Below are 72089 nucleotides of genomic sequence, written 5' to 3'. Positions count from 1 at the left end.
ATTGATTTTGACTCAGTTTTATCAGTTCATGAAGCTGATGTTAAGAACGTTTTTCTGAAGATTGAATCTGCTGGTCTCAGGATGTTTTTGGGACAATCTTCCCAGGAGATTTATCCAAAGGAACTTCTTGATTTCTACTCCAATGGTTCTGTCAATCCCGATGGTATCATCACCTCTACTGTTAATGGTCAATTGTTGACCTTATCTGAAGACTCTTTCGGAGAAACATTTTTGTTGCCTTCTGATGGATTGGCACACCTTGCTGAAGTCAAAGCATCAGATGTTGAAGCTATGCAAACTCTTCTTTCTGCTGATGGACGGAAAATCAAAGTCTTTGATCCAAAGAAAGAACTTAAACATGAAGTTCAGTTACTGGCTGATATTGTAGCCAAATGGCTATTGGCAAAGGGAGGATCCTTTGCTGCTTTAACCTTGGAAAAATTTCAGGCCCTTGCTGTTATTATGGCCGAACGACGGCTCAACTGGAAGCACCTCATCTTCAACACTTTGAAGAACATGTTTCAATCCAACAAGCAGTCTAAGGGCTTCGCTGTTCAGTTAAGCTACCTGATGAAAGTTAATGGATTGGTGGCTGATGATTCGGAGAGATCATCCAAATCCAAAATTTTCAATGCCAAGAATGTGTTGCCACCCAAGGCCAAACTGGATCTCAATCCTGATCAGTTCATTAAGATCAAAAAAGAGATTGGAGCTCAACAGGCTGCTCCCAAGTCTGTAAAAAGGGCAAAAGCGCTGACTCAACTGAAGCCTACAAAGAGAAAGTTGATTATAAGTGAATCAGAATCGGAGAAAACTCTGTCTCCCCAGGTTGTCAAGAAGCCTAGAACTAAGAAGACAAAACCAATAGCTTCCCTGGAATCTATTCCTACTGAAAGGTTGAAATCATCGGACGCTCAACAACCTATTCAGGCTATTCCATTAAAAACCGTTTCAGCTAAAGCTTCAGCAAAAGATCAGTTGCCTCAAACAACTGACCCATCAAAGAAGGAGTCAGTTAGGATCATGTCCTCTCTGAAAACAGTTAATCGCCCTATTTTCTTTGCTCCTGCTCGACCAAAGGGAATCTCTATTCGGGAGTCAGTGGAAACTACTCGTTCAGGATTGAACATTCCACACATTCTCACCGACAAGAAAGGGAAGGGCAAGTTAATTGAAGAGCCCAGGCCAACAAATGCAGTTCAAACCCATATCGACCTCATTTGGGAACAGGTAAATGCATTTGCCACAACCAAACTGAAAACTTTTGACGCTTGGACTATGTACAGAACTCATACTTTTGCAAAACAATTGAAGAGAAAGTCCCAGCTGAAGAATTTTATCAGGTTGGAAGAAATTGTCTTGAGGATAGTCAAAGCTGCCACTATCTTGCAGGCTTTGCAAAGAAAAAATTATTTCTTTGATCTAATGAGAGCCAAAAAGTTGGCACAACTGGTTGAAGAGCTGAAGACCAACTACATTCCTACGAATCCAACTGCCTACAATGATCGAGCAGTGCTTACTCAATTGGATTCAGATCTTACCTCTTTGCACTTACAGATAAAATTTTGGGAAAGAGATCAGGAATTGGTCATTCATGGAGGGCCTTCCGAAGAAGAAGAAGAAGAATCCACATCACCGAATAAAGAACAAGCTCAGGATATGCCTCGATCCTCTGTTGCTGATCCTCAAATGTACTCAGAAGCTGACTTGACACTCGCCAATATTGATGAAATTATTCAGTCAGTAATTCAAGAATCTCAAACAGAGGAACTTGTTTCTGTATCAGTTGATCACTCAACTGATCGAGCAGTTCTAGAGGATCCCGTCTTACCTGAAGAGCTTGTTCAGCCTACTGATGTGCCAGCTCAGTCACCTGGTCAAGAAACTACTGAAAATGTGGAGGCTCAGTTGCTACATTCTGAAAATATTCCAACTGATGAGCCAGTCCTCGTTTCAACTGAATCTCCAGCAGAAGCACCAATTCTTGATGCTCCGACTGAAGATGCCACAAATTTGCCTATTCAGCTGGACAATTCAGTTGCTACTCAGGATCCATATTCTCCTCCCCCAGATCAATTGGAGTTGCTGAAATAATTGTTCCAGAACAGACCATTGCAGAGACAGTTATAACTGACAGGACCTTAGTAGCCTTTGATCCAGTCTCCGAAGGACAAGCATAGAGGTGTAGATGAAAGTCTCTCAGCGACTCAAGACACTATCAGCAAAAGAGTTGATGCGGTGGAGACACTCGTATCAAGAAAGATAGATTTCATGCAAACCACTGTGCTCAACGCAGTCGCAGACGTAGCCACTTCTGTCAAGATTCTTTCAACCGATGTTAAGAGATTATCTATCAGAATGGAGGCGTTTGACAAGAAGGGGGAATAGATCATCAGATCAGCAGTTCAATGGAGATCAGCTCAATGGATTTGATACAATGTAGCTACAGATTATTTCATTCAGATTATTTCATTATTTCATTGTCCGAATCTGTACACAACAGTTGATTATTTTATCTACAACGAACTTGAAGATCATATAAGCTTCATTGATCAGTTATTAGTTGCTTAGTTTTGTCAAACACCAAAAAGGGGGAAATTGTTGTAAACTTAATTTCGAATGTTTGACAAACCGATTATTTATTAGAACTAACTGATCAAATATTCGATCTATACAGCTTGCCTAACTGAAGAGTATCGCGCATATTATCTAAGGCAACCGAACCCAGCTGAACTGAACTTTCGAAGAAAACCAACTGATCAGTTGAACTTAATTGAATTCTCGAAGACAGCTGACTGATCAGGTGGAAACCGATCAGTTGATATATTCAGCCGTATGCTTCCTTCAACTAAACATGTCTCGGGAAAGAACATTCAACCGAAAAAGAGACATAGCAGATTGCAACTAAATACGAAACGCCGCACTTCAATCAATACAGCTTAGAACAACGCATTTCGGCTAAAGCAATTAAGACGCCGCATTACAATAAACGAAGCAAACAATGCCCAAGGAATGATGAAGTGGCAATCAACGGATACAAAGATTCAAATATATCTCAAGTTACCGTTGGAAGAGAAGATTATAAATATGACAGAAGATCAGCTGAAAAAGCAGCGCGCACAAACTCTCTATTCAAAGCTTGCTGTTACTCTGTCAAAATTTCAGCTCACACTCACTTGATTTATTCGTAGCAGTCAAGGCTACAATTTGAGCTCACTAGCACTTTGTAATAATCGTTAAATTCGATAGTGCTAAGATCAGTTACGCACTGAGAACATTCTGTAATACTAAGAGTTTCAGTTTTTGGCAGTGATAAGTCCAAACTGAAGTGGGTCAGTATAAATCTTGTATTCGATCAAAGTCTTTTAGTGGAAATCCTATCCTTGAGATAGAAGGGGTGACGTAGGAATAATTGAAATCTCCGAACATCAAGAAAAAATCCTTGTGTCTTTTATTTCAGTTTTGTATTCTATCTTTCAGTCAGTTAATTTCCGCAACTACTTTAGTTTAACTGATTGTCATTGACCAACAAGATTCCGAGAATCAGTTTCTCACCAAACTGAACTCAAAACTCGAAAAGATCAATTTTAATTGTGAGTGTTTATTCAACCCCTCTTCTAAACACTCTTGTTTCGTTAATCAATCCTATCAGGGTCCAATCCTTATCAGTCCTTTGGGAACCCACATTTGTACAATTCTTGGTGACCTTGTACTTCGGGTGTCCAAATATGTTCATGCAACAGAAGTCTGCTATTTCTAATAGTATGCATCTTAGAATGTTGTTCTTCCCTTCTGTTTGTGTTGTCTGGCCTGTATCTCTTCTGAACAGGTCTAGAATTATAGTACTGGTAGTTTTTAACCTTCATAGAAGATTGTCCTTCTGAGTTAAATCCTCTACTAGATCCAGAACTCTAGTGAACTCTCCCCTTAGGTTAAACATAACCCAGACCATAATGCTTCCTTCTGTTAGTCTGATCTACAGTCCTTTCAACTCTAACAGTTGATACTTCAGGTTCATATACCATACTGGATTTAACAAAGTGAATGAAATTCCCTTTGCCTTTATCTAGTTCTGGCTTAGTACCCATTTCAGAAGTGCTTTCATTATTGCTGAATCCGAGACCACTTCTGTCACCAGATTGCTTCCGCAATTCTTGCATCTTCTCTAAAGAAACAGAAGAATTGTTCCATGAATTTACCAGTAGTGATAGCTTCTGATTTTCAGATCTCATTGTCTGGTATTCTGCATTTACTCTTTCATTCTCAGTTTTCAACTTACTTATCTCAACTTTTAGATTACTACAGTTGTTTTCTTGCAAGAAATAAACTTACTGATTTGATCTTTTAAGTTTTGATTTTCAGTCTTAACTTCCTCGAATGTATGAGAAAGTCTTGAGTTCTCTTCCACCATGTCATGCAGTGCATTAACCAAATCAGTTCGTGTAAATTCATTAGAGTCAAAATCGAATACCTCTCCAGATGTTGAGGTTGATTCAATGTCTGTCATAAGGCATTTGACTTCTTCTGCATCGTTGTCGCTAGAATGATCATCTGAATCAGAAGACTCAGAGCTAGAATCTGCCCACTTGGATTTGCTTTCCTCAGCCATCATGGCTTTGCGATCGCTTCTAGACTTCTTGCCATTCCGCTTGTATTCCTTTTTCTTCTGGTCATCCTTCTTGGGCTTCGGGCAATCAGCAATAAAGTGACCAATCTTTCCACAGTTAAAACACGCCATGTCACCAGGTGTTGAATCCTTCTTGAAGTTCCGGTTAGGGTTTTGGTAAGCTCGATGATTCTTCTTCATGAATCTGGACAATTTTTTCACAAATAGAGATATAGCATCATTGCTGATCTTTTCAGCAGTCATTTCAGAAGTGCTCTCAATAATGGAAGCAGGTACTGCTTGTGGAACAACTACAGCAGCAGGAGTAGTAATAGTTGTGGCAGTAGTAGCAAGAGCCTTAGTAGGTAGATTAGATGAGGACTCTTCTCCGCTTCTCACTTCCAGTTCGAACTCATAGGCTTTTAAGTCAGCAAACAAGTTATGCAGTTCTAACTTGTTCAGATCTTTTGATACTCTCAAAGCCATGGTTTTTACATCCCATTCTCTGGGCAGAGCTCTCATTACTTTGAGTACTATTTCTCTGTTGCTGTGCTCTTTACCCAGAGCTGCTAGTTCATTAACCAAGCTGCTGAAACGTTCATCATCAAACTCATTTAGAGTTTCACCAGCTTTCATTTTAGATTTTCAAAGTTCTGCATTGCTACAGACAGTTTATTTTCCTTTGTCTGCTCATTTCCTTCACATATTTGGATGAGATTTTCCCAGATTTCTTTTGCGGTAGAGCACGTTTTGATCATGCTGAAGATGTTCTTATCAAGAGTTTTATACAGAATGTCCTTTGCGATGTTGTCAAGATTGGATTTTTTTTTAATCTTCGCCAGTCCATTCGTTTCTTGGTTTTTCAACCATTTACGGCGCACCATTAGTACCAGCAACAACTGTATTAGGCTTTAAAATCTTCAATGGACCATCTGTGATGACATACCACATGTCATCATCTTGAGCTACAAGGTGAGCTTGCATCCGGATCTTCCAGTCATCAAAGTCTTCTTTTGAGAACATGGGAATCTTGCTAAAATGTGCCATAACTGTTGTAAATTTCCAGAACAAGAGAAATCTGCTCTGATACAACTTGTTGGGGATCGATGTCGAGTTTAGAGGGGGGTGGATAAACTCTTTCCTTTGATAATAGTTTTTGCAAAGGGTTCTAGAATCCTGTTAGAGATTGTAGCTGTTCTTGTTCAAGCGTAAGTCCAGCAGATCACAATAATAAGTGCGGTAATGATCCGATGGAGTAAGGTGAAAATAATAATAACAGTAGGGAGTAGAACAGTATTTGTTTATGGAAGTTCGAAGATAAAATCTTCTACGTCTCCCCTTCTTCTGTTTCCAGAAAGTATCACTAAAAGACTTTGGATTTTACAGTACAATACTTGTACACACCCACTCCAGCAGGACTTATCTTTTGCCTACTGAAACTCTTAGTAACAAATCACAATATAGTTTAATACAACAAGGTTCAGGAAAAGATTCTTTTCCAGATTACAAACTCTTCTTCAAAAATTATCGAAAATTGTATATCTTCAAGAGGTGAAGAAACAGCAGTACAAAATGATCTCCAAGGATCAGATGTAAGATATGAGGCGTGTACTGCTTTTCTTGTAAGTTGAGCTTTGAAAGATAACAATTGGTTCGCGGTTGCTCAATGAAATGTTAGATAGATAAATTTCCTTTTAAAATAATCAACGTCTCTTCTAAAATGGTTTGATCCATAAATATATAGAGATAACTCGAGTCCAACGTCTATAATTGAAAACGGCTCCTTGACTTCTGATGAGAACAGCTTTATTTCCTAAAAAAGATCCTGCATAAAGCTTTCAACACAATCAGTCTTGTTTTATACCAAAACTGGTAAGACGAATTAAATGACTTCGTACAGCATTGATGGTGCAATTAATGCTTAGTACTAGGTAAAGTAACGGTAACATTTAAGATAGAAACAATTGAGTAAAGGCCGTTAAGTACTGATCTAGTGAAGTCAAGTTCTGCTTCTGATTTCTAAGCCTTTGAGTACTAAGTACTGCTTCTGGTTTCTAAGCCTTTGAGTACTAAGTACTGCTTCTGATTTGAGAAAATCGACAGCTTCTGCTTTTTATTGACTACTATTAATTTCTATTCCTACTGGTTTTGGTTCTCATCACCACAACTACATTAAGTCTAACAGAAGTAGAGTTCGAGATAAATTTGGTACTGGTGATGCCCAAATTTCCAATGCATTGTACCGAATTTCTCTAGATGAACTCAAGGAGCTAAAAAAACAACTCCAAGAGTTGTTAGACAAAAAGCAGATTAGGACAAGTGCGTCACATTGGGGAGCTCCATTCCTATTTGAAACGAAGAAATATGAAAGTATGAGATTGCGTATAGAAAACAAAGAACTCAATAAGATCACAATCAAGAATAAATATAGTCGATATGAGGCGTGTACTGCTTTTCTTGTAAGTTGAGCTTTTTGAAAGATAACAATTGGTTCGCGGTTGCTCAATGAAATGTTGGATAGATAAATTTCTTTTTAAAATAATCAAAGTCTCTTCTAAAATAGTTTGATCCATAAATATATAGAGATAACTCGAGTCCAACGTCTATAATTGAAAACGGCTCCTTGACTTCTGATGAGAACATCTTTATTTCCTAAAAAAGATCCTGCATAAAGCTTTCAACACAATCAGTCTTGTTTTATACCAAAACTGGTAAGACGAATTAAATGACTTCGTACAGCATTGATGGTGCAATTAATGTTTAGTACTAGGTAAAGTAACGGTAACATTTAAGATAGAAACAATTGAGTAAAGGTCGTTAAGTACTGATCTAGTGAAGTCAAGTTCTGCTTCTGATTTCTATGCCTTTGAGTACTAAGTATTGCTTCTGGTTTCTAAGCCTTTGAGTACTAAGTACTGCTTCTGATTTGAGAAAATCGACAGCTTCTGCTTTTTATTGACTACTATTAATTTCTATTCCTACTGGTTTTGGTTCTCATCACCACAACTACATTAAGTCTAACAGAAGTAGAGTTCGAGATAAATCTGGTACTGGTGATGCACCAATTTCCAATGCATTGTACCGAATTGCTCTAGATGAACTCAAGGAGCTAAAAAAATAACTCCAAGAGTTGTTAGACAAAAAGCAGATTATAAGTTCACGACAACACTATTCGGATTGACAATTACCCCAATAGTCGTTATGGACCTTATGAACAGAATGTTCAAAATGTTCCTTGAAAAATTTATAATGGTATTCATCGATGACATCCTTGTCTATTCTCCCAGCGAGGAAGAACACAAAGAGCACATCCGCCTAGCTCTACAAAAATTAAAGGAGAGAGAGATATACGCCAAATTCTAGAAATTTCAACTCTGACTAAGATGTGTGATATTCATGGATCACGTGATATCGGAATCAGGAGTATCAGTGGACCCAATAAAGTATAGGCAATTATAGATTAGTCGAGAAATAAGAATGCAACCGAAATTAGAAGTTTTTTTTGGATTACCAGGCTATTAGTGGAAATTCATCGAGGGCTTCCCTTCAATAGTCGTGTCACCAACAAGACTCACACAAAAAAAAATCCAAATTCAACTGAAGCAAGGGATGTAATAAGAGCTTTCAAACATTAAAGGAGAAGCTAACATCTACACCAGTGTTGGTATTTCCTACTAAGGACAAAGATTTTACCATCTACAGCGAAACATCAAAAGAAGGTCTCAGATACGTACTCATGCAAGACAGGTGAGTCAACTGAAGCCATATGAGCAAAACTACCCTACTCATGATTTTGAGTTGGCAACAATGGTCTATGCTTTGAAAATTGGGGGCACTACCTCTATGGTGCCAATGCGAAATATTCAAAGACCACAAAAGCCTCAAGTATTTGGTCACTCAAAAGAAATTGAAGATGAGGCAAAGACAGTGAATAGAGTTTTTCAAGGACTATGACTTGACAACAAGCTACCACCTTGGCAAAGCAAATAAGGTAGCTGATGCTTTGTGATAGGAACGGTTTGGGGGAAAATCGTTGAGCTACAATAGCTCGGTTCTTGAAATATTGAACACCGATGAATTAAATCGAGTTTGATATGAAATCAAGCGGAAAACACTCGAAATAATCCTTCGTAGAAACCGATTAAACATTTTGTAAACCATTTAAAATATATGCAAGTTGAATGAGTAAAAATATTTTGGTCGAAGCATTTTATCAAACACTTGATATACAATATTTTGGTATTTGAAGAACACATAAAATGCTTCAACAATGCATCTTTAAAACTATGAAAATAATATGCAATTAACAAATAGACAAAAATTTGTTTATGGATGTTCGGAGACTTCAAATGCTCCTACGTCACCCCTTCTTCCCCTTGGGAAAGATTCACTAGACTTTGATTTATACAACTCTTTGTACAAACTCACTCATCTAGGACTTTACCCACTGCCTAAACTGAACTCCTAGCACTCAATATTGTAGGCAACACCTCACAATCAGCATATTGTTTAATGTCTCATATGCAAAAACTACATACACAAGTTTATTGTCTTTGTGTAAGACTCACTCAACTAATCTTTGAAGTTCAACTCCCTTGTATATGTGTGAGTGATTGTGTGTGCGGAATTTATCGTTTACAGTGTACATCTCAAATGTATCCTCACACAAAGGCTTGTGCTCTCAACTAGCTGATATATTCATGCTAACTGCCCATGCTTTGAATCCCCTTGGAAAGCTCTTGTTTGATCTTCAAGATGATGTATTTATAAGCCCCAACAATGATATATACGTTAGACACAAGAATATGACAGTTTGGAAAGTTTCTGTACTGTTTCTGAAATTGCAATGGTCAAATTCGTCTTGCTGGACATTTTCACGACTGTTCAACTCTGGTCAACTCAACTGATTGTTCAGTTCAACTGGTCAGCAGCTGGTTCAGTTCAGTTGGTCTGGTCAACTAGTCTTCAGCTGGTCTGATTCAGTTCAGTTTCAGCCGGTGTGCTGAAATCAGCCTAGCTGATTTCAGTTTGTGCGGGACTAGTAGATTCATTGTCATTTATCTGTATTTTACGCTTCGATTCAGACTTTGACTTCTGCAGATGATTTGTAGATCATTGTCTTATCTTTCCAACGCATACTGAATTGCTTCATTTCAATAACTGAACTGAGAGATATGACAAAAATACCGCAACTACTCAAACCCAATTGATTGTTGTCTTCGTGCGATCAGTTACGATAAGTTACGATCAATTTAACCTAGATAACATCCGAATTTACCCAACTAATGTGAAATACAACTTGTTTCAAATTGAGTTTTCTATTAAGTCCAGTTGGCGGATTGTCATTTGAATCATCCAGCTAGTAGATATCATCAAAATACCGAAGCTCGCCAGAAATTCAGTTTGTGCAGAATTCAGTTTCGGTTTGCTTCTTGTGTTTGCAACTTCACACGTGAGTAAATATGTTAGAAATACAATAACAAGTTTTGTTAACATCAAAATTAATATTGCGAACATGAAATGTTCCAACACTTTGAATCGGAAAAACATGGATAAGATAATCTTAGCATCACTCTCCGTGCAATCATGTCTTCGGAAAGATGTCAAGTTAATTTGAGTCGAGATACAACACTAGAGAAGTTCAAAGAACAAGCCAAGGAAATAAAGTCGTAAGATTTTCAAGTGGACCCAGATGGAATCCTAAGGAGTAGATGACGATTGTGTGTGCCAGACATCAACAATCTTCGATAAGAAGTGATGTAACAGACGAATAAGTCAACATTCCCAATCTATCCCGTCAGTACAAGGATGTATAGGGACTTTCTGGTGAAGCTGAATGAAAAAAAGAGATGTTGCCAAGTTTATATCCAAGTGACAAGTATGCCAACAAGTAGAAGCCGATCACCAACGACCCTGAAGGACTATTGCAACCGTTAGAATCCTAGAGTGGAAATGAAAACATATTTCCATGGATTTCGTTGTAAAATTTCCAAAGTCAATACAAAGTCATGACGAGATATGGATAATCGTAGATACACTCACAAAATATACACATTTTCTACTCGTTCGAAAGAGTTATAATCTTGACAAGTTGGTTACTTTATACATGGATAATATTATGTGGCTACATGAAGTGCCAACAAGCATCTTGTCAGATAGATATCCGAGATTTGTGTCATGTTTGTGGTAGAGCTTTCAAGAAGCGATGAGAACGAAAGTTACTATTAGTACTGCTAATCACCTTCAAACTGATGGCCAAACAAAGAGAACGATTCAAACTCTAGAGGATATGATAAGGGGCATGTGCAATAGACTTCAGTAGTAATTGAAGGGAACATCTACGCCTGATAGAATTCTCCTACAATAACAGTTATTACAACAATATTGGAATGACTCTATATGAAGCCCTTTACAGACAGAAGTGTCGATCACCACTGTACTGGGATGAAATAGAGGAGACAAACATAACAAGGCCATAATTATTCCAAGCGACAATGAAAAAAATGGCCATTATCAAAGACAGACTCAAGGCTGTACAAGACTGGCAAAAGAGTTATTCTGATCTTAAAAGGAGACCAGTGGAATTCACAGTGGGTGAAAAAACTTATATAAATTTCTCACCAATGAAAGGAATCGTAAAACTGGAAAAATTAATCATTGGTACATATGACCATTTGAAATTCTAGAGAGATTGACACATTGGCTAAAATAATAGCATTGCCACCAGATATGTCAATAATTCACAATGTTTTCCACGACTCACACCTAAGGAAATATATCCCGAACCCAAGACATGTTATGGACATTGAACCACTCATGATCAAAGGTAATTTTGAGGAAGAGATGAAATATGAGGATATCCATATTCAGATTGTGGATACTAATGACCAAGTACTGAGACGACATACCATTCTCTACGTCAAGGTGCAATGTTCCAATCACATAGAACGTGAAGCTATTTGGAAGTTTGAAGAGAAAATACAAAAACAATATCCCTACCTGTTTGAAAACTCAGCCAAACCAAGTTTTGAGGATGAAACTTCCAATAAGGAGGGAGGGATGTAAGAACCCAAATTTTTGTCATGCAATTATTTATTTAAATATAGGCATGTATAAGAATTTATTTTTGAGTTATAATAAATTCGAAAATATTAAATAATACATGGTATTTGAAATTCCAATCCAATAAATACATGAAATTCAAAATCATGTGCAAGATACACAGTAAATTCGAAATAATGCTGGATATCAACCTAATTGGAAGGAAATATTGCATACAAGGCAATTTTCTCAATAAGGAAGCTAGCAAATTTTCAGTACAATCCAAATACATTATGAACATGTACAAGAAAACGGTCTACATTCAACAATCCAGCCCATCATCAAATTTCAGAATTTAGTAATGTTATATGTATGGAAGGAGCATCTCGATATTTATGGAAGAATTATCTCAAAATTATGGAAGGAATATCAATCGAATTATGGTAAGATTTTCACCTCACCTCTATAAGTACCACCATATACTATTCGAAATTTCACACCATTCATTCACTCAAATTTTAGAGTTTTTGCTCCAAATTTTTGAAATTCATCTCCAAAATTCTGTTGTAGTTATCAAAGTTCTGTCCAAGTTTAGAAATTTATTTCTCTCTGTCAGGTACTCAGAATCTGATCTCCAATGTTCCGAATATGCTTTCATATGTTTTTAATGACATACCCAAATTTCAGCCAAATCCAACTATAAATTTTTCGTTTATAGCATTCGCAAGAAAACTGCTCAAATTTTAGGCGGGAACAACATAGCTACGAGTTTTCGTCTGTAAACAGGTTAAAACGACTTCCAAACTCGATCTCCACCTTTCAAAATTTATTTGACGTACTTGTGAAAGTTAAAGCCGATCCAACGATTCAATAAGGCGCAAGGAATTTTACAAGGCTGCTGATTTTTCGTTAGATGTGCTGCTGTGTTTTGGAAGTGCCATTTGCATGATTCTTCTGCTATTTTTGAATTTTTCCAAGCAATCATAAGGTAAGTGGGCTTGTTTTAAAATATGTTGTGCATGAATTATTTCATTTTTGAAAGTTTCGGTCGAGCACTGTTATTCTGTTTATATCCCTTGATACGATTATCGTATGTTTTAAGTTTTTGTACTGTGAGGATTCATCTGGATATGGATGGGAATCTCAATATACATGATATGTTTGTGGCCCTTAAACGGTGGGATTGTAACTGTTATACGGCCTCGCCCCCTTAGAGGAGTAAAAATTAGATACTGATATCAGTAAATCATGAAAAGTAGAGGAATCTCAGTGCCTTGGCCAAAATTATGTTTATGGTTATGATGATGAAATGTTACGAGAATCATGCTAGGCATGATATGATGTGTGATTTTCGAAATTCATGTGCATTTGTTATGTATGTGCTCGAACGACCCCCGCTTACTGAGAGATGATCATATCACTCACCCCTTACTCTATCACTCACCTCTTACTCTATCCTCCCCAGATAAGTGAGAAGAGGAAATCGAATTCTTAAATTTTCCATCGACCATGTTTACGACGTAAACCCTTCATTTCAAACATTAGTATTATTTTTATCCAGACGCTTATAGTACTATAAAACACTCTCAAAAATCAAATTATTCCCCAATACTATCTAACAAACTTAAATACCAATAATAATATCCGAGAAGATATTGAATGAAATTCCAATCGACCGAGTTACTTAAACGCTATTTCTCAAATTTTTATTTCTCAAACTAAATCATACTTCCCCATAAAGACCATAAACTTTTTTTTAAAAAAAAATTCAAAACATGCCTATTCATACGAATAACAAATTTTCGGTGCAAAATCAATGAATATTTTGATAAGAAACGTCAGAATATTTTCATATGAATTGAAAATATAATTCACAGGTATCAATGAACAATTGGCAGAATTTTATTTGAGTTTCCTACGCAATGTTACAAGTCGAAAAAGAACTTTCCTATTAAAGAAAAGACTAAATGTGGGTTGGATAAAAATAACTAGGCTTTTATCAAAATTTGACTTCGTCAAATTCTATATGGAAATTTTCCACCCAGATTATGTACCTATCGGCTCCAATACCACTTGAATGCCACATCCCAAAACTAGAGTCAGGAGATGTAAGAACCGTGTATTGTATTATCGTAAATCTTATGTTGATTATCGATAATTCATGAAATTATCACGTGATTACGTATATGATATATTTCATGACAATGGAAGTGAGATACCTTGATATGATTGGATTTGATTCTGGGGTTTGTGAACACGATGCTATTTTTGGCATTATGTGGCCCTTAAAGCATAGTCATTAGTGGCCCCGATGATTGATTGATATTTTGGATTTGATGGTGCTTTGTCGACGCTATCATATGAGTATCCCTGATTGAGGCTGGTGTGCCATCTGGAGCATTGATTTGATAGCGATTTGATTGATTCTGACATGTGCTCAGTGGATGGGCATTTGACCTGATACCTACACGACATACATGCATTGAATATCATATATCATTGTTTAGATATCTGTGGTATATATTGTGGTTACTTTAGACTGAGCTTTGCTCACCCCATAGGGGGCTGTTGTTGTCTTTGTATGTTGACAATGACAGGTATTTCAGGTTAGCAGGAGACTGGAGATGGTGCTTCTGGAGGGAGTTATGGTTGATTTGAAGTTTCGTGGTCTTTCTCAGTATATATGTATATGTATGTATATATCGGGGTATGTCCCGAGGATATGAGTTTGGTTGTATGTAGTTGTTTTGGATTACGTGTGTGCTTGTTTTATATTGTGACGTGTTGAGACGAGACGATATTGTATACTATTATAAGTATTATAATTACAATTGACACGTTTTGGGCTCATTGTAAAGAAAAATATTTACTCGTTTTCCGCTGAAATTAATTAACCCCAATCAGATTGTGTTGTAATAACGATTAGGAGTTAAGGACCCCAAAGGAGACCTCTGACGTTGTTTCACAATCATATAATCATAAAACAACAAGCTTCGTAGTAAATCAAATAATCAAAATCAGTCTATTTCATAAAATAGATAATCGTCTTTACAAGAAATTGAACTCAACAAAAACGGATAAGCGTATAACAATAAACAAAAGACAAAATAAAGAAAGATTCTTTTTATTTTTCGAATGGGGCTTAATCAAAATCCCCAGAAAGGTTCTTGTTCTTCTTTTCGACTTGTTCCTCATTCTCATATGTGGAGGGAGATTAAGAGGTGTGTATTTTGTTAAATAATCAATAAGTGAGGGTCGATCGAACACATAACAACAAACTATACATATTTATAATCATTAAGACTCGAAAGTGCCATGTCACAGGAACATGTCTCAACAAGTGTCGGGACAAGTAATAAGAAGAATGCGAAACATATATCAAATAATATATAGAACATATATAGCTCGTATTCCATGGTATTAACAGTTATTATTATCCACTGCATCAGGACCGTATAATAGTTATTCTTATCCACCGTGTTAGGGTGGTATAACAGTTATTCTTAACTACTGTGTCAGAGTCGTATAACAGTTATTCTTACTTACTGTGTCAGAGTCGTATAACAATTATTGTTACCCACCGTGTAAGGGCCATATAACGGTTATTATTACCCACCGTGTCTAGACCTTATAATTATTCTTACCCAATATGCAAGGGGTATAAAAATTTAAAAATATATTTATTTTACCATTTCCTGTCAAATCACAATAGTGCTCGAAAGTTATTTCATACTTTCAATGGGTAATATATATATATATCCTTAATCAAACTTTTCAATAATACCATGATCAAAAAACGGTTTGATATTAAAACAATTCAACAGTTTAATATTATAATCAATAAATGGTTTGAAGTAATGGTCAAGAGAAGAACATATCATATAGTGATCGATCGATTTTAATCATACTTACAAAGTAAGTGCACTTACCTTACAAAATAAGTGGGCATAATTTTTGTGAAATATACATATATAAGCTTACTTACAAAGAACGAGTGTGCAAAAATTTAGATAGACAAAAGAAAAAACCCAGTTACCATATAAAATAAGTGTGCAAAACTTTATAAAAATATATAACATATAAAAGCCCACTTAAGAAAAAAAAAGTGTGCCAAATTTTTTATATACAAAAAAAAAAAACCAATTACTCGAACTTTCTTGAATCGACATATTGAACCACTGGATCAATCAGAAAATTGGTCAGTACGTTTGAAAAGAAGTGAAATAAATTTTGAATGGTGAAGATCGGTTTGGACCTCATCTCGCACAAAATCTATGCAGCTTGTTTATGGAGGTAAGTGATGGAATTCTAACCGTTGGATTGAGCTGAATTTTAGATATCATATTTATAATGTGGTTTGATATATATATTATGAATGTTAAAGTTCAGATTCAGAGTAATTTATTGACAATGAAATATTCTGGACAAATAGAGTGTTGTTGGTTACACAATACTTTAAATTTTCGGGTTATCACACAAAACATGACATGATATTTTAATTATTATTTTTCTATTTTCAAACAAATTTTAAAAGTATGAAGACTATTTGTAAAGGTTTTTTTTCTCCATTTTAAAATTCATCAAATTGCCATACGACATAGGTGAAATAAGTAAGAATAATATTTTTGCTCTCATAACTTACACATTTTTCATATTTTGTCATGAATTTTAGTCATTTTTTACCGGTGTACGAATGTGAAATCGGACACATCAGCAATATATGACGTCACGTCGACATTCTCGATGCCATGTCAACATTCATGTGAAAAATGACTAAAATTGAAAAAAAAATGCAAGTTAGTGTACTTAGATTATTAATGAACTTATAACCATAGAGGTAACTACTATTGCCCACCGGAAAATTTCCCTAGTACACTAACTTGCATAAAGAGTTAGGAGAAACACGATTGCACAAACCACCAATATATTTCCATTTTACAGGTGTGATTATTTTTATTCCTATTATCCTATAATTTTATTGAATATTGCCAATTTAGGTAGATTGTGCTTTTCTTTTCTTTTATGGTAGAGTTTGTACTTTTATTTGTATATGTTTATATATTGAAATTGAGTTTCATTGATCGAACAAAATATTATTATGCAATTATATATAAGGTGATTACTATAAAAATGTTTTTCTGATTTTGATTAAAGATTAAGCTCCTTTGTTAAATATGTGTTGTGATTTGAGTAATAATTTTATTAGAAAGGAGTTTATATATCTAGTTCACATAATAGGCAAAAACATGTGTGAGACGGTCTCACGAGTCGTATTTTGTGAGATGTATCTCTTATTTGGGTCATCAATGAAAAATTATTACTTTTTATTCTAATAGTATTACTTTTTATTGTGAATATAGGTAGGGTTGACCCGTCTCACAGATAAAGATTCGTGAGACTGTCTAACAAGAGACCTACTCCACATAATATACGCATTTTTACAAAAGTTTTCAGATGAATTATATTTCGATCAATGCATCTGAAAACTTTGTAGATACATTTTTTTTCCTTCTCATGTATGATTTTTATGTTAACGTTTTGTAATTATTTATTTAATTTGACAAAATTTTATTTTTCAATTGAAAATAAATATTATTATTAGTTTTTATTTAGAGGTAGATTATAATGGAAAATATTAATATTTTTTTTATTTTTTTAATAAGAAAGATGATGCATCAACAAATAATCCAAATGATCCACATCATTCATTTATTTTGGATTATTAGTCGGGTTATGCGGTACATAAAGTGAACTAAGAATTTTATGTTCACACATCGGAAATCTGACATTTGGAAATAGTTGGATATTTGGACTCCGAATAAAGTTGCGGAATTTTATCAACGGTAATGATCATTCGTCTAAGAAATCATTCAGGATCAATTGTGATAATAAAACCGCTAATTATATTTAAAGAACAACTGAAACTTGTCAAAGTCAAAAGATATTGACATGAAATTTATAGTTGGAAGGAAATAATTCAGAGTGAGTGTGTGTCAATGGAGCAAGTTATTACAAACTCTATAATTGCGGATGCGTTTGTCATGGGTTGGCCACCCAAGATTTTTGGGCATGTGACACACATTGGTGTTGTCCATATAGTTAATATGCCTGTACAATGGAAGTTTGTATTCGGTTTAAGCATTGACTCATTTGACATGAGTTAAGTTTATGTACAGACTAAGGTTTATTTGAATTACTCTGAAATAAAGTGATGACTTTTATTGCGGTTTAGCATTTGGTTTAAAGTCTGTTATTAGACTCTTTGATTCATTAGGAGGACCAGTTGGAAATGCAGGTTTTATTCTGGGATCACATTTATATATTTCCATGCTACACATCCATACTTGATCTATGTTATTGATTATGCTAATATTGTGATCAGTGATGGGTCTAGTGATTTTAAATATAGCGATGACTGCTTTGGCTCAATATTGGTGTAATTGATAGACCAGATTGTTAAGGAATATTTTGTTTTAGATAGCAAGAGCTCAATCCAGTTTTTTGCATGTACAATATCCAGATAATTTATGTGGCTCAAGTGGGAGATTGTTGGAATTATTTTGTGCTCTCACATAATTTAATTAATCGTACATGAACAAGCTATCTAATAAAGGACCCAATAAAGTAATCTAATTAATTATGGGTTTCCAAAGTATTAAATAAATTGGTATGGTCCACCTTATGTGTAGAAACACAGCCCAATCAGGCCTTCTATGATAGGTTGAAGACTGTTAAGGTTATATAAGGTTATGGTCCCTAAGGCACAGAGAACACAACACAGAATATATATGGCGCACATATTCTAGATCTCGCTCTTTCTCCCATCAAAGACAAGAATAAGGTGGTCGATTCTCTGTTGCCTTGGAAGATCCATAACTCCGACGATATATCAATCAATGGATTCTGGTACATGTTCACTGTTATTTATATTTTCTGATAATTTGACATGAATTCCTGGCGTGTTGTGGTCTATGGATTTAATCACATGATTTATAGATTTATTTTATTAAATCTCCAACAAGTGGTATCAGAGCCACCTTCATGTTGAATTATGAGAATTTTGTTTATTGATGGATCAAAACAAAAAAATATGTTTTATTCTCAGATCTGAGACAATATTCTTGACTATAATTTTTTTTGGTTTCATATCTGATTTTTTAAATTTTTTTAATTTGGATCTGAATAAATTCATGTTCTTTGGATCTAGTATTTTCGAATTTTACATCCAAAATTCAGATTTATTTTCGAAAAAAAATCGAAAATTCGAATTTTCGAATTATGAATAGAGCCGCCGGATTTTGGGCCAATTGGACGTTTTCCGGCCACTTTCTGGCGACGATTGCTTAGGGGTTTTTTTTCCATCTTTCGGCGCCCATATAACCACCATTTATTGACCGGAAACCACCATAAAAGGCCTGAAATCGTGAATACTAGCCGCGCGAATTCCGTCCGTTTTTTGCTGATTTCGATCGATCTATGTCTGATTCTTGGTCGGAGATGGTATGGAGGTGGTCGGCCGTGGTAAAGTGACGGCTGGTCATGGTCCCTGCCGACTGGTTTGGCCGGAGGTGGTGGTGGCGCAGTTTTGAAGGTTAGGGTTAGGGTTTCGAATTTGAGAATTTTAGGTTGCATTTAAGGCCTTGTTTGGTTGTCCCAATTTTGAAATCTAGAATTTTAATCATTTATTAAATTTTGACTTCCGCAATTCTGATTTGTGAAAATTAAATTCGACTTTTTCAAAATTTAATTGCATGAAATAAAATCAATATGAAGTTATTTATTATTTTATCATATTTGTTTATTTCGATAAAATATTTGTGGATGAATAAATATAAAGTACAAATATTTTATTTCTTGCATATTTGTTCTTATGCTTTATTTGGCCCAGTTAAGGTAGATTAAATTTTCTTGTGAAAATTTTAAGTTAAATTGATATCTTGTATCTCAAATTTAGTGTTAAATTTAAATTTCATGTTTATAAAGTGATTTTGAGATATGTAGATATTGTTAAAGTTCAAAATAAATTGTGTTTCAATTTATGAGAAAAATAGTTGGCCAAAAGAAAGACTATTTTTTGGTCAAATTCCAAACACAATAGATTTTAAAGTGCATCTAGATCTATGAGGAAAATAATCGGCCCAAAAGAAGATTATTTTCTGGCCAGATTTTAGATTCAATATATCTTCTTCAAGTGCATTTATATCTATGCGAAAAAATAGCCGGCCCAAAAGAAGACTATTTTTTGACCAGATTGCAGACTTAATAAAAAAAATGTGTTTATATCTATGCAGAAAATAATCGGCCCAAAAGGAAGGTTATTTTTTGGCCAGATTATAAGCACATAATTATATGGTCTTAAAGTGTGTCAAATCTATGCAGAAATTAATTTGCCCAAAGGAAGATTATTTTCTTGCTAGATTGTAGACACATTATATGATATTAAATAGTGTTAAATTTATGCGGATAATGATCGGCCCAAAGGAAGGTCATTTTCTGACCAAATTTTAGCACAATATGTGGTAATAAATATGTGATAATTTTTTATTTATCCATGCATGCAATTGTCGGTCCAAAGAAAGACATATTGTAGGCCGGATTTATTATCAATATTTAATAACCATGATATTTGAGGGTACCACTTACAAATTGTTATTTTTGTTCAAAGACTAAATATCAATGTTGTGCTAGGTATTTTTTTATGGGCCCACCACCAGCATGCTTATATTTTATGATTTATTTAATTTAAATATATGCATGGACTATAATTTATTGTGAGTTTTTTGTTCTATTTTGTTATAACATCTTCTATATCTGCCAATCTGAACAACATTCCAGTACTTAATGGCTCAAACTTCAAGAAATGGAAAGAGCATGTTATGATAGTGCTCGGCTGCATAGATTTGGACTATGCGCTAAGGGAAAATCGCCCCGCACTTTTGACCAGTTCAGGAACTACTGATCACACTACAAGAAATTTTACTTTCAACAACATTCAAAAGACAACGGTTTTATCAAAAACCGTTGTCTTTTTCCCTTTAACAACGGTTTTAACAAAAACCGTTGTCTTTGTTAATTTTTTCTTTGTCAAAGACAACCGTTGTCTTTTATGGGTGAACGACAACGGTTTTAGAAAACCGTTGTCAATGAACGTGCTAATTGGTTGCAAAGAAAACGGGTTTAAAAACCGTTGTCTTTGTGCTGTTTTTTTTAATTTTTATAAGACAACGGTTTTGTTTAAAACCGTTGTCCTTTATGGGTTACAACAACGGGTTTTATACCGTTGTCTATGAGCGGGTTTTTTAGTAGCTACAACAACGGTTCTTAATACCGTTGTCTATGAGCGCGTTTTTATGTAGCTAAGACAACGGTGTTAAAAACCGTTGTTTATTAACGTCAGTGAAAGACAACGATTTTTTAGTAGCTACCACAACGGTTTTATAAACCGTTGTCTAATGTACAAATTTAGGGCCTAAGACAACGGTTTAAATAAACTGTTGTCGTATTACAAAATAAAAAAACTTTTAAAGCAACACTCTAACTCCTTTAACAACAGTGTTTAAAAAAATGTTGTTAAAAAAACCAAAATCCTTACTAATTCCTCACACTTATATATCGCATAACAGACACTCACCTTATAATTAAAGTATCGACACACACACACCCCCCAAACCCACTCCCGTCGCCCTCCTTTCTCCCAGCCGAATCAAAGCCGCCGCCCGTCAGTTCTCTGTCACCGAGGACCGGCGAAGGTAGCCCATGTCCGGTCGACCTTGATTGCAACGGTAATCGGTAGTTTTTAGCAAGGCAAGGTCGTGAATCTTAGTCCTATTCTACGCGCGATTTGTCATCCGTTTGGGTAAGAATTTCACTCGATTATTTGGGTCATTTGAGGTTGTTTGAGATGTATTATAGTAGTTTTAAGTAGCTGATGGATCTGGCAGTGGATAAGAACAGGGCGAAGAGTGTGAAGGTGTCGTGCGCATCAGCTGGAGTTGCTTTTGTTGTGATTTCTTATGTTATGAGTATGCTCTTTATTCGTATTAAGAACTTTGCTTACCTTCGATGATTGCTCGATTATTCTTTACATTTTTATTATAAGAAAAATTAGCTTCTTTTATTTTTGGGGTTTTATAATGTAATGCGCTGAGAATTGGATGATTGTGGAACCCTTTTGTTTTCACTCTTATTCCTTAGCTGTATTACGATTTAGAAGTAAAAGAAAGGCCTAATGGAAATTCATTAGCTACATTGTCCATCTTCTAGGCTCTTCGCAATGCAGTGCTGATGCTTGATTTTATTATCAATTATGTTCCTCCTTGAAAGTTTTGAATGGTTGGGAACCTGTGTGTGATTTTCCTTTTATTTCTTAAAGTAAAGTTATTACAAATCTTGTTATCGGTGCACCTTATTTTATTTGTGGTTGTTGCTTGTCATTGAAAGAAAATGATTTGCATTTGAAGCAGAAATGATTAATGTGGTTCTTTTGTGTAATGTAGATTAGATGCAGAGCGTGTTTGTGTGAAATGTTAACTATTTCCAATGCCTTTAGGTGTTATGCTGATCTGGGAAGTTCACAAGAGTCTTACTAGCTTACTTTGGGTAAGGAGTAGCTACATGAATTCAACCATTAACAAACTTATATAATTTAAATATAAAGTTTAAAACAATTTTTGGTGTTTGTAACAAAATTCTCTTTATGTATACATGTGTGTGTGTATATATACTAAAAAGATAGTCTATAAATAAAAGATTTTTTAATATTATTTCAAATTGTTTTGAAGGGGTTGGGCTTATTGTTAGCTGAGAAGTTGTACCAAGTATGGACAAAGAATGGATGTCAAAAGAGAGGCTATCACATGAAAAACCTTTATATCCTGGATGTGCTAAATTCACAAAGTTATTTGCAGTTGTGAAATTATTTAACTTGAAGGAAAAATATAGTTGGAGTGATAAAAGTTTCACTGATCTACTTATTTTGTTTGGAGAAATGCTTCCAGATCACAATGAATTTCCTTCATCTCTGTATGATGCAAAGAAAAGTTTACGCGCATTAAGGATGGACTATGTGAAAATTCATGCTTGTCTTAATGATTGTATCTTATACCGGAAGGAGTACGAAGATTTTGCAAATTGCTCTACTTGCGGGACATCAAGGTGGAAGTTGGGCAACAAATCGAAGGTAAAGGAAGGAATTCCTGCAAAGGTCTTGTGGTATTTCCCACCTATTCCAAGATTTCAAAGAATGTTTCAGAATAAGGCGATATCCAAGGAGTTAACTTGGCATGCTGATAAAAGAATTCGTGATGGATACTTGCGTCATCCAGCTGATTCGCCCTCTTGGAAATTAGTTGATCGCATGTGGCCAGATTTTGCTTATGAGCCAAGAAATCTTAGATTGGCTATATCAGCACACGGGATAAATCCTCATAGTTTGATGAGTTCTGCATATAGTTGTTGGCCTGTTTTAATGATCACATACAATCTTTCACCATGGTTGTGTATGAAGAGAAAATTTGTGATGCTCACTTTGTTGATATCTGGTCCTAGACAACCGGGTAATGATATTGATGTTTACTTAGCACCTCTTATTGACGACTTAAAATGCTTATGGGATAAAGGTGTTGAAGCATATGATGCATATCGAGAAGAAAGTTTCTCTCTTAGAGCTGTTCTACTATGGACAATCAATGATTTCCTGTATATGGGAACATGTCTGGATGTGTTGTGAAAGGATATCATGCATGTCCTATTTGTGCAGAAGAAACATATTCGACAAGGTTGAAACATTGTAGAAAAATGTCATATACAGGCCATAGAAGGTTTCTACCTTTAAGTCATCCTTATCGAAGGCAAAAGAAGGCATTTAATGGGAATCAAGAATTTAATCTCGAACCAAAACCATTGAGTGGCAATGAAATTTTAGAAAGAGTTCAAAGAATTAATTATCATTGTGGAGAATTCAGGAGAATGCATCAGACAGAGAACGATGACGGTAGAACATGCTGGAAAAAGAAATCAATATTCTTTGAACTTGAGTATTGGAAAGATCTACATGTTCGACATGTTCTTGATGTGATGCACATTGAAAAAAATGTTTGTGAAAGTCTCATTGGTACATTACTTGATGTTCCATGAAAAACAAAGGATGGAGTAGCATCAAGATTAGATCTTCTGGAAATGAATTTAAGGACTGAATTGGCACCAAGGATTGGGGAGAAGAAAACTTTTTTGCCAGCAGCATGTTACACACTTAGTAAGGATGAGAAAAGAAGTATTTGCAATTCTTTGTCGGGAGTAAAGGTACATGTAGGTTACTCATCAAATGTTAGAAACCTTGTGTCGATGAAGGATTTGAAACTTGTTGGCCTGAAGTCACACGACTATCACACTTTAATGAAACAATTGCTTCCAGTGGCCATCCGCGGTGTCTTGCCAAAACATGTCAGAGATACTATAACCCGGCTGTGTTTCTTCTTCAATGTGTTGTATAGTAAAGTGGTAGACGTCTTAAAGTTGGATGACTTGCAAAGAGAGATTGTGTTGATATTGTGTTCACTTGAAAAGTACTTTCCCCCTTCATTTTTGATATAATGATTCATTTAACTGTTCATCTTGTCCGAGAGGTCAAATTGTGTCGACCGGTTTGGTATAGGCACATGTACCCATTTGAAAGATTCATGAAGATTTTGAAAGGTTATGTGCGCAATCGCAATCGACCTGAAGGGTGTATAGCCGAATGTTACATTGCTGAAGAGGCTGTCGAATTTTGCTCAGATTATCTATCTAATGTCCACACAATTGGGATACCATCAAGGCATCGAGAAGTAGAACTTACTAAGCCTTTATCGGGAGCAGTTGTGCACTTCACTAGTCATGACGAGCTGCAACAAGCACATCTTTATGTATTGACAAATGATGTTGAGATTGATCCTTATGTTGAGTAAGATCTCCAACCTATCAATTCTTTCATGCACTTTGCATACATTCTATTGGTTTATCTATTAGAAATTATTTCATTAGGGAACACATGGTGGATTTGAAATCAAGATTTCCTCACAAAGCCAAGTCCAAAAAGTTGTTACAAGATGAGCATAACCGAAGGTTTACTAACTGGTTGCGTGATACTGTAAGTTCCAAAATACTAGATATTAACATGCATACAACTCTTGGTATCTTACATAAATCTAAATTTATGGCATTGTGAAATATAGGTTGCACATTTAGTTGACCGTTCCACCCTTCAAATATCAGAAAGATTGAAGTGGTTGACGCATGGACCTAGCAACAAAGTGTTAAAGTATTCTAGTTATCTGATTGATGGGGTTACATATGCTACAAAAGAACGCGATGATATACGAGTTACTCAAAACTCTGGAGTAAGCTTAGTCGCAAAGACAATACAAGTTGCCAGTGCCAAGGATAAAAACCCAATTGTTTCAGACATGGTTTTTTATGGAGTTATTTAAGAAATATGGGAACTCGATTACCACAAATTTCAAATTCCAATGTTCAAATGTAATTGGGTGGAGAATAATAATGGTATTAAAGTAGATGATCTTGATTTCACATTGGTAAATTTGAGAAGAATTGGATTCAAATCCGACTCTTTTATCTTGGGAAGTCAAGCAAAACAAGTATTTTACATTGAAGATCCTGAATGGAGTATTGTACTTGCAACTCCTACTAGAGAGTCATTTGAACACGTTGATGATGATGAATTGGAAGACACTCTAATTGACTATCAATCTTTTACCAGAGGGTTACCATCAATGGATGTTAACGGAGCATATGACAATGAACCATCATGGCTTCGTGAAGATTGTGATTGAACTTGGGTCGACAATGTTTAACCAAAGATATTTTACTTTTGAAGATGTATTTGTAGACAATATTGATATGTATTTTGCTTTTGAGTAGGAGTTTGTAGATAATATTGAAGTTATAATTTTTTTTATCTTTGTATCTGTTGAATTTCTATTGAAGATGAATTTCTTATCCTATTTTTTGTTGTATATATTGTGTATTTATTTCTATATTGATATGTTTTTTTCAATTTTTTGTTGAACATGTTAAATTTGGACTCTATGACATCCTTTAGAAAGCTTAAAATTGGGTCTCATGATGCTGATACAATTCATGAATCGAGCAAGAGATTAGGACAGCCTCCATTGATTGGGAAGGGCAAAGAAAAATTTGAATCTATTTATACAAACAAGAGTTTTGATGGAAAGGAAATGTTGGGATCTACAGACACTGAAACAACAAGAACATCTAGAGGTCGAACACATCTGGATAAACTTTCTAGGCAGAGGGTTCAGGGAATTCGAAAGGAGGTAAGATTCAATCTACTTGGACAACCAGTAGGAGAAGCTGCTGCTCAAATGCAGAGTTATATTGGTGTGCTTGCTCGAGAAAAAAATAAGATAACTTACAAGACATGGAAGCAAGTTCCAAATGAAGTGAAAGAATTGATATGAGAATCTGTTAATGTAAGTTCTATTGTTTTTTCACAATTAATATTCGTATTGTTTATATATATCCTATGTTATGTCATTCTTTTTAATGTATTTCCAATTTTGATGTTTTACAGTTGACGTTTGATGTTCCCCCAAGCTTGAAAAAAGGATGTTTAAGTTCGGCAAATAATAAGTGGCGTCAATTTAAATCACATCTCACTCGAACGTTCATTTCGAACAAGGTTGATAAACCATAGGAGTTGGATCAACCACCTACTGGCTATGGTCTTGCACGAGATGACTGGATTTCTTTTGTCACGAATCGCATGTCTGATAAATTCATTGTAAGTATCTTTTTTTTGTTTTTTGAAAATAAGTCCACCATTAAGTATTTGACGAATTAAAAAAAATTTGATATGTGTAATTCTTCACTTTACTAAGAACTAAGTGATCAACAGAAGGAAAGAAGGAAGAAGAACATATACCCTCATCGCCTTTCTCGTAAGGGATATGCACGATTTGCTGAAGAAATAGTAAGTATATTCCAACAATTGTGCCGTTCAAGAAGTGAATGTTTCTTTCCTTCGCATGAATACTTGTAACATGGGTGGCTGTTTTTTCCTAGCATGTGATATATATCATTGCATTTGCTTTTTTTTTTTTTCAAAATTTAACCTATTTGACAAATATCATTTGATTGTTCTTGTATGTAGGCAAGTGAAGTGTGTGACGATGATGATATCAACAGAGCTATTATTTGGAAAAAAGGGCGATTGAATAAAGAAGGAGATTTTGATGGCCAGGAGTCGCAAATAACAGTAGAAAAGATTGTGAGCAAACTAATAAAAACCAATTATTTTATTTTAATGAAACATTTTGAAATAATTAATATTTTCAAGTGGATGACAGGATGATTACATACAACAAAAGTGTGAGGGGAAACTTCAAATAACAGGGACAAAAAAGGATATTCTCACGAAAGCACTCAATTCAGATGAACATGGTCGACGTGTGAGAGCTGTTGGAGGTCACATCACCCCAACATTATATTTTAATGTTGGTAGAAGTTGGAAGACTGAGGATGTTGACAGAAAGCTAATGATTGAGCAAAAGAAAGAGTTGATATAGGCTATAAAATTAATTCAAGAGCAAGATACACGCATTCAAAAACTTGAAGCAATTGTATACAAAAAAGGTGCATGGGACAGTGAGATTGATGACAAAGGAAGTTGCTCGGTAAAATTGCATCAAGTGAATGAAAATGAAATGAAAATCGACAAGTTTTTCCCCAGTTATGAAGATTTGAATGATGTTGAAATGAAAGTTGGGGAAAAATCTGTTGCTTTATAGGTATATAATTTGTTGTGGTTATATAGTACTTAATATTTTTTAACTAAAGAGTTAGTACAATTCATTGACATAACTATTTGTCTTTTAGGGGAAACCGGTTATTTTGACATTGGATTCTAGCGCAGACATTGTTGCATATGGAACAGTTGTCGAGGTCAATGGAGCTAATAACTTGCTTCATGGGGTTCGATTACCTCAAAATTGCATGCGTGTATCCATTGATGAAGCAATGCAAAAAACAGCCCTTTTGCCAGTTCCGATTCCCAATGAATGTGAAAATGTTGGTGATGCCGTAGGAACACATGTGGCTTGGCCAAATCATTTGATAATGCTACGACAAGAGGTACACGTATGCTTATATTTCAAAGTAAATGTCTGTCAAATTCTCCAGTATTGCACCTATCTAGCATGTTTACAATACAATTATCAGAAGCGTCAAAGGAACAAAACTGTCAGTGTCGAAAGAAACCAGACTTTGTCATCAAATGTGCCAAGAGCAGTGTGCATGGTGTATTGTTATTGTAAGAGAGCCCTTGAAAATGGAAGGAGATTAGCATTTCTTTTAGATCATGAAGTATTTGCAGATGATTATGAAGTTAACTTGCACTTTGAGGACATCAGTCCTTTGAATCACTTGGAACCAATTTCAGGAAATTGTGTAGTTGTCTACATTTGGTAAGTCTTCGATTAACTTAAAGTTTGTTTGTTCTTTTCTTATATTATTTTATTATATAAGATGCATATAATTTGTTAGTTTAGTATGTAGTGTAGTTTTGATTTTCTTTTACTTGAAATGACAGGCATCTTTATAAAAAGATGGTGAAAGAAAACAAGATTGACAAATTCAGATTCGTTAATCCACACAGCATCCCAAATTTGCAACATAATGCACACGACAAAACAGGTAAAACTGAAAGGTTGAACAAGAGGACGAGTTCTTTAGCGGATAGGCTAAGTGGTGCAGCAATGAATTAATTGGTTTTGCTTCCAAGTTGTTCTGGGTAAGTAAGATCCTAATATAATTTTCAATTGTTTTTTTTAGTGAATTGCATACTTTTATTATGTTCATGTGTAGTTTTCATTGGACTCTCACCGTCATCGAGCCTTATAAGGAGATTGTTTATTTGGTGGATTCCTTAAGTCATCGCATTCGTGATGAGGATTGGAAATATGTTGTGGAAATGTGAGTTCATATTCCATTTTAATGATGCATTTCATTTAATGGAAAAACACTCATATATCAACTATGGTCAATGTTAATGAAGGGCGTTGACATTGTTTAACTCAACTAAAGGAAAGAAAGGAAGAAAGAGTGTACAATGGGAAGTCATAAAGGTATGTGTATTTCTCATTCAAGCTAATTTTTTAATGTGTAAATTTGTCATTAACAATTTGACATTTTTTAACATAGGCTCCTAAGCAACCGGATGCAAAACAATGTGGTTATTACGTGATGAGATTCATGAGGCAGATTACTGAAGAAGTTGCAACTTTTGAGGGGGATTCACTACGATCGATAGTAATATTATCTTGCTTATATAAAATAATTACAAGTTATCTAACTACTTATCATTTTGAAAATTCATTAAGTTGTGTTTTTTTAATAATATACTTTTTGTGTGTGTTCATAGTTCACAAAAAACGGAGTATTCTATGGAAGAAATTGATGAGGTTCGTACCGAGCTAGCCGAATGCATACAGGATCATATTTATGAATAGGTAGGACGTGATTTTTTTTGTTGCACGTTTGTTGGTTCATGACATGTAGATCTCTTCATTGCTTTCGGGATATGTTGAAAAGATGTGATAATTTTAGGTGATAGGTGTGATGTATGGTCTGGCTGTGTAGGTGATAGGTGTGGTGTATGGTCGTATTTAAATTTATTTCGAATATATATTGTTGTTGTGTGTTTTTAAATTTTCTGGTATGTCCTACTTGTGGGGAGGTTATGCCAAAATTTTTCTAGGTCCTGATTAAAATTATGTGGTTTTTATTTTCACAGGCACTGTAATGATGTTTTGGAAGATGCACGGGCAGAGAAATTCATTCCAGCTACAGAAGATATTTTGGAGTTGATATGTGCAAGTCTTGGTTGTAGGGTATTTTTATTTTTGTGAACTTGACTAAAATTTTTTTGAATATGGTTACATACTTTTTTTAATTGTTGGTTTGGTAAATTACAAGTCTATGAATGACATATTTATGTTGAAATTCATGCATGTAGTTCTTGATCAAGTATATATGTTGATGTTTGAATTGATTTTATATAAGGGTTTAACTGATATATTATTTTACATCTAATTTTTTTAATTAATTAATTTATTTATTTATGGTTTAAATATAATATTATATATAAGACAACAGTTTTAAAATGATGTAAATCAAATCCAAAGACAACAGTTTTAAAATGATGTAAATCAAATCCAGAGACAACAGATTTAAAATGTTGTAAAACTGTTGTATATTGCAGCGAAAGAAATCGGTTTAAAAACATTGACTAACTGTAGTCGAATACGATAAAAGACAACGGTTAAAAACCGTTGTCGTTGTTATAAGACAACGGTTTTTAAGAGCTACGACAACGATTTATCAACGTTGTCTTTATACATCTACAACAACGATTTATTACCGTTGTCTTTGAGCGCAATTTTTAACCAATGGGCTTTTAACAACGGTTTTACAGACCTACAAAGTTAGACGACTACAACAACCGTTTTTCACCGTTGTGTTAGACGACTACAACAACGGTTTTTCACCGTTGTATTTCAGCACACTTTTTAACCACATGGATTTTAACAATGGTTGTAGAAGACCTACGACAACGGTGTTTAACCATTGTTATTGGCCTTTTACGACAACGGTTTTTCACCGTTGTCTTTGAGCGCAACCTATAACCACAGGGCCTTTAACAACGGTTTTAAATGACCTAAGACAACGAGTTTCCACCGTTGTCTTTGGCCTTTTTTCTTGTAGTGTCAAAAGGGTTCTTTGTAAAAGTGGGAGCGGTCAAATCGCATGAGTCTGATGATTATGAAACATTCCATTCCAGATACTATAAGGGGTGCAATTCCTGAAGAAAATTATGCCAAAAAGTTCCATACTCAAATAGCAGATCGTTTTGCTAATAGAAATGTCAAATCTTGTGACTCGAATAAAAGCATTCAAGTTGGAATTGTCAGAAGACATAGTCGTGCAGTTAGTCTTGATCTCTCTGTCTGCGCAATTTAACAATTCAAAATAAGTTATAATACCCAGAAGGAAAATTGGACTTTGAATGAGCTTATTGCGCAGTGCGTTCAGGAAGAGGAGATATTGAAACAAGATATGATTGAAAGTGTTCACTTGGCATCTAACTATCAAGGTAATTGTATCAATAAGAAAAGGAAATGGAGCAATAAAGAAAGAAACTCTGGGACTTCATAGCATATGGAGCAACAGAAACAAGATAAAGTGATCACTTGTTTCTTTTGCAAAAGGACTGATGGGCATGTGAAGAAGAATTGTCCCAAATACGTCAATTGGCGTGCAAAGAAAGGGTTGCCTAAGGAGCTGGTTGCCAACTGATGGTGAAAGATACATCTTATGAAAAATGACAATAAAATTGTTGGTGTTTATTTTTTTTAAAGCTTTATTTGAGAACTGAGTTTTTTATTTTCTGGTATAAACGAAATTTAGTTTCATGTTTGAACAAATCAAGTATTTGCTTTATCCATGTGATATTTTCAATTTTTCGAATTCAAATATGTTTGGTATGAGTTCCTTGATTGATAAGCTTGATAAATTCAATATCAATATTTTAAATGACATTGACATTATGCATACATGAAATTTTGAAATGAAATGCAAGTTAATTTCGTATGTTGACTTTAGTGGGAGTGAGTAAATTGGAAAGTCAACATTGAAAAGAATATATTGATGTTTATGTCCACATATGTGCTGGTATAAATTTTATCAGGTGGTAATCTCATTCGGATTTATAGAGAACAGTGTTTAGATATTGTGAACATTATTAGAATGTTGGGCAGATATTTAAGAAACTCGACATTGGATTATTAATCAAGTTATGCAGTACATAAAGTGAACTAAGGATTTTATGTTCACACATCGAAAATCTGACATTTTGAAATAGTTGGATATTTGGACTTTGGATGTTTGGACTCCGAATAAAGTGGCGGAATTTTATGAAATAATTCAGAGTGACTGTGTGTCAATTGAGCATGTTATTGCAAACTCTATAATTGCGGATGTGTTTGTCATGAGTTGGCCACCCAAGATTTTTGGGCATGTGACACACATTGGTGTTGTCCATATAGTTAATATGCCTGTACAGTGGGAGTTTGTATTCGGTTTAAGCATTGACTCATTTGACATGATTTGAGTTTCTGTACATACTAATATTTATTTGAATTACTCTGAAATAAAGTGATGACTTTCATTGCGGTTTAGCATTTGGTTGAAAGTCTGTTATTAGACTCTTTGATTCATTAGGAGGACCAGTTGGAAATGCATGTTTTATTATGGGATCATATTTATGTATTTCCATTGATGTCAAATGTAGCGATGATTGCTTTGGTTCAATATTGGCATAATTGATAGATCAGACTGTTAAGGAATATTTTTTTCAAGATAGCAAGAGCTCAATCCAGTTTTTGCATGTACAATATCCAGATAATTTATGTGGCCCAAGTGAGAGATTGTTGGAATTATTTTGTGGGCTCACATAATTTAATTAATTGTACATGAACAAGTTATCTAATAAAGGACCCAATGAAGTGATCTAATTAATTATGGGTTTCTAAAGTATTAAATAAATTGGTATGATCAACTTTATGTGTAGAAACCCATTCCAATCAAGTCTTCTATGATGGGTTGAAGACTGCTAAGGTTATATAAGGTTATGGTCCCCAAGGCACAGAGAACACAACACAGAATATATATGGCGCACATATTCTAGATCTCTCACCTTCTCCCATCAAAGACAAGAATAAGGTGATCGATTCTCTGTTGCCTTGGAAGATCCATAACTCCGACGCTATATCAATCAATGGATTCTGGTACGTGTTTACTGTTATTTATATTTTCTGATAATTCGACATGAATTCTTGGCGTGTTGTGATATATGGATTTAATCACATGATTTATAGATTTATTTTATTAAATCTCCAACAATAAAATCATTTGAATTTGTGCCCATCTTGTTGTTGATGCACGGAGTTTTGGGATTATTAGTTTTGTTGTGTCAAGCATTACGAAGAAAAATACAGAAAATCTGAATACTATGAATTTAGTTTCTACTACTCGGTTCTTCAAGAGATGCGATATGATAGATGGGAGAGTTATCTTTGACGTGTTGTGGAGTTTTATGAAAGTAATGATATTGATGTTCACGAGTTAGATGGTTGTTATCTTGAAGGCATGAAATGTCTTTGTCAACAAAGGACTAATACATGTGTGTGTGATCATTATCATTTTTATATATTCAATACAGTAATAGATTTTCAGTTGATGGAGTTGAACGACAGATTTTCGGATAATGCAATGGAACTTAATACCCGTGTTGCTTTGAGTCCAGACGATGAATTCAAATCATTTTCACCTTATGCTATTTGTTCTTTTGGTGATAAGTTCTATTATCAAGATTTTACTAAGAAGAAAGAGAATATCTGGAGAGACAATTGGATCATTATAATTTGATGTGGTTTGTGATTCGCAATTTGAGAAACTTGATTATCTTCATAAATTGTGTCAAGAATTGGCTGAACGAAAAAAAAAAAGGCAAACATTATCCCTTAATTGATAGGTTGATTAGGTTGGTGTTGACTCATCCACACTACAAGAATTTTAATAATCAACAACACACATACGACAACGGTTTTTACTAAAATCGTTAATAATAAAATTTTTAACAACGATTTTAATGAAAACCGTTGTAGTATGGCGTTTTTTTAAGCAAAATACAACGGTTTTATAAAAGAGTTGTCGTATGGCGTTTTTTTAAGCAAATGGGTCAAAGAAAACGGTTTTTAAGGTCAATGACCACGGTTCTATAAAACCGTTGTCTTTGAGCGTTTGCGTGTTTTTTTTGACAAACGACAACGGTTTTCTAAAACCGTTGTCGATCATCGTGTGTTTTGGACAAACAACAACGATTTATCATATTTAGTGACGGTTTTGCTAAAGCCGTCGCTAATTTTAGCCACGGTTTAAAGTAAAAATGTAGAGCCCAAAATCAGTACACTTAAAACCCATGCATTTATTTAATTGTTAAATTATTTAATCAAGTTTAAACTGATTATTTTGAGATGCATGATTTATGAAATTACATTATTTTAAATTATTTATGTTTATGTGATGCACGTTAAAATGTTTCTCGAGTTTCATGTTTCAGGCGATTATTCGATGTGGGATCGAGGAAAAGAAGCTGGTGACGATTTTGGCGATTTTAAAATTTGGTATTTTATTTTAAGTCAAGGAAATGGAATTTTAAATGATTTATTAAGTTTTTAGCATTTTTAAAGCCTAATTTATTTATTTAGTGATTTTAAGATTTTTAAAAACTTTAAAGTTTAGCAATTGTGTAATTTATTTTGTTAATTTGAGAATTTTATAAAATTAGTGTGTATTTTATTTTAATTAAGGATTTTTGTTAAAGTTAGTGTGGTTTAACTTTTTAATTAATATTTTTAACCCTTAATTAAGCAACTTTTCTAATCCTAATACACACACACGTCCTCTACACACACTAGCACACACACTTATTCATTTCATTTTTTTAAGAAAAACCTAGGGTTCTTGTTATTCTCTCTAGACGCCACCCTCTCCTTCGGATTTTTCCAGCAACTTTACGTGATTTTGTTGCAAGAAATCATGCCACGTTCGTCCCGGATCAATCCTCGCATCCTTCCCACTTCAGTGTCGTCGTTTCGGCAACTTTAAAGATTAAAGGCATGTATATTCTTTCATTAATGCATCGATCTCGTCATAGTATTTGTTTTTATGTTTATTATGCATAAAAATATATGTATGTTGTAAAAAGTTTTAGCAAAAAATTTGTTGGATCGGTTTTGAAACGATTTTAGATCTGAAAACTCGAAATATGCTGTCATTTTAAATACTGCGACTTTTCGGTCGATTTTCTGGAAAAACTTTCAACATATATAACATAGAACTTTTTGATACATTCGATTTAACATTAAATTCGAAATAGTTAAATAAGAAATGAGTGAGGTATGATCGTTTTCGTGGGACTGCTCAAACTGCGTTTTTCTGAAAATGCGTTCTTGAAGTTTTATTGTTGCAGGATTTGTTGGGGATCGACGGGTGATCACTGTTGCGTTTAAGTACATCGATAATGATGTTGGGATGATTGTTGGTGTTTCGTTTTGTGTCGTTAGGCAATTGGTTAAATTAAAAGTCGTAGGAATTGATTTGTTGTCAAATGTCGTGTTCAAGGATTGAGTTGCATCGTTTGTGATGCGTAGTTGTTTTGGGGGTGTTTGTTGGAGTTTTATCAAGTGCCATACATCCTGGGATGGGTCTCGAGGCATGGGTTCATGGTCCGTACAATCGAGTTAGGAGGAATAAGCCTTAGGTGTAGTGATTCCTGTTAGTTCGCGTTTCCAGCACCTACACGGACTCGTAGCCGAACCCTGGCATGTGGTCCGTGCACTTTTTCCTTCAAAATGTGAATTTCCAGCACCTACACGGAACCTTACACGGGGTCCGTGTCCCTTTTATATAAAAAATTATTTATTTTTTTTAATATGAATATAAAATATAGGATTTGTTTTGTGGATATGAATATAAAATATAAGATTTGTTTTGGGGGGTTCTATGTCATGGTTCAATTCGATGATTAAATAAGGTCAAGTCCCGAGGGATTTAGAATGTCAAAAGCTATTTATTTACTTCGGTGGTGAGCACAAGTACCTACGTCTAAGCTATGAAAGATAAGTGTTTGAACTCATGTTAGTATGTGCAGCAGTGGTCCCAAGCACGATCCAACGAATCCCTCAACGCCAAGTAAGTATGTTCGACATGCAAAAGAAAATATTTTTAAGTTTTTGAGGTATCCTAAATGTCTTGTGACCAAATTATGAACAGGTTTGGAAGTCGGTGAACATGGCCGAGGACCTCTCCACCTCGGTAAAGTATGACCGGGTTTCGATCAGGATTGGAAAGCGGTGAAGTATGACCAGGGACCAATCCATCCGTTAAAGCATGAATGGGGATCTCATGTATGTGGTAGTGGACTTTCCCTGCCAGCCCAGTACTGTGGTTTAGTCTGATCAGGCACTTTTATGTATGGGTCACTTGCTTTGAAACATATTTCTTACCAAAATGATGTAATGTATGCTCAAGTATGTATGATGCAAGTATGTTTAAGAAAAGTTTTATGATGATGGCACGTCTACGTTTTTGCTACTACGTACATGTTTCAAGTATGTTTATGTTATTACGTTCAAGCTTCAAGTATGTAAGCCTTACTTTAAAGATACATGTGATTTTATTATGTAGTACTTGCTATCTCCAGTTTATACATGTTGAGTCTTTAGACTCACTGGACTTGATCGATGCAGGTGAGGATGACTTTGAGGAGACGATGGGTGGAGACCAATAAGACGTCTTGGACTGCGCAGGAGGCTAAACCCGAGGACCGCCCATGTTTTAAGATTTTATGCATGACAATTTTAATACTCTGAATTCACGTTATGGTTTACGATGTTTAAACAAGTGTTTTTCTTAGGCAAACTTTATTTGTGATCTCTTTTATTGCAAATGTTTTTAGACGAGCAAGTTATTTTAATGCAAATTTGAAAGTTCATTTTGTATTTAAGAAAATTTTAATTTTTTCGCAAATTTCAAGTAGTTCAAATTACGGTACGTTACAAAAACCGTAGCAATTTTCAAAATTAGCGACGATTTTGCAAAAGCCGTCACTAAAATTAGCGACGGTTTTAGCAAAACTGTCGCTAAAGTTAGCGACGGATTAAAAACTGTCGCTAAATTTAGCGAACATTTAAAGGAAAACCGTCGTAATTTTGAAATTCGCGACAATTTTTGTAAAGCCCAAAAATCAGTATACGTAAAATCTATGCATTTATTTAATTTATGAAATTTCATTATTTTAATATTTATATTTAATTGATCTATGTTAAAATTTTTTCTTGAGTTTTATGTTTCAGACGATTATTCGAGGCGGGATCGAGGAAANAAAACCGTCGTAATTTTGAAATTCGCAACAATTTTTGTAAAGCCCAAAAATCAATATACGTAAAATCTATGCATTTATTTAATTTATGAAATTTCATTATTTTAATATTTATGTTTAATTGATCTATGTAAAATTTTTTCTTGAGTTTTATGTTTCAGACGATTATTCGAGGCGGGATCGAGGAAAGGAGACCGGGATGATTTTTAGTGACTTTAATTGTGGTATTTTATTTTAAGTTAGGTTTGAGACATTTTAAATAATTTATGAATTTTTAATATTTTTAAAGCCTAATTTAAATATTAAGTCATTTTAGGATTTTTAAACTTTTAAAGTTTATCAATTAGGGGATTTTAGTAAATTTATTATGGGATTAGAATTTTATTAATTTGTTGATTTGTTAACATTTTTATTAGCATGATTTATTTATTTAAAAACACTTTATAATTACTAATTAGGTGGTTTATTACACACCACACACACATATTAAAATATTCAATTATTCCAACACCTTTTCACACACACTCATACACGTATACACACACCCCTTCATTATAAACAAAACACACATGTTTATTATTTTATTTGACTAAGGAGAGAAGAGAATTTTTCTTTAAACTCTCCTCCATCAACCTCTATATCATTTCTCTCCTCTCCAACTTCTTCTTCATCAATCGTTCCTTTCCTCTGAAATTTCCAGCAATATTTTGTTGAGTTTATTTCAAGAAAATCGAGCCACCTTCGTCCCGGATCGTCTCTCGCTCCGTCTCCGCTTCAGTGTCGTCGTTTCGGTATTATTTAATCGTCAAAGGCACGTATAATCTCTCTTTTCTGTATCGATCATGTCATATTATGCGTGTGTTGTTATTTATGCTTAAAATCATGTGTATGATGTGTAGAAGTTTGAGCAAATACGTTGGAACAGCTTTTGAAACGATTTTTAGATCTACAATTTTCGTTTTTATTGTTCTGGTAAAAACTGCGAAATTTCGGTTCATATTTTGAGAAAACTTTCAACAAAAAAAATGTAGAACTTTTCAATGCCTTCGATTTGATATAAAATTCGAGATTTTTGGATTATAATTGAGTGAGTTATGGACTTTCTCGTGGGACTGCTCAAACTGCAACTTTTACGAAAATTGTGTTCTTGAAGTTTTATGTTGCAGGCCTCGTTGGGGATCGACGGGTGATCGTTGCTTTGTATAGGTATATTATTTATGATGTTGGGATGTATAATGAAGCTTTGTTTCTTGTCGTTACGCGCTTGGGAGATTGAATGTCGTATAGAACCGTTTGTTGTCAAAAAGTCTCGTTCACGGATTTTTTGGGTTGATTGTGATTTTGGTTGTTTTGGGACAATTGTTTAGGCTTGGGTCATTGAATTAGTAGCCTAAGATGAGCTCGTGGTGTTGATTCTTGGTCTGTGCAATCGAGTCGAGGGAGTTAAGCATATCACATTCAGAATTTTCGTAAGTTTCATGCCACCGCAGGTACACGGACCCGGACACGGACCTCTCCACGGGGTCCGTGCCTTTGTTTCCTTCTAGTAGCCATTTTTGCGAGCCAACACGGACCCCTTACAGACCTAGGCACAGGGTCCGTGCCTCCTATTCCTTTTGAGTATTACTTGGCAGTACCTAGACGGACCTGTACACGGACCCGGGGTCGGGGTCCGTGTACTCACGTATTTTAGGAAAATTTATTTATGATTTTGAGGTTTGATGTTATGGTTTAGTGCAAGGATTTATCAAAGTCGTGTTATTGGAAATTATAGAATATCCTAAAAAATTATTGAGCTTGAGAGTAAGCATGATATATACGTCTAAGTTATGCAAGGTAATTATGAAATTTCATGTAGTATGTTGCAGCAACGGCCCCAGTCAAAGTCCAACGAATCCCTCGACACCCAGTAAGTATGTATGACGTGCAAAGAAAATATTTTAAGTTTTTGAGGTATGCTAAATGTCTTGTGACCAAATTATGTTTAGGATTGGAAAGCGTTAAATTATGAACGGGGACCAATCCACCCGTTAAATTATGAACGGGTTAGATCGAGGTTGGAAAGCGTTAAATTATGAACGGGGACCAACCAGCCCGTTAAATTATGAACGGGGATCTTATGTATGTGGCAGTGGATACGTTTCTGTCAGCCCAGTACTGTGGTTTGTCTGATCAGGCATTTATTATGTTATGGGTCACTTGCTTTGAAACATCCTCTACGAAAAATATTGAAGTTATGTATGTTCAAGTATGTTCAAGTATGCAAGTATGTTTATGAAAAGTTTAAGTTGATGGCACGTCTAATTATGTATGTATGTAAGTTCAAGTTTATGATGTAGGTTCAACTTTCAAGTATGTATTTTATATTTTGAAATTTTATGTTGTTTTATTATGTAGTACTTGCTATCTCCAGTTTATACGTGTTGAGTCTTTAGACTCACTAGACTTGATCGATGCAGGTGAGTATGTTGAAGAGGAGACAGGAGGTGGCGACCAAGGGGCAGGCTTGGACTGAGCGGAAGGCTAAACCCGAGGACCACTAAGTTTATGTTTTTATGAAAAGTTTAAAATACTCTGCTTTTATGTTGGATGTGAGACAATTGAAACAAGTATGTTGTTGAAAAATTTATTTGGTGATGTTGATTTCAAATATTAATATGATGAATGATGAGTGACGACCTTATAGATTTTATGTTTAAGAAAATCTTAAATTTTTCCGCAAATTTTGAAGAAGTAAAAAAAAAAATAAAAATTTACGGTACGTTACAGTTGGTATCAGAGCCGTGTTCTTGTAAAGGGTTATGCCTACTGCCAGTCACAAGAAGCTCACGAAGTCCCATCTCCAGTCAGTGAGTTTTAAAGTTTTGAAATTATGTTATGTAATAAGTATTTAATCATGATTTCTGCATGGGTATATTTAAAATTTAAGTTATGTGCATCTTATGTAATTTATATTATGTTCATGCATGTTGGGTAAATTTTAAAACAGTATGCCTCCTAGACGTTTGATTGCCCGTGGAGCAAGGGATGAGGACAGAGAGACTTATGATGGAGGGAGGGCCACTCCTCCTCCACCACCAGATATGCAGGCACAGATGCTTGCGGGTATGACGCAATTTTTCACACAGTTTGCGAGGAACCATACTACTGTAGGCCCTGAGGAGAGGCCTAGACCAGAGACAGTATATGAAAGGTTCAGGAGGATGAGTCCGAAGGAGTTTTCGGGTACTACTGACCCGATGATAGCGGAGGGATGGATCAAGTCCATAGAGGTAATCTTCGATTTTATGGAGCTGACCGATGCTGATAGGGTCAGGTGTGCTACGTTCCTTCTGTCAGGGGACGCCAGGCTATGGTGGGAGAGTGCGTCAGTGGCAGTGAATTTGCAGACTTTGACTTGGACGGGATTCAAGGAAGTGTTCTTCGCCAAGTACTTCACTGAAGAGGTACGCTCTCGTCTGACTAGGGAATTTATGACGCTGAGACAGGGAGACAGTAGTGTGGCAGATTTTGTTAGAAAGTTTGAGAGGGGGTGTTACTTCGTACCCCTCATTGTGAATGATGCCCAAGCAAAGCGGAGGCATTTCATGGATGGACTGCGGCCGATCTTGCGCCGTGACGTGGGGGTAGCTGGCCCTACTACTTATGCAGTCGTCGTATCTAGAGCGCTGGCGGCAGAGCAAGACCAGCGAGACATGGAGGCAGACAGGCAAGGCAAGAGGCCATATCAGGCTCCACCGCAGCAGTATCAGAGGCCTCAATTTAAGAAATCGTATCAGGGGCCACCAGGAAAGAAGCCTTATCAGGGACCGCCGAGGGGCAAGGATCCCATTCAGCAGCAGGGGGCGCCTCAGAAGCCCGTTAATTTTCCAGTTTGCCCTAAGTGCAACCGTCAGCATCCAGAGCAATGCTTGTATGGGTCAGGTAAATGTTTAAATGTGGAGCTACTGACCACATGTTGAAAGAATGCCCACAGTGGAAGCAGCCAACTCAGGGTAGGGTATTCGCCATGCATGCTCAGGAGGCGAACCCAGACACTACACTACTGACTGGTAAACTTTTCTACCTAAACTCAGTATTATTTTGACTTGCATGTGGAAATTTTTATTTGGGATTATTAGTGTGCTAGTATTATCTTGTGTGACTTGGGATATTGAGTCCTATTATGCTTTGGGTTACTGTTAGTAATTATGTGATATAAGTTTCGTGTTGTGCTAACGTCTCTCAGGAAGTATTTTCATTAAAAGAATAGCTACTCAGGCCTTGATAGACTCAGGAGCCACCCATTCATTCATCTCAGAGACGTTTGCTAGTCACTTGGATATCAAGACCATCGGCCTCGACGTGAATTGTTCAGTGACAGTCCCATCAAGGGAAGAGCTGTTAGCTACTAGAGTGGTCAGAGATATCGATCTAGAATTGCATGGCCATTTAGTGTATGCAGATTTGATCCTGCTACCAATGCTAGAGTTCGATATTATTTTGGGAATGGACTGGCTGACTAAGAACAGAGTTCTGATTGATTTCCAGAAAAGATCAGTACTGATTAGACCGTTGGGAATGGAGCAGTTTTTATTTGAGCCATCCAGATGGAGGAGTTTTCCTCGCATGATCTCCTGCATGCAGGCGAGGACACTGATTTCCAAGGGTTGTCAGGCTTTCTTAGCCAGCATGGCATCTGCACCTGAAGTACTCACTCCATCTTTAGCAGACGTGCTAGTAGTCAGGGACTTCCCAGACGTCTTTCCAGATGACGTCACAGGCCTTCCACCAGATAGAGAGGTGGAGTTTGCCATTGATCTCATGCCAGGCACAGTGCCAATCTCTAAGGCACCGTACAGATTAGCTCCAGCAGAAATGCTAGAATTTAAGCAACAGATTCAGGAACTTTTAGACAAGGAATTTATCCACCCGAGTTTCTCACCGTGGGGGCGCGCCAGTGCTCTTTGTGAAAAAGAAGGATGGGAGCATGAGACTGTGCATCGATTACCGTGAGCTGAACAAGGTAATGATCAAGAATAAGTACCCGTTGCCTAGAATCGAAGATTTGTTTGAGCAGTTACAGGGAGCTACCATGTTCTCTAAGATAGATCTTCGATCAGGGTATCATCAGCTGAAAGTGAAGGATGCAGATGTCCACAAGACAGCTTTCAGGACCAGATATGGGCATTACGAATTCTTAGTGATGCCATTTGGAGTGACAAATGCTCCAGCTATTTTCATGGATCTCATGAATCGAGTATTTCAGCCGTTCCTCGATCAGTTCGTCATAGTATTCATTGACGATATTATTATATATTCGAAGAGCCATGAGGAGCATAGTCAGCATTTGAGAACAGTGTTACAAGTTTTGCAGAGACACAAGTTGTATGCAAAATTCAGTAAGTGTGAATTTTGGTTAGAGAAATAGCATTTTTAGGACATATAATAACTAGCAGTGGTATTGAGGTGGATCCAGCTAAGGTGGTGACAGTTAAAGAATGGATTGAGCCGAAGAATGCATCAGAGATCCGCAGTTTCCTAGGCTTAGCAGGCTACTACAGAAAGTTTATTCAGGGATTTTCTTCGATAGCAGTGCCACTCACCTCATTGACCAAGAAGAATGTCAAATTCATATGGAGTGAAGAGTGTCAGAGGAGCTTTGATATCTTGAAACAAGCTCTTATCACAGCGCCAGTGTTAGCCATGCCAGCAGGACAAGATAATTTTGTGTTGTACACCGATGCTTCTAAGCTCGGTTTGGGCGCAGTATTGATGCAGAATGGTCGGGTTATAGCTTATGCTTCCAGACAGTTAAAAGTGCATGAAAAGAATTATCCGACTCATGATCTCGAGTTAGCTGCCGTGGTCTTTGCTTTGAAAATTTGGAGACATTATTTGTACGGCGAGAGATGCCAGATATTCACTAATCACAAGAGTCTAAAGTATTTCTTCACGCAAAAAGAACTTAACATGAGACAAAGACGGTGGTTGGAGTTAGTAAAAGATTATGATTGTGAAATTAGCTATCATCCAGGGAAAGCTAATGTTGTGGCAGATGCTTTGAGTAGAAAGGTAGCAATCTTAGCACAGCTGTCAGTGCAGAGATCTCTTCAGTCTGAGATTCAAAGGTTTGACTTGGAAGTTTATCGCGAGGGCAGAGCTCCTAAGCTGTCTAATCTGATGGTCCAATCTTCCTTGTTAGACCGTATCCGAGCAGGTCAGCCTTCAGATGAGCAGTTATTGAAATGGAGGCTGAAAGATGAAGCCAAGGGCAGTGTACTCTATTCAGTGTCCGATGGTATTGTGAGATACAGAGATAGAATGTGGGTGCCTAGTGTTGATTCAATTAGACAGGATATTTTGTCAGAGGCACATGCATCTCCGTATTCTATTCATCCAGGAGGTACCAAGATGTACAAAGACCTACAGATTTTGTATTGGTGGCCAGGGATGAAGCGAGACATCCGCAGATTTGTGTCAGAATGCCTCACTTGTCAACAGGTGAAGGCAGAGCATCAGAGGCCAGCAGGAATGCTTAAGCCACTCCCTATTCCAGAGTGGAAATGGGAGAATATCACTATGGATTTTGTCGTTGGGTTGCCAAGATCAGTTAGGGGTTTTAATGCCATTTGGGTTATTGTGGACCGACTCACTAAGTCAGCACATTTCTTACCGGTGAAAACGACTTTCTCCATGACTCAGTATGCAGAGCTTTATATCCGGGATATAGTCCGTTTGCACGGGATTCCAGTTTCGATTGTGTCCGACAGGGACCCGAGGTTCACATCGTCTTTCTGGAAGAGCTTACATGCAGCCATGGGGACGAAGTTGCTTTTCAGTACAGCGTTTCACCCGCAGACAGATGGTCAGTCTGAGCGTGTGATACAGATTTTGGAGGATTTGCTGAGAGCCTGTATGATTGATTTTCAGGGGACTTGGGAGTCGAAGTTACCTCTAGTGGAGTTTACCTACAACAACAGTTTTCAATCCTCTATAGGTATGGCTCCTTATGAAGCACTATATGGAAGAAAGTGCAGATCACCGATTCATTGGGATGAAGTCGGTGAGAGATCAGAACTTGGTCCAGAGATAGTTCAGCAGACTGCAGATGTGGTAGTCAAGATTCGTGACAGAATGAAGACCGCCCAGAGCCGTCAAAAGAGTTATGCTGACAAGAGAAGAAGGGATCTTGAGTTTGCCGTAGGTGATCATGTATTCGTCAAAATAGCACCTATGAAGGGTGTTATGAGATTTGGGAAGAGAGGCAAGCTTAGTCCGAGATTTATTGGACCGTTCGAAATTCTTGACAGAGTTGGAACTCTAGCTTATCGTGTAGCCTTACCGCCGAATTTGTCCGGAGTGCACAATGTGTTCCACGTTTCTATGTTGAGGAAGTATCTAGCTAATCCTTCGCATGTTCTGAGCCATGAGCCATTGCAGTTGACTCCAGATCTGTCTTATGAGGAAAGACCGATTCAAATCTTAGACAGGCAAGAGCGTAGGCTTCGGAACAAGACGACTAAGCTAGTCAAAGTCCAGTGGCTGAATCAATCAGTGGAGGAGGCCACTTGGGAAGCTGAAACAGACATGAGACTTCGCTACCCGGAGTTGTTCGGTAAGACTTAATTTCGAGGACGAAATTTTTATAAGTGGGGGAGAAACTGTAAAGCCCAAAAATCAGTATACGTAAAATCTATGCATTTATTTAATTTATGAAATTTCATTATTTTAATATTTATGTTTAATTGATCTACGTTAAAATGTTTTCTTGAGTTTTATGTTTCAGACGATTATTCGAGGCGGGATCGAGGAAAGGAGACCGGGATGATTTTTAGTGACTTTAATTGTGGTATTTTATTTTAAGTTAGGTTTGAGATATTTTAAATAATTTATGAATTTTTAATATTTTTAAAGCCTAATTTAAATATTAAGTCATTTTAGGATTTTTAAACTTTTAAAGTTTATCAATTAGGGGATTTTAGTAAATTTATTATGGGATTAGAATTTTATTAATTTGTTGATTTGTTAACATTTTTATTAGCATGATTTATTTATTTAAAAACACTTTATAATTACTAATTAAGTGGTTTATTACACACCACACACACATATTAAAATATTCAATTATTCCAACACCTTTTCACACACACTCATACACGTATACACACACCCCTTCATTATAAACAAAACACACATGTTTATTATTTTATTTGACAAAGGAGAGAAGAGAATTTTTCTTTAAACTCTCCTCCATCAACCTCTATATCATTTCTCTCCTCTCCAACTTCTTCTTCAGCAATCGTTCCTTTCCTCTGAAATTTCCAGCAATGTTTTGTTGAGTTTATTTCAAGAAAATCGAGCCACCTTCGTCCCGGATCGTCTCCGCTTCAGTGTCGTCGTTTCGGTATTATTTAATCGTCAAAGGCACGTATAATCTCTCTTTTCTGTATCGATCATGTCATATTATGCGTGTGTTGTTATTTATGCTTAAAATCATTTGTATGATGTGTAGAAGTTTGAGCAAATACGTTGGAACAGCTTTTGAAACTATTTTTAGATCTACAATTTTCGTTTTTATTGTTCTGGTAAAAACTGCGAAATTTTGGTTCATACTTTGAGAAAACTTTCAACAACAAAAATGTAGAACTTTTCAATGCCTTCGATTTGATATAAAATTAGAGATTTTTGGATTATAATTGAGTGAGTTATGGACTTTTTCGTGGGACTGCTCAAACTGCAACTTTTACGAAAATTGTGTTCTTGAAGTTTTATGTTGCAGGCCTCGTTGGGGATCTACGGGTGATCGTTGCTTTGTATAGGTATATTATTTATGATGTTGGGATGTATAATGAAGCTTTGTTTCTTGTCGTTAGGCGCTTGGGAGATTGAATGTCGTATAGAACCGTTTGTTGTCAAAAAGTCTCGTTCACGGGTTTGTTGGGTTGATTGTGATTTTGGTTGTTTTGGGACAATTGTTTAGGCTTGGGTCATTGAATTAGTAGCCTAAGATGAGCTCGTGGTGTTGATTCTTGGTCTGTGCAGTCGAGTCGAGGGAGTTAAGCATATCACATTCAGAATTTTCGTAAGTTTCATGCCACCGCAGGTACACGGACCCGGACACGGACCTCTCCACGGGGTCCGTGCCTTTGTTTCCTTCGAGTAGCCATTTTTGCGAGCCAACACGGACCCCTTACGGACCTAGGCACGGGGTCCGTGCCTCCTATTCCTTTTGAGTATTACTTGGCAGTACCTAGACGGACCTGTACATGGACCCGGGGTCGGGGTCCGTGTACTCACGTATTTTAGGAAAATTTATTTATGATTTTGAGGTTTGATGTTATGGTTTAGTGCAAGGATTTATCAAAGTCGTGTTATTGGAAATTATAGAATATCCTAAGAAATTATTGAGCTTGAGAGTAAGCATGATATTTACGTCTGAGTTATGCAAGATAATTATGAAATTTCATGTAGTATGTTGCAGCAACGGCCCCAGTCAAAGTCCAACGAATCCCTCGACACCCAGTAAGTATGTATGACGTGCAAAGAAAATATTTTGAGTTTTTGAGGTATGCTAAATGTCTTGTGACCAAATTATGTTTAGGATTGGAAAGCGTTAAATTATGAACGGGGACCAATCCACCCGTTAAATTATGAACGGGTTAGATCGAGGTTGGAAAGCGTTAAATTATGAACGGGGACCAACCAGCCGTTAAATTATGAACGGGGACCTTATGTATGTGGCAGTGGATACGTTTCTGTCAGCCCAGTACTGTGGTTTGTCTGATCAGGCATTTATTATGTTACGGGTCACTTGCATTGAAACATCCTCTACGAAAAATATTGAAGTTATGTATGTTCAAGTATGCAAGTATGTTTATGAAAAGTTTAAGTTGATGGCACGTCTAATTATGTATGTATGTAAGTTCAAGTTTATGATGTAGGTTCAACTTTCAAGTATGTATTTTATATTTTGAAATTTTATGTTGTTTTATTATGTAGTACTTGCTTTCTCCAGTTTATACGTGTTGAGTCTTTAGACTCACTAGACTTGATCGATGCAGGTGAGTATGTTGAGGAGGAGACAGGAGGTGGCGACCAAGTGGCAGGCTTGGACTGAGCGGAAGGCTATACCCGAGGACCGCTAAGTTTATGTTTTTATGAAAAGTTTAAAATACTCTGCTTTTATGTTGGATGTGAGACATTTGAAACAAGTATGTTGTTGGAAAATTTATTTGGTGATGTTGATTTCAAATATTAATATGATGAATGATGAGTGACGACCTTATAGATTTTATGTTTAAGAAAATCTTAAATTTTTCCGCAAATTTTGAAGTAGTAAAAATTACGGTAGGTTACAGTTTTGCCATAACCGTCGCTAAAATTAACGACGGTTTTTCTATAACCCTCGCTATTAGCGACGGTTTTACCAATAACCGTCGCAAACTGTCCATAAATACCCCCATTTTCGATCCATTTTCTTACACCCCATTTCACAACACTTAAAATTTTTCTCTCTTACACGATTTTATCACTTCACACACTTAAAATTTTTCTTTCGATTTAGGATAAATTTTTTCGCTTTAATTTTTGGTAAATTTTTAAGTATTAGTTAAGATCATTAATATTGTTAGTATAGTCAAATTGTTAGTTTTTTTAGATTTATTAAATTATTAAAAGTAATTTTTTTATTTAAATTAAAAATTAGTGACGGAAATCATGAAAAAACCGTCGCTAACTTTAGCGACGAACTTTATGTTAAACCGACGCTAATTTAAGCGACGGTTTAGCAAAACCGTCCTAATTTTATTTGCGACGGTTTTTAAAAAATCGCCACAAATTTTAGCTACAACAACGGTGAAAAACCGTTGTCTTTGAGCGAACCCTTTAACAACAGGGACTTTAACAATGGTTTTAAAAAGGCTACGACAACGGTTTTTAACCGTTGTCGTATGACGTTTTTTTTGTAGTGCCAGTTTCTACAGCAACCACACAGAAATTTTTTCTGAGATGAAATTCATAAAGGCACCGCTTAAAATGGAAAATGAATTTCTAACCAATGATATGGTTATTTAAATTGAGAGGGAAATTGTTCTCAGTATTGATAAAAGTTCATCATTGATAAGTTTGACATTATCAATGATGAACTGCAGAGTATGACTTAAATAGGATTTTAATAAATTTTATTGTATACATTTTGTGCATATTTTTTTCCGTATACTAAGTTAAAATTAGTTTTGCCCACCAAGTAAAAAATTCCTGGTTACGTACCTGCTTATAACACGATCAAAGATGAAAAATGTACAAGTACAAAAGGTAAAGGTTTGATTAATGCACGAATACTTCACCTAAAATTATAGATAACATTCATCAAATATATTTTGTCATTCATCGCATATCAAACATATGAAATACCGTGGAAACATAAGATATATACAATACAATAACAATAGAAATCAATGTAAGTAAATCAGAAATAATTTTTGAGATCAGAATTATAGCAAGGACTAATTTCTCAACTTTGTCTTTCTGATAGGAAAATAATTCACCGCAAGCTTTAATCCTTCGCAGTTCGCATTATCGTCCAAATTCCGACGAAATCAGTTTTATGATTCTAAAATACATAACTAGTAAATTAAATATTTTCAACATCCAAAAACCGCATCTGCATGCATGCAACAACAACTAGTTTCTATTTTTTTAAAAAAAAAAATCACTCGAAAAAGAGTATTAATTTACCTAGTTAATTCTGCATTCCTTACCAGGGCCTCTACGAAACCTCCATTTATCCGTACAATAATCATAAACCATATGATCTCTCTGCAATCTCTTCATCCTCACCCTATTTCTTCGATCCAACTCCATTTTCAGCCATGGATTCGTCAAAAAGTCGGTCTCATTACACGTAGTACTTCGAGTTCTATAAGACCAAATGCACCCATCTGCAGAAAAGTTTCGGTAGGAAGCTATGAAAGGAGCTAGAGTCCAGTTGGTTTTAACCCTGCCGTGTTGTGTAGCCCATTCGTCCGCATTCCAAAGGCTTGAATACACTCGCATCGGTTGGTCTTTAGGGAATGGTACGCCTAATCTCTCCACGTTTCTGAATTCTCTTATCGGCATGTTGTCGATCAAGAAGCTGAAAATAATATATTTTCCATAAATATTTCTTAAATCATGTGGAATGCGAGTACGGCATGAGAACTATTAATCCTCAAATATAATGTCAATTATTAGTCTACTATGTGATTTTTCATTTGTTAAAGATTTTTACCACTGATTTTATGAAAATTAAGGATGATTTCATCAATATATGTCATTATAACTGGAGCTTGACTTGACGAGTTTGCACTTTGTAAAGCTTCAACTGAAGAAACTCAATTGATAAATTAGAAAATTAAAATAACTACTTACATAATGCATTTGGGGTTCCATATAATTGTGTAAGTATGGAAATCTTCGGTTGGATCAAACCATAAGAAAAACTGGTTCTCTCTTTCGCCTTTGCCTTGACTGAATACATTTGTGTGAACTGTGTACGGATTGCCACTTGAGTTTCCAATAAATTCGAAATCTATCTCATCATGATGATCTCCTTCTGAAGACAACTAAGGATTTAAGATGAATGATTATATACGAATAACAAGCAATGCGCATAATTAGATGATGATGAATAGGTGGTTTAATCTTTTTTTGGTAATAAATCTTACATAAAATGTTGTGATGGTGCCAGCGGAATTTCCAGGGATGAGTTTGATTTGCATTTCGACCTTCCCAAAGAGTATTTCTCGCTTGGATTCGAAGCCGGCACCGGATGATTTGTCAAGGGACAGGGTAAGAAGCTCGCCATCTTCCAGTATCTGGGTATGGCTTTCACCCCACGAGATGATGAATTGTTGATAAAACGTACCATTTTTAACAACAATACTTTGACTGTCACAAAATCATTTTCAGACAATCCCTCATAAATTGCCAAGAAAGTAATAATAAAAATCAAGTACCTCGTACTAATTTCTTGATTGCGTTTGGCTGCAAAAATTGTTTGAGAAATAATAACGTCCACCTGAAATGAATAATAAAAAGAATTTTCGCACACTTTTGATGTGAATTATCATATATATATATTGAAAAAGGGAGGGAAGATAAATTAGTTGCATACCTTGAAAACAAAGATGGCAGAGAAGACAATGAATGCCAAATATGGGATTAACTTGTTGGAACGAGATGGATGAGGGTTTCTTGGTCGCATAACGATTGATTTCTTGTAATAAAACAGAGAAAATTGTGAAGCATTGTCTTCTCTCTATCATTATTTTGGCGCAATAACCATAATTCTCGTACACCTCTACTATTCGTACCAAGTTTACCTAATTTTCTCTTTGTATGTTTTTTGTAGGTATCAAATGTTTCTATGGCATACAAAATTATAGCCATTCTTTTTGTTGGTATATAACAATAGAGGGCTATCCATGCATTTTGGATATTTGAGGTCGGAGAGCTTCGTGTCTAGTCATCAACGAATTTATTCCCACTCTAATTTATACCTAATTAATTTTAGTATATATATAGCATAATAATAATAAAAAGCTCCTATAGATATGTGGTTTTTGGCAGTGTGCGCACTCTTGAAATATGTTAAGATCTAGTGTTCTGCTGAAGAATCCAAAATGATTCATACTCCCTCCCAGTGTCTACTAGCGCTCATGTCCAGAGCGAAGTTAAGTCGAAAATATTTCTCGCAAAAATACAATACAAAATTGTGTGTAAAATTGTTACAAACTTCGCATAAATATCATCTAATTATTGAACAAAAGGCGTAAAGTAAACTAACTAAAACTTAACCAAAACATGTTTTTTTTAATCCTCCAACACTGCCCTTGTAGGTGTAGGTTTAAGACACCAATCTTGGAAGATAAATATGAATGTTGCTCCCAACTCAAGCCCTTGGTAAACACATGCATCTGCTAGCTGCTCTGCTGTTGGGACATAAGCAGTTCTTAGTATGCCATTTTTTTTTATCTTTTCTCAAATCAGATGTCAGTCGATCTCAATATTTTTCGTTCTTTCGTGGTACAATGGATTCACAGCAATATGTAAAGCTGCATGGAATACTAACTCCTAACTGTAAAGAAGGCAAGACACCATACCATGGTTATTCCAAAATTGGAGTAAATAAGTGATTTCACACAATTCTTGTAATGTCTAATCTTCTCCTACTCACCAATAATAACTAACACTTTACATTACATCATGACATACAAATTACATGACTGCATGAACATTAATATGTTCTTTCTACTTATTCTCTAACTTGCATTCGTACATGCAATATGAAATTCAATACTTATATGATTTAACTTGTTTTTGTATATATATCTGATTGCAATGGAAAGCTCAGTCTCTCGATTATAGAAGATAAAAGTGCTAGACAGCTATAAAACGAATTAAACAGGTCCTTATAGAGTAGTTGAATCTTTAATATGATTAAATGCTTATATTCGACGACAAAAACAAACAATAAAATGGGAAAATGATGAGGTTTGATTGGTTAAACACCAATTAGGAAGACCAACCGATCACCATAATTCTCAAATTTGTTTGAAAACTCAAATGAAGTAGAAAATACATACATTTACATTAACTTATCATCATCTTCCCCTAACCCACGACCAGCATCACATTCTCCATGATTTTGCTCTTCATTCAACCTAAGTATCAATTATCTCTTTTCTACATCAATTAGTGCTCTACTCGTTGCCAAAAATGTATGTCCTAATATTAACGGTGCTTCACATTCATCGTCCATATCAAGAATCACAATCAATAAGAAAAATAAATTTATTTACTTTAATAAAAAAATTCTCCAATATTCCCTTAGGATATTTTATTGACCTATCAGCAAATTTAAGAGACATGATGGTGGTTCAATTGTTTCTATACCCAATTTCATATCAAGTGAATAAGACATTAGAATGATACTAAAACCTAGATCCCGTAACACCTTATCACACGACATATTACCAATAGCACAAGGTATAGAAAAACTCCACGAGTCTTGAAATTTTGGTGGGATATTGTTCTGAAGTATAACTGAACATTCTTCATTCAGAGTCATCATCCCAAAGTAAGTTTGCTCCTTCTTATTTTCTAAAAATTCCTTTAAGAACTTAGCACAGTTCCGCCTTTGAGCTAATGTATCTGCAAACTAAATGTCAATATCTATTTTCTTGAAATATTCAAGAACTTTTTAATTTGAAATTTAGAATTCAATTGCCTAAACCTTTGGCGAAATGGAAGCATAGAAATATCAACCAAAGAATTTAAATTATCTTCCTTACCCTTCTTGCCTTTTCTACTCTTGCTCGGAATCGACTCTTCTGGGCTAGGTATCGGTTCGACCTTCTCCTCTTTTCCTCTTTCAATTTTGTCTCCTCATGTTGCACAAAAATAACATTGACTTCTCTAAGATTTTTACTTGCATAGGTATTGTTCAGGAGGTTTGAGGTGTGAACTGACATGTTATATGAATAATTGTGATTATAAGATTTTCAAAGCAGCGCCCATTTGGTCACATGTGTCTCAAGGTTGTCAATCCTAGTTTTTTTCCTCTCTTTCCTCTTTGAAGATTTAGTCACAAAGGTACCAACCAAATCTTCAAAAGATGGTTTGCCTTTAGTTTTTCGATTATCGAATCCTGGAGGAGGGTTCAACACATTCTTGTTTTTGGTATATGAGAAATTTTCATGGTTACGCAAGCTAGAGTGATGCACAATTGGTACACTGTTACCTCCATAGCCTATGTTATTGACATATTGGACTTGTTCAGTGGATGACCCTTCCATGTTAACTGCAACTGCTTCAGAGATGGGTTGATTTCCTTTGTTCATCGTTGCAATTTTGGTGGTCAGTGCAGAAACTTGTTCAGTAAGTGATGTGATGTGATGGGATCCACTGCATATACTCCTGCAAGTTTTCTTTGCTCCATATCATTCTCTCGGCCATTGATAGCTATTGATGGTCATCTTCTAAAGAAAATCATAGGTTTGGTTAGGAGATTTAACAAAGATTGTGTCACCGGTAGCTGCATCTACAGTTGTTCTTGTATGCCCATTTAAGCCATTATAGAATAGCTCGATGTGCACCCAATCTTCATAGCCAGGATTTGGGAATCTTCTAAGAAGTTCTTTATAGCACTCTCATGCTTCATATAGCTGCTCAAACTCGTTTTGCAAGTGCTGATTTTGATCTTTAATCGGGAAGACTTGGCCGGTGGAAAGTATTTTGCTAGAAATTTTGTTGCCATGTCCGCACATGCAGTAATGCTCCCCAAATGCAGTGATCGGAGCCATCTCCTCACACATGATCCCTAAGAGAAAATGAAAACAAGCGCAATCTAATAATATCATCAGAAACATTATTAATTTTTACGACATAAACATAAACATAAAAATAGAACAAGTACTGAAAAACTTTTGATGTGGAAATGCCAATAGTTCTTAGTTCATTAAATGTCAGCATGTGTTAGATTTGTTATGCTAATATTAAGAAGGCATAATTAAACTAATATAAACCATAGAGCATATCACATCTTCTAAAAGAGGCTGGATTTTTCCATTTCGTATCACAAATTGGATCGAGGCAAGTTGAAGCTCTTACTTGCTGTATCACAAGAATCTTATTATGTTGCTCATGATATTGTGATTGTTGATGCTTTCATGAAATATGTTGTTATTAAAATGAAAACCGATATGAGTATTTTAAAGTGTGAAATATGGTATTTGATTGATGATCATAGAATATGGAACAAGAAATGAGAAAGGTTGATAAATAGTTGAGGTTGAAAGACCAATATAGGGAAGCCACAATATCGATAAAGGAATACGATATTACAGGAAATATCAGAGTTTGAAAAACCAGTATGGAAAACCCCCACATTATTTACTAATGACCAACTATGTGTAATGAAAGTGTTTCAAACGAGAGATGATCTATCATTATCAATTATGTACCACACTTCAAGGGTATTCGACGTCCGAATTAAGAATAGAAAATGTTGAATTGAATGTTGTCTTGCTTATAGCATATCATTATCACATTTGTTCCATTAACGTAATTGCATTAGTTTTATTGAAAGAGTGTTGATATTATATCGATTTCAACTTATTGAGTCATTTGATCACTAAGTTTTTATGATACAGGTCAGTTATTGATTAACAAGTTTAAAATGTGATAAGTTTCTAGAGCACTCAGACAAAGATTTTTTCATATGTCATAAGATAATTTTTTGCAGTTATGTCAGTCTTAATATTGTTTTTGAGTTAACTGTTCTATTATTTATTTTTAAATATTTATTATAATATGAAGTTTGTGCCACGTGACTGATGTGAAACATATAGAAAAAATTTATAATAGTTAGGAATGTGTATTTTGCATTTTCATGTGATGATATTGTGTTTTGTTTGGGGTGAAACATTAATAGGGAAACTATGTCAATTTTTTATACATAAAAATATATCATTACGTCACCATTGTATAATATTTGGATTTACAAATATGCTACGCGATGAACTGCAAATAAGATGCGAACAAGCAGCTTTAGTACTAGGAAAAGAAAATCAATAAATTTCTTGAAAATGAAATATGTCAGAATGCGAAATTGACAGAATTCCATAATGCATGCCAAACTTCTGGGTTTGACATATTCTAGAATTGGTGTGGAGATCAACGCTGATTTGACACAAAATTAAAGCTTATACGACATTTAATCTGATTTTCATTGCACGAAAATACAATTGTCATTAGACTGAATATTGAATATGGTCGAGTGGCCAAGAACACTAATTATTTAATGAAACAATAGGGAAATTTCTTTTCTCGACAGGGACATATTTCTGAATATACATGTAATCAAGAATCTAAACATCAAACCAATATATTTTTTATACGAAGTAATGATTGACTTGTGTAATTTGATTATTAATTGTTGAACAAGTTGTACAATTATTTTTGAAAGTGATCAAATAAATAAGGATAATTAACTCCTCTCGATGCACATCAGTTATAGAATCGTATCAGTCCTTGTTTTACGAAAACTATTAACTCACGCTGTTATTAAAATCAGTTTGTAGCACATTTTGATTTTTAATAATGTGAGACAAGCATATTACAATTCTGATATGTGATTAACTGTGAATAAGATGCATAGAAGCAACACTAATACCATGGAAAGAAAATCCATAAATATTTTGAAAATGAAAAATGTCAAAACACTTAATTGCTAGAATGCCAAACTTATGAGTTTGTGTTGGGATTGTAAAAGAGAGTAGAAAAAGAGTTGAATAAACTCATTAAAATCTTCTTCTAAATTTGAGCCGACAAAAACAATTGTTAATTATTAGTGCATGTTTCTCGACCAGCTAGCCATAGTTTGACCATTGAAAAAGAGTTTTTCAACTGAAGAAGGATCTGACTAGGCTAGTGAGACAATATATATTGACTTAAATAATCTTTTAATAAGATAACTAGATATAGAAGAAAAGAAGACAGAAATTAGGCAACTGTAAATAAATAACACAAGATGGAAGTTTGAAGGCCAATATCTATCTAGGTCTTCCTTTCTTCCACTCAATAAAGGAATTCATTAAAAGATTTTGTTTTACAATATTTTGTAATAACTCACTTCAATTAGAAATTATCAATTATCTATATTAGAACTCTTAGTATCTCTACAACATAAACACATAAACACCATTATCTATTAAACCATAGGTACAAACATATATGTAAAACACTCTTTAAATGGATAGCTTGAACATCTTGAGTGAGTGTGCATCACAAAGTGGATCTGTAATGATCGAATATGAATAATATATGTGTGTTATGGATCGGCTTGAAGATAAAAACAATGAAGCGTGCTCGAGATCTTTGATAAGGAATATTGTGATACCTTTGGTAATCTTCTTCAAACTCGAATCCACATTTAAATACAAGAACTCCATTAACGGTCAAATCTTCAATAAATGGACAGATGTACTGATATCCGACACAAAAGTGAGATGTCTTTTGTCTCATTTTCTTTCATAGTAAACCGCAATTAATACTCCTTGGAATGTATCCAAAAAATGACAATAAACGACTTCTAAAAAGTTGGTTCATGAGAAAGAAAATATGTGTATGTCTTTGTCTTATTAAAAATCATTCTTTGAACAACTGGATATTTTGATTAATGTGCATTGATTTGTTCATTGATCCTCTGAATTGTCAAGCTGGCATGCAGACATATTGTCTTGATGCACAGTGATGCCAGTTAGAAAACAATTTACAGCTTGCACTATTAAAAGGTTCGAAGTGAGTCTTGGAAGCAGCTTGATCTAACTAGGCATGTTGCCATACTGGATCAGATTGTACCATATCGAATTTAACTCATTTTGGATTATAAAATAATGGAACCAAACAATCTGATAGTATAAAGGATTAAACATGTTCCGGATTTACTAGTATTGGTATATAATCCAACCCAAAACGAGTCAAAATGAAATGGGTTGTACTAGATTTGACCGGACTACTGAGTGAACTAGAAAAGATTAGGAACAAGTTGTAGCTAAACATGTCATTTATTAAGGAACATATTTTAAACTCAAGTATATTATTTGGCATATTAGAACTAGAAGTTACCATTATTAAAAATATATAGCTCTTCAAATTCTTTAAAAAAATCGATCTGATTGGATTGGAGCCGATTCCGGATCGGAGAAGACTGAATCCTATCAGAACCGATTGGTTCCAACTAGGTTGTTTATTGATCTGACCGTAATTAAACAACATTCACCTGTTCCGAATTGAAATGGATTATGCCTAATCGGTTCTAAACAAGTTTTGGATTGAGTTCGATAATTCCGAATAAGTTCCAGGCCAGTTCCAAATCAACCAAATCCATTAACCATTACTAGATCTAACATATAGATATGTAGCATGGCCTTCGTATGGCTATCTGGAGGAATATGCAGTCCAACAAGAGTCTTGAACATTATGTTGTCTAGCTTGACTTATATCATCCAGATTGAAACATGTTAATACAAAGAAATATCAGTTGGACCTAGAAACAACTCGATATTGTTTGTTATCACCAAAACTAAGATATTTTTAATATAAAATTTTGACATATTTCCAAAATTAATGTGGAGATTGATGCTAATTTGACACAATTAAATCTTATAGAACCCTTATTTCAATTGTCATTTATTCAAAAAAAAAAAAACTGAAGCTCATTGGAATGAATATGAATATGGTCGCCTGGTGAATGACACCAAATTTTTAATGAAACTAGAGGGTATTTGTTTTCTCGATAGGGACATATTTCATTAATATTAAAAAAATTAAGCATAACTGTTGGAACAATTCATGTTCGCAATCTTGATTTTGATTTTAACAAAACTTGTTATTTTGTTACTAATGATTTATCGTAGTGCGCAGGATGCTGAAACTGATCAGGCTTCGAACTGATCAGTTAACCAAGACAAAACTGAAGTTTTCGAGAAGCAAACTGAAAGTGTCAACTGATTGCCCAAACTGAAGTATCAAAGACCAGTTCAACTGATTGTCCAGCTGACAGATAGTTTCAGCAGAAGACCTTCAAAAGCTCGGCCAGCTGATGAACTACTTAACTGATGAAGAGCCCAGCTGACCAATTCAATTGAAAGAGTGAAATCAGTTCATGAATTGTTCCAACAGTTATGCTTAATAGGCCTAAGCCTTGTTAGTGGATTTTTATTGTATTTAACATGCTAAACCCTCCCCAAACCCTATACAAACTCACGCCTCTTTCTGAAAAATCTCTCCCAAACACACGACAACACACACACACACACAAAATATTTTGACGAAAATTTCGTAGAAGCTTCAAGGATTTCAGCCTAGGGTTTTTCCTCGTCGTCGTTCCTCAATCGCAATCGAATATTCGTGCGTTTAAAACGCAAAGGCACATTGTACATCTCTTTTTCTCATCTATCACATCGTATTATTGTTTTAAATATCGTGTGCATGAAAAGCATGAAGTTCTTATGATTATTTTCGTAGTATTGCACATACATGCATTAAATTCATGAATTTTGGTCCGAAATCTTGTCCTATACGTGTTAAGGGGCTACCATGATGTTAGGTTATGATCAAGTAAGGTTTATACAAGATTTAAGGTCCTAGAACACACACCATATTCACGGCAATCACAAAGGAAAGAAGCTGGTGCGTAAAAATCTGTCAAGGTGATCGTGGGAGTCGGTTTTTGATCATGGAGCTTGACTTGGTCTTGGATTGGGGCCAGGTCTAACCAGGGACGTGGTTGAGTCAGGGGGAGAGTCCTAGCTGTAACGCCCCAGATTCGACGACTGTCCTCAATGTACCAAGACGAGTCTATCCAGCGTGCTTATGTCCTCACTCACACGCACCCTAAGAAACTTCCCAGGAGGTCACCCATCCCAGAATTGATCTATCGAGTTGTGGCGTGCTTAATTTTGGAGCTCTTATGTGATGAGCTACCGAAAAGAAGATGCATCTTCGTGGTATGAGTAGTACATATCAAATCTTTTAAACCCACTTCAACTGTACAGTCCATTACATTGAACAATCTCGGAATCCCTTTCCTTATGGTGTAAGATCGGTTCATTCATGTTCCCTCCGCCTAGAAGCCTGGCAGAAGCCGTTCATTGTCCGTGCAACCTCATGGCACCAGCGATCACCCCCCGCCCTCTTCGGCCCCGGGCCTCACATGCCCACCAGCTTCCGCTTGGTTCGTCCCCGAACCCACACCGTACTAGGAGAGGTCGGCTCTGATACCAACTGTGGGGGCCCATGCTCCTGATTAATACTTAATGACCAAACAACCAGGATATCTTAATGTAAACAGCGAAAGCGATTAAAATTTTTCATTTTGGGCCTACAGAAATTTCGGCATGACCTATTTGTAAATAGGACATCCCAAAAAAAAATCGAAACATCACAAATAATATTTATACACTCGAAATAAAGTCATAACATCAATTCACAACCTATAGCAGCACTGATCAGGATTAAACACATGCAGAGCTGGCAAGGCTCGATCACACAACTATCAAGTCAAAACATCGTAAAAATAACAGTACAGCTACACGANGACGCTCCACCAGACTCGTCAAATCCTCCTGGATAACCTGCTATGGCATCAAAAACAACCACAGCATAAAAAAACGAGGGGTCGGGCCCCAGTACGACGAACCAGTAATATTACGACAAATATAACTGACATGAAATGAAATCAAGTAAAATGCAATGCAATGCGTGAAGGGTAACAACCGATAATGCATACCAAACAGAGTCCAAATGAATCGCATCAACAACAGTAACAGTGGCCACCCGTGCCAGGAACGTAGCAACGCAACATCAAGTCGCCACTCATCCATGAACGTAGCATCGAGGGTACGGGAGCTACCCGCTCAGCCCTCATGCAAGTCATCAGGAGTGCTAATCCTCCCCACCCGCTCCATCGATGACGCAACAACTCGAAAGATCAATATCAATAGCAATCAAAGGAGTCAAGGCTCGAAATGCTATGCACTAATAGTATCAATACAAATAAATAAATGCATGAATGCAATCACGTATTCACAAAAGCACATAAAGCACGCCACAACTCATTACAACATACTCAACGTCATCTCACGTCATAATAGACGTCGTAATGAAAACAGTTCATACGTACCTCAACTGACTTTAATTTACCACAAAATATCTTAAATATTTCCCGAAAACTCCAATCCTGTGGCAATTAATACATTTCATATCAAGTTCCATTTATTTTTCCAATATTTACTAATTTAGCCTAAAAGTCCAAAAATTCATAATTTAGGCTTTAATATTTCTCAATTCATATACGACAATTCTATAGCATCGAAACACCTAATTATTGAACACTAAAATTCGAAAACCCAATTTTAAATTTCTGAATTTTCGAAATTAATCCAAATAAATTTCAAAAATCTGGTAAATACCTCTAATCGGCTCAATTATTGTACCTACAATCAATAATATAGCAATTATCAATATTGGTACCGAATTTAACCCAACAAAAAATACAACCACCTTGCTGGAATCATGATTTGTACCTCAATATATATACCAAAATGAAGCCTATGACGTAGGGAACAAAACCCCTCAGTCAATTTCCGAATTTCGGTGATGTACGGGCGACAATTCGACGGAGAAAAGGAAGACGGGTTTTCGAAAAGTGTCGAGAAACCCTTCAATATGGGTACCAAAACGTTGCTCTCGTCGAGAGCTTTCCAACCGTGTATTTACTTGAATTTTTTTTTGGCGATTGGAGCGGCTAAAATCGAAGGTCAAAGCTTCGAAATTGAAGAAGAAGGAAAAACGAAGTTGGCGAAAGTTACGGGAAGGAGAAAAGCGCTTCTGATCTTCTTTTTCTTTTTCTTATTGTTTTTGTTTTTTTGTTTTGTTTTTTTTTTAATTAATAAAAAAAAACAAATGGGTTGGGCTTTAGGGCTAACGGGCTAGGCTCTCACACTAGCCATGCTAGGACTCGTACGCCAGGGGGTGGGAGGAGTCCTACCCAACTAGGACTCCTACCTGAGGCGCACATGGAAGTCGCGCAGGCTTGCGCGGCTTGTGCAGGGAGGTGGGCTCGGTCTGGGGACAACGGGCTGGGCTAGGGTGACTCCTTGGGGTCCTAGGTGAGTGCGTGAGAGGCTGGTTCAAGGGTTAGGTTGGTTGGTTGGCTGGCTAGGTCCTAAGCTTGAGACAAGGAGTCCTCGACGATAAGGAGTCTCAGCCAGAATGTGTACGGGTTGGGGGCTTCGGTTTTCAACTTGGGGTTGGTTCCTAAGGGTCCAGTAGGGTCTAGACAAGGGGTGGCTACAGTTTGGCTCAGGGTGGTCCGAGCCGGGCGCGAGAAAAATCGAAGTTGGCTCATGTGTTCCAAGGTAGGCTCGGTTAGGGTTTTCCTTTGGAAAAATAATTGAAAAATGGCTCACAAGGGTCGAGTCATGGTTCACGAGGACCAAATAATTATTAAAAGTCTAAGTTTTAAAGTTATGAATTTTATTTTAAAGTTTGGGTTTTTTCGGGATTAAAACGAATTAAAACGACTAATTAAAGATTAATTAAAAAGACTATTATTTAAGCCAAATAAAATTATGGGAAAATTACTCTATGCCTAAATAATTATTCGGGACATGTTAGAGGCAAGGAAATTAAGAAAAAGTCAAAAATAGGAAACTTTACGTCTAGGGGTAAAACAGTCATTTTACACCTGAAAATTAGTAATCGTCATGACAGTGCTCTGAATGATGTTTTATATGCATTTATGATCATTTTAAAGGTTTAAGGATTTTTATATGCTAAAATGGTCATGTTAAAGGTTTATGGAATTTTGTGATTTATTCATGGAAATTGTGACGTAACAATAAAGTTAAAATGACATGTTGCGTGCTTGTTTTTAAAAGGAAAAAGGATATTAAATGCACGATTTTATTTAAAGTGATGAAAATGTGAAACGTTGAAGGAAGCGAAGGAATTGTGACTATTGAGAATATGAGGATAAGAATGGGGATATCGTGAGGGAAAAGACCCAGAGGGAGCCCATTTATGGGAGAATGCTTCAAAGGGAGCCCGACGATCGTATTTCCATTCGATGAAGATAGGCCAAGGCTCAGTTGACGAGAGATGTCCCCGCCGCCCAGTACTGCGGTTACATGTAGATGGATCCATCGACTTCTTGAGGATGAGGAAAGTCACAATTAACAATCTGAATTCAATAAAAAGGAAAATGTTTATGATCAGGATAAAAGGATATATGTTATGAAATGAGGAAAAAGGAAAATGTTGAGGTTTATGTTATGCATGTCATGAAAACTGTTATTTTTACGTAAAAAATATTTTCACTGTTGCAAGTGATTTTATACATATTATTTGTTATTAAGATTATGGCGTGTTGAGTCTTTAGACTCACTAGGTGTGATGGATGCAGGTGAGTTTGATGGAGGTCTTGATGGTTGACCTGACTGGACTGAAGGTGCACATAACCCGAGGACCAACGCTTCTGCTTTTCCGCACTTATGATTTACGTTTATGATTCACGTTAAAGATTTTTAAAATTATTTAGTTATGCTTTTGAGAGATTTTTGAGAGGTTTAGTATGGGCTATGCTTTTCAAATTTATTGTTTTTTAGGTTTGGTAAAATGTTAGACGATTTGACGTTTTGAACTATTTCTTTGGATTTTTCAAATACTAGTTGGTTGGTTTATTTTAAAATGGTGCAAAAATATTTTATAAAAATATTTTTTTGTATGCTTAAGGGTTCGGCCGATTTCATAGTTTTTTTTAAAAAAAATTTCTAGTACTTTTAAAGCGATGAGATTAGCAGACGTTTCTGTAACGCTCCGAAAATTTAAAGGTCCACGCAAACCATATGCATGCAATTATTAAATTCTTTGTATATTTTAATTAATTGTTTTAATTGCATGAATTAATTATGTTGTGCATAATTGCATGTTTAAAATATATTTTTCTACATGATTGCATTAAAAATGTATTTTTAAAGGTTATTCGAGTTGCGATCGAGGAACGGACACCGATTGCTGAAAAATAGAAAATATTTTTATTAAAGAATTGTTTTTAATTATTTAAATTAAGGGTGATGCTTTTTATTATTTTTAAAAAATAAGGGGTTTTGAGGTGATTTTATACGCCGGGACGTAAATTTTATCGGTGTTGGATTTTCAACAAAAATACGAACTTTTTGGCAACCCGACTAAAAAATTCACAAACTTATATAAGCAAAATTATTTTAAATATTTTAATTAAACACTAAGAGGCTAAATGGGCTTAATTAAATTGATTAATGAGCATAAGCCTTGTTAGTGGATTAATTAATATATAATATGCTAAGTTCACCCCTAATTCAAAAAGAACCCCACGCCCCACTCTATTTTCATCAAACCAAAACTCTCACCATCAGCATATCAAATTCACGGCACGCACAGTACTTTGGAAAAGATACTTTCAAAGGATGCTAAGAAAATCAATCCTTGGTCGTTCGTCGCCGTTCTTCGCAATCGTCAACGGTTTTTCGTGCGTTAAAAAGGCAAAGACACGCCATACTTTTTTTTTTCTCGTCTTTCACACCATAGTAAATAATTAAAATCGTTTTGCATGAATAAACATGGAGCACTTGATTATATTTCGTTTTTCATTCATGGGGGATGTTAAAACATGATTTTTGATTCCAATAAATTGTATATTACTTGGTTAAGGGGCTGCCATGATATAAGTAAGATCAAGAGAGGTTCACACCTGTTTTAGAGCCACACACTCACGCCTAAACCACAAAACCGAAGGATATAAGCTTGCTAGAAACAGTTTGCTGTCATCGGGTTCAAAGGGGTTCGGCTTTCACGTGAAGGGGCTGGTAGGGTCTTGGCTTGGGGTCAGGGCTAGCTAGGGTCAGGTATGAGTCGAGTGAAGAGTCTTAGCCACGCTAGGACTCGAAAACCAGGGGTTGGGAGGAGTCCTTGCTAACAAGGACTCCACCCGAGAGCACAAGAAGGCAGCGCAGGGTAGCAGCTGGTGCAGGGAGGAGATGGCTCAGCCTGGGGGCTTTGAGCTGAGCTAGGTCGAGTCATAAGTTTCTTAGGGAGAGCCTAGATGGGGTGGTGCAAGGTCTGGTATGGTTTGGTTTAGGGAAGGCATGAGCGAAACCTGTAAACATGAGAGGAGCATGGGTCACGCGTTGCTGCCTTCTGATCCAGGTGGCTCACACGAGGGTTCCAGGGGCTGGGCTGGTCTGGGTCGAGTCTAGGCGTGGTCCAGGGATGGTGGCGGTCGTGTGGGCTCGGTGTGGCACGGCTGGGAGAGTCTTAGTTGGGTTAGGAGCCCTATTGCATCAAGGAACACACACACACAACATGCAGTATTTTGGGTCTCGGTTCCAGGGAGTTTGAGCAAGCTAGGGGCTTGTTTTTCGGGCTAGGCTTGGTCAGTAGGGTCCCTAGTGGGTTGGCTAGGTTTTGGCTCAAGGTGTCTTGGGCGTGGCTCGAGGAAATTAGGAGATGGCTCGGTGTGTTCGATAAGGTGTCAAAAACAAAAATAATAAAGCTAAAATTAAATCCAAGGGTCCACGGGGTGGATCATGACTTGGAAGGGTAGAATAAATCATAACAAGGCTATGTTAAAAATTTGGGATCAAAATAACGAGTTTTGGATTTATTCGGGATTTTACCGCCGAACGAAACGCTAATTAACGAGTTAATTGAAACGCCTAGTTTTAAGCTTTATAAAATTATGAAAAATTAGGTTTAAGCTTAAATAATTATTATAAGTCTAAGTTTATAATTTGGGAATTTTATATTAAGGTTTGGGTTAATTCGGGATTAAAACGCATTAATACGTCACATTTAAATATTAATTTAAAAGTCATCGATTTATGCCAAATAAAATTATGGGAAAATTCATGTAACCTTAAATAATTATTTGGGACATGTTAGAGTCAATAAAATTAAGAAAAAGTCAAAACGGGAAATTTTACGTCTAGGGATAAAACGGTATTTTTAAACCTAAAAATTAGTAGACGTCATGACAGTGCTCTAAATGGTGTTTTTATGATATTATAATTATTTTTAAATGTTTATGAAATATTCATGATTAAAATATGATTTTTTTAAATGTCTAAGTGATTTTTATGATTTAAGGAAGACATTTAAAAGACATATTGCATTCTTGGATTCAAAAACAAAAATGGTATGTTATGAACGATTTTTTTATAGTGATGAAAACGTAAAACGTTGAAGGAAGTGAAGTAATTGTGACTAATTCGATAATGTTGGAGATATCGTGAGGGTGATGGTCCCAGTGAGAGCCTGACGATCGTATTTTCATCATTACGAATATGTGGTAACGGTATGTGGTAACGGTTTGTGATAACGGTAAGAATTGGAATATCGCGAGGGGAGAAGGCCCCAGAGGGAGCCCATTTATGGGAGAAGGCCCCAGAGGGAACCCCAACGATCGTATTTCTATTCGAAAGAGGATAGGCCAAGGCTCAATTGACGGGTGAGAGTATCGCTGATGTCCCCGCCGCTCAGTACTGTGGTTATATGTAAATGGATCCATCGAATTTTGAGGTTTATGTCATGATGAGAAAAGTCACAATTAACGATCTGAATTCAACAAAGGAAAAGGAAAAATGTTTATGATCATGATAAAAGGATTTATGTTATGTTTTGAGGAAATGGAAAAAGTTAAGGTTTATGTTCGCATGTCATGAAGATGTTTATGTTTAAAATTGATACATCATTATGAAAATGTTTTTATTTATAGTTCGTGCATCATAAAAAGGTTTACGAAAATGTTTATGTTTGAAGTTTATGCATCTTCATGAAAACGATATTTTAAGTACAAGTATTTTTCACTGTTGCTTGTGATTTTATACGTATTATTTGTTATAAAGATTGTGGTGTGTTGAGTCTTTAAACTCACTAGGTGTGATGGATGCAGGTGTGGTTGAGGGAGGTCTTGCTGGGTGATTGGACTGGACTGAGAAGGCGCACACGACCCGAGGACCAGCGCTTCTAGCTTTCCGCATTTATGATTATGATTTATGTTAAAGATTTTTACGACTGTTTATTTATGCTTTTGAGTGATTTTGAGATGTTATAGTATGGGCTGTATTTTTCAAATATATAGTTGATTGTTTTATTTTAAAATGGTTCCAAAATATTTTATGGTTCGGCCGGATGCTATGTGAGGTTTTTTTTAAAAAAATTATAGCACGTTTTAAGCAATAAAAAAGGCAGACGTTTCAGTTTCAGTTGGTATCAGAGCAAAGGTCCTGTAAAGAGTTGTGCCACCATCAGCGTCGGAAAGATCAGTAATCAAGTTCAATTTGTAAGTTTTACATGTTTTATATGATTCAATATGATGTTACCTGCATGATGACATGAATAATATGTTTATGTTTCATGTTTACTAGATTTTGAGTATATATTCTTTGCATGCTTTAATTGCTAAATGAATAAGAATATGTCACATGATTAGAAAATTAGATTTAAATGAATGTTGGTTACGTTGGAATTTGGAAAACGTTCAGATAAAATGCCTTATAGACGTGCCCTTGTTAATGAGAATCAAGCCGAGAACATTGTGAACCATCAAGGGAATGCACCCCAACCACCTCCTCAAGGGGATGCTGCTACTCGTGCTTTAGAGAGGATGGCTCGATTCTTCGAGCAATAGTTACAGCAGAAGCAGTTACAGTAGCAGCAGCTACAACAGCAGTTACAGCAGGCACCTAGGCCACAGCATGACATATATGATCAATTCCGGAGACTATGGCCGAAGGAATTTTCTGGCACCACCGATCCCTTTGCTGCTGAGAGTTGGATTCGTTCACTCGAGGTACACTTTCGTTATCCGAATATGGGGGATACTGATCGTGTGAGGTGCGCCACTTACCTATTTAGGGACGATGCTTCTTTATGGTGGGAAGGAGCCGAGCACGGTGTTAATCTTCCTACTATTACTTGGGCTCATTTCAAGGAGATATTTTACAAGAAATATTTTACTGTTGATGTTAGAGGGCGACTGAAGAGGGAGTTTATGAGCCTCCGTCAGGGAGACTTGTCGGTTGCTGAGTTTGTTAAGAAATTTGATAGGGGTTGTAACTTTGTACCCCTTATAACGAGGGATCCTGTAGAGAAGCTTAGACACTTCATGGATGGTCTACGACCTACTTTACGAAATAATGTTATGATGATGCATCCTTTGGATTACGCTACTGTGACTGCTTGTACATTCTAGTGTGAGCAATCTTTGAGGGACATTGAGTTTGAAATACAGCGCAAGAGGCAACAACACCACAATAACAATCAGCCAAACAAGAAACCATATACGGGTCCTCCTAGACCTCAAGGGCCTCAAAAGCCCCAGGGTCAAGTCAAGAAGCAAGGATAGCAAAGGCCACAAAATCCTGGAGCACCAAAGCCTGCTGAGAGGCAACAATGCAAGGAGTGCAATCGCTTTCATCTTGGCAAATGTGAATGAGGGACATTCAAGTGTTTCTACTGCAAAGAGAATGGGCACAAGGCTGCTGATTGTCCGAAGAAGAAAGCACCTACTGTGGGACGAGCTTATGTGATGAATGCTGAAGAAGCCGAGGAGAAGGCAAACACTACACTCATTACGGGTAACGTAGTCATTTAACATTTTTATATTGCTCTTATTTGCATGAAATGTTAAATTGGTTATTAGAAGTGAATTGGGATCAAGTTTAACCTAGTGGAAATTAGGTTGCATGTTCTATCTTAGTTGGATTTAAGATATGATTTTAGAAACCATACAAATGATATTTGTTTTGTGCCTTGATCTATATGAAGGATGTAACATTTCCAAATAAAAGTTTTAGGGCCAAAAATTAAAGAAGAATCATAATCAAGGGTTGGTTAAGGGTTTCAAATTTTTAGGAGCCTAAGTGTAATATTCGAAAATTTTGGGGGTCAAAATGTAAATACCAAAAGTTAAAGGACCTATTTGCAATTAACCAAGAGATAAGGGGCTTTAATGCAATTACCGAATTCTTAAGGATCGATAGTGCAATTTTCAAAAATTTAAGGGCCAATTATGCAAATTTTGAGAAAATTGAAAGGATAAAATGCAATCTTTAAAGAAATGCTCAAGTTCAACGCGCAATCTTCACATAACCTTGGGAAATTAATGATTGAAATTCCTTAAGCTTCAACACGAAAAGATTTAAAAGACATTTTTCGCCGCAGGGAGGATTTTCATTCAAGGTGTAGCATCCTATGCATTGCTAGATTCAGGAGCTATACATTCATTTATATCTGAAACCTTCATCAAAAGACTGAATATTACTCCTCAAGATGTGGGTTTGAGTTTCAAAGTTTTTATTCTTTCCGGTGATCAAATGTTCACATCTAAAATTGTTAAGAATTTGGAGCTTCGTTTATCCAAAGATGTGGTTCGGGCAGATCTTATTGTGCTTCCTATGCCTGAATTTGATATCATACTTGGGATAGATTGGTTATCAGCGAATGGAGCTTCGATTGATTTTCGTCAGCGATCAGTTTCTATTCGACCGCCTAGTGGTAAATCTTTTGTCTTTGAGGCGGCGAGAAACAAACAAATGCCGCACATTATCTCTTGTTTATGTGCGAGGAAGCTTATTAAACGTGGATGACAAGCTTTTCTAGCATGTGTCACTACCGCACATGATCCTATCAGCCAGAAGTTAGAAGATGTCGATATTGTCAGAGATTTTCCTAGCATCTTTCCCGAGGACGTTTCTAGCATCCACCCGATCGTGAAGTAGAATTCTCTATTAAGCTAATGTCGGGCACCGTTCCTATATATAAAGCACCTTATCGTCTAGCACCCGCCGAAATGAAAGAATTAAAGGATCAAATCCAAGAATTGCTAGACAATGGTTTTATTCATCCTAGTTATTCTCCATGGGACGCACCGGTATTATTTGTGAAGAAGAAAGATGGTAGTATACGTCTTTGTATTGATTATCGAGGGCTCAACAAGGTCACTATCAAGAATAAGTATCCACTGCCGAGAATTGAAGATTTTTTGATCAGTTACAAGGAGCATCGATAATTTCTAAGATTGATCTTCGATTTGGGTACCATTAGTTGAAAGTGAAAGAGTCGGATGTTCACAAGACGGCATTTCGTATTAGATATGGGCACTACGAGATTATGGTCATGCCATTCGGTATGACTAATGCGCCAGCGATCTTCATGGATCTCATGAATTGCGTATTTCAGCCGTATCTGGATCAGTTTATTATATTCTTCATTGATGATATATTGATCTACTCGAAGAATAAAGAGGAGCATAGTCGTCATTTAAGGAAAGCACTGCAAGTACTACAAGACAAAAAGCTTTATGCAAAATTCAGCAAGTGTGAGTTTTGGCTTGATAGAGTGGCATTCTTGGGCCACATCATTTTTACTGATGGCGTTGAAGTTGATCCAAGCAAAGTTGAGGTAGTGAAATAGTGGTCAGTACCGAAGAGTGTTACCGAGATTCGCAGTTTCTTGGGACTAGCTGGCTATTATCGAAAGTTTATTCAGGGGTTCTCAGCTATAACGATACCCATGACCGCTTTGACAAAGAAGAATGCAAAGTTTGTATGGGGACCCGAGTGTCAAGACAGTTTTGACAAGTTGAAGCAAGCCTTGATTTCAGTGCCAGTGTTATCTATGGGCAAAAGGAGTATGTTCTATATACCGAGGTTTCTAAACTTGGTTTAGGCGAAGTGCTGATGCAAAATGATCGAGTTATAGCTTATGCATCAAGACAGTTAAAAATTCACGAGAAAAACTACCCTATTCATGATCTCGAGCTTGCAGCAGTAGTTTTTGCATTGAAGATTTGGAGACATTACCTTTATGGGGAGAAGTGCAAAATATTCACCGATCATAAAAGTCTGAAATACTTCTTCACCCAAAAGGAACTGAATATGAGACAGCGTAGATGGCTTGAGTTAGTGAAGGACTACGATTGTGAGATTAGCTATCATCCGGAGAAAGCTAAAGTTGTGGCAGATGCATTGAGTAAGAAAGCAGCAGTTATCACTCAATTATCGCTCCAAAGACCGTTGCAGTCCGAGATACAGCAGTTTGAGCTTACAGTTTATGCTAGGGGCGAGGCTCCTAATCTTGCCACATTATCAGTACAGTCGACCTTGAGAGATAAAATCCATGATGGGCAGTCTACCGACGAGTAGTTGCAAAAATGGAGAGCTAGAGATGAGGCCAAGGGCCGGAAGTTATATTCCGATGTGGATGGTATAGTTCGTTATCGAGATCGTTTATGGGTTCCTAGTTATGATTCTTTGAGAGATCTCATTATGAAGGAAGCTCATGACCGATGGTAAGTCCGAAAGAGTTATTCAAATTTCGGAAGATCTACTGTGAGCTTGTGTGATCGATTTCCAAGGTAGTTGGGAACCGAAATTACCTCTAGTCGAGTTCACCTACAATAATAGTTTCCAATAATCTATCGGGATATCTCCGTTTGAGGCACTTTATAGAAGGAAATGTAGATCTCCTATTCATTGGGACGAGGTTGGTAAAAGAAGAGAGATTGGTCCGAATGTGATTGAAGGCACTTTATGGAAGGAAATGTAGATCTTCTATGAAAGTTGTCATGCGTTTTGACAAGAAAAGCAAGCTTAGTCCAAGATTTATTGGTCCGTTTGAGATTTTGGAGAGGATTGGGACACCAGCTTATAGAGTGTCACTGCCACCAATGCTTTCTGGAGTTCACAATGTGTTCCATATTTCGATGCTGCGAAAGTACATGTAAAATCCTTCACATGTAATAAATTATGAACCTCTACAATTAACTCCAAATATGACATATGAAGAAAAACCTGTCCAAATCTTGGCAAAGCTAGAAATAAGATTGCGTAACAAAGTCATTCCAGGTCAAGGTCAAGTGGTTGAATCCCTAGGAAGAGGAAGCTACTTGGGAAACCGAGAGGGACTTGAAGATTCGATATCCAAAGTTATTCGGTAAGTTCTAATTTCAAGGACGAAATTTTATTTAAGGGGGGGGGGAGGGGGAATTGTAAGGTCCAAAATCAAGACGACGTAATTCAACTGCATGCAAATCTAGGAATCACGAAAAATGACTAATTAATTTATTTTAATTGCTTAATTGATTAGGTGACATGCATGATTATATGTTAAATAGGATTTTATTGTCATTATGCATAAAACTGTATTTCTAAGGATTATTCAAGTTGCGATCGAGGAACGGAGACCGAGGGCTGAAAAACGTAAAATGTTTTTAATAAATAACTGTTTTCAATTATTTAAAATAGGGTTGATGTTTTTTCATTTTTTTTGAAAATAAGGGGTTTTTGAGGTGAATGTATAGGTCGGGACGTAAATTTTAACGGTGTTGGTTTTTCAATAAAAATACGAACTTTTTGGCAACCCGGCTATTAAATTCACAAACTTATTTAAACAAAATAATTTTATTATTTTATTAAAGACTAATGGGACTAAATTGTTTGCTTAATAGGCCTAAGTCTTGTTAGTGGATTTTTATCGTATTTAACATGCTAAACCCTCCCCAAACCCTATACAAACTCACGTCTCTTTCTGAAAAATCTCTCCCAAACACACGACAACACACACACACACACACACACACAATAATTTGAAGAAAATTTCGAAGAAGCTTCAAGGATTTCAGCCTAGGGTTTTTTTCCTCGTCGTCGTTCTTCAATCGCCATCGAATATTCGTGCGTTTAAAACGCAAAAACACGTCATACATCTCTTTTTCTCATCTATCACATCGTATTATCGTCTTAAATATCTTGTGCATGAAAAGCATGAAGTTCTTATGATTATTTTCGTAGTATTGCACATACATGCATTAAATTCATGAATTTTGGTCCGAAATCTTGTCCTATACGTGTTAAGGGGCTACCATGATGTTAGGTTATGATCAAGTAATGTTTATACAAGATTTAAGGTCTTAGAACACACACCATATTCACGGCAATCACAAAGGAAACAAGCTGGTGAGTAAAAATCTATCAAGGTGATCATGGGAGTCGGTTTTTGATCATGGGGCTTGGCTTGGTCTTGGCTTGGGGCCAGGGCTTGCCAGGGACGTGGTTGAGTCGGGGGGAGATCCTATCCATGCTAGGACTCATATGCCAGGGGCTGGGAGGAGTCCTACCCAACTAGGACTCCTACCCGAGGCGCACATGCAAGGAGGTGGGCTCGGTCTGGGGACAACGGGCTAGGCTAGGGTGACTCCTTGGGGTCCTAGGTGAGTGCGTGAGAGGCTAGTTCAGGGGCTAGGTTGGTTGGCTAGGTCCTAAGCTTGAGACAAGGAGTCCTCGACGATAAGGAGTCTCAGCCAGAATGTGTACGGGTTGGGGGCTTCGGTTTTCAACTTGGGGTTGGTTCCTAAGGGTCCAGTAGGGTCTAGACAAGGGGTGGCTCGAGTTTGGCTCAGGGTGGTCCGAGCCGGGCGCGAGAAAAATTGAAGTTGGCTCATATGTTCCAAGGTAGGCTCGGTTAGGGTTTTCCTTTGGAAAAATAATTGAAAAATGGCTCACGGGAGTCGAGTCATGGTTCACGAGGGCCAAATAAATATAAAAAATCTAAGTTTTAAAGTTAGGAATTTTATTTTAAATTTTGGGGTTTTACGGGATTAAAACGCCATAAAACGACTAATTAAAGATTAATTAAAAAGACTATTATTTAAGCCAATAAAATTATGGGAAAATTAATCTATGCCTAAATAATTCTTTGGGACATGTTAGAGGCAAGGAAATTAAGAAAAAGTCAAAAACGGGAAACTTTACGTCTAGGGGTAAAACGGTCATTTTACACCTGAAAATTAGTAATCGTCAT

At 36.1% G+C, this 72089-nt stretch overlaps 3 protein-coding genes and 2 long non-coding RNA genes across 5 annotated transcripts; 2 read left to right on the top strand and 3 right to left on the bottom strand.

The window, feature by feature from the left end:
* Positions 1-3932: 3932 nt before the first annotated feature.
* On the bottom strand, positions 3933-5242 carry LOC140971902 (uncharacterized). The gene is made up of 2 exons (XM_073434435.1): positions 4370-5242; positions 3933-4214 (listed from the first exon to the last, which is right to left on the bottom strand). Exons 1-2 carry the CDS (start codon positions 5240-5242, stop codon positions 3933-3935), a joined length of 1155 nt encoding a protein of 384 aa, XP_073290536.1.
* Positions 5243-26998: 21756 nt separating this feature from the next.
* On the top strand, positions 26999-29571 carry LOC140957935 (uncharacterized). Its single transcript, XM_073415374.1, has 9 exons — positions 26999-27453; positions 27542-27796; positions 27884-28128; positions 28254-28454; positions 28529-28636; positions 28719-28788; positions 28865-28972; positions 29085-29172; positions 29457-29571. Exons 2-4 carry the CDS (start codon positions 27659-27661, stop codon positions 28426-28428), a joined length of 558 nt encoding a protein of 185 aa, XP_073271475.1. The 5' UTR covers positions 26999-27453; positions 27542-27658; the 3' UTR covers positions 28429-28454; positions 28529-28636; positions 28719-28788; positions 28865-28972; positions 29085-29172; positions 29457-29571.
* An 18717-nt stretch (positions 29572-48288) lies between these two features.
* LOC140957852 (xyloglucan endotransglucosylase protein 7-like) lies at positions 48289-50160 on the bottom strand. The gene is made up of 5 exons (XM_073415286.1): positions 49801-50160; positions 49643-49704; positions 49352-49574; positions 49056-49249; positions 48289-48780 (listed from the first exon to the last, which is right to left on the bottom strand). Exons 1-5 carry the CDS (start codon positions 49888-49890, stop codon positions 48384-48386), a joined length of 966 nt encoding a protein of 321 aa, XP_073271387.1. The 5' UTR covers positions 49891-50160; the 3' UTR covers positions 48289-48383.
* Positions 50161-51602: 1442 nt separating this feature from the next.
* Positions 51603-52851, top strand: LOC140957792 (uncharacterized). The gene is made up of 2 exons (XR_012171696.1): positions 51603-51765; positions 52468-52851. It is a non-coding gene; the product is annotated as an uncharacterized lncRNA (long non-coding RNA).
* A 6037-nt stretch (positions 52852-58888) lies between these two features.
* On the bottom strand, positions 58889-60038 carry LOC140957739 (uncharacterized). Its single transcript, XR_012171687.1, has 3 exons — positions 59777-60038; positions 59663-59686; positions 58889-59430 (listed from the first exon to the last, which is right to left on the bottom strand). It is a non-coding gene; the product is annotated as an uncharacterized lncRNA (long non-coding RNA).
* Between the last annotated feature and the right edge of the window lie 12051 nt (positions 60039-72089).

This window comes from Primulina huaijiensis, chromosome 1 (assembly GCF_012295235.1).
Source record: "Primulina huaijiensis isolate GDHJ02 chromosome 1, ASM1229523v2, whole genome shotgun sequence".
Lineage (NCBI taxonomy): Eukaryota > Viridiplantae > Streptophyta > Magnoliopsida > Lamiales > Gesneriaceae > Primulina > Primulina huaijiensis.
The sequence above is the reverse complement of the archived record's forward strand: the minus strand, read 5'-3'. Positions and strand labels throughout refer to the sequence as shown.

What these genes read in the sequence shown, in the direction of transcription:
- LOC140957852 (XM_073415286.1), bottom strand. Translation starts at nt 49,890, where the DNA reads ATGCGACCAAGAAACCCTCATCCATCTCGTTCCAACAAGTTAATCCCA. An exon ending in CTGCCATCTTTGTTTTCAAG is followed by an intron (nt 49,705 to 49,800) that starts GTATGCAACTAA and finishes TATTCATTTCAG; the next exon opens with GTGGACGTTATTATTTCTCA. An exon ending in GCACCATCACAACATTTTAT is followed by an intron (nt 49,250 to 49,351) that starts GTAAGATTTATT and finishes TTAAATCCTTAG; the next exon opens with TTGTCTTCAGAAGGAGATCA.
- LOC140957935 (XM_073415374.1), top strand. Translation starts at nt 27,659, where the DNA reads ATGCGTGTATCCATTGATGAAGCAATGCAAAAAACAGCCCTTTTGCCA. An exon ending in TGATAATGCTACGACAAGAG is followed by an intron (nt 27,797 to 27,883) that starts GTACACGTATGC and finishes TACAATTATCAG; the next exon opens with AAGCGTCAAAGGAACAAAAC. An exon ending in TGTGTAGTTGTCTACATTTG is followed by an intron (nt 28,129 to 28,253) that starts GTAAGTCTTCGA and finishes TTGAAATGACAG; the next exon opens with GCATCTTTATAAAAAGATGG.
- LOC140971902 (XM_073434435.1), bottom strand. Translation starts at nt 5,242, where the DNA reads ATGAAAGCTGGTGAAACTCTAAATGAGTTTGATGATGAACGTTTCAGC. An exon ending in TTTCTCATACATTCGAGGAA is followed by an intron (nt 4,215 to 4,369) that starts GTTAAGACTGAA and finishes TCTGAAAATCAG; the next exon opens with AAGCTATCACTACTGGTAAA.